This window comes from Boleophthalmus pectinirostris, unplaced genomic scaffold (genome assembly GCF_026225935.1).
Source record: "Boleophthalmus pectinirostris isolate CB_2022bp ecotype Guang Dong unplaced genomic scaffold, ASM2622593v1 HiC_scaffold_3, whole genome shotgun sequence".
Classification (NCBI taxonomy): domain Eukaryota; kingdom Metazoa; phylum Chordata; class Actinopteri; order Gobiiformes; family Gobiidae; genus Boleophthalmus; species Boleophthalmus pectinirostris.
Genome location: NW_026571299.1, coordinates 26,261,659 through 26,333,747, shown reverse-complemented (window position 1 = coordinate 26,333,747; position 72,089 = coordinate 26,261,659). Strand labels below are relative to the sequence as shown.

Below are 72,089 nucleotides of genomic sequence, written 5' to 3'. Positions count from 1 at the left end.
AGGTAGGTTTTGAGTAGGAAACAACATTATAACAGAACAGGAAAAAAGATGGTTGTTATGGTGGTTGTTGTGGTTGCTATGGTGGTGGTTATGGTGGTTGTTAGGGTAGTTGCTATGGTGGTTGTTAGAGTGATATTGCTATGATGGTTGTCATGGTTGTTATGGTGGTTGTCATGGTGGTGTTTATGGTGGTTACTAAGGTGGTTGTTATGGTGGTTATGATGGTTGCTATGATGGTTGTCATTGTTGTTGTTATGGTGGTTGTGATGGTTGCTATGGTGATGGTTGTTATTGTGCTTGCTATGGTGGTTGTCATGTTTTTTGTCATGGTGGTTACAATGGTGGTTGTTATGGTGGTTATGATGGTTGCTATGGTGGTTATGGTGGTTGCTAGGGTGGTTGTTATGGTGGTTATGATGGTTGCTATGGTGGTTGCTATGGTGGTTATTGTGGTTGTTATTGTGGTTGTCATGGTGGTTGCTATGGAGGTAGTTATGGTGGTTGCTGTGGTGTTGTCATGGTGGTTGTTATGGTGTTTATGGTGGTTGCTATGGTTGTTGTTATGGTGGTTGCTATGGTGTTTGTCATGCTGGTTGTTATGGTGGGTGCTATGATGGTTGCTATGATGATTGTCATTGTGGTTGTTGTGATGGTTTTCATGGTATGGTGGTTGCTATGGTAGTATGCATAACAACCATCACAGCAAACACCATACCATGACAACCACCATGACAGCTATCATAGCAACCACCATAATTACCATAGCAACCACCATGACAACCACCATAGCAACTACCACAGCAACCACCATAACAATCACCACCCTAACAACCACCATAACCACCACCATAGCAACCACCATAACAACCCCCATAGCAACCACCATACAATGACACCCACCATAGCAACCACCACAACTACCACCATAACAACCACCATAGCAACCACCATAGCAACCACCACAGCAACCACCATAAGAACCACCATAGCAACCACCATACCATGAGAAACACCATGACAACCTCCATAGTAACCACCATAGCAACCACCTTAACTACCACCATAGCAAACACCATGACATCCACAAGAACAATCACCATAGCAGCCACATAACAACCACCATAGCAACCACCATAACAACCACTCTAGCAACCATTATAACAACCACCATAGCAACCACCATGACAACCACCATAGCAACCACCATACCATGACAATCACCATGACAATCACCATAGGAACCACTATAACAACCACCATAGCAACTACCATAGCAACCACCATAAGAACCACCATACCATGAGAAACACCATGACAACCTCCATAGTTACCACCATAACAACCACCATAGCAACCACCATAAACATCACAACAACCACCATGACAACCACCATAGCAACCACCATAACTACCACCATAGCAACCACCATGACAACCACCATAGCAACCACAATAACAACCACCACCGTAGCAACCAACATAACCACCATAGCAACTATCATAACCACCACAACAACCACCAGAAGAACCACCATAGCAACCACCATAACAACCACCATGACAACCATCATAGCAATCACCACAACAACCATCACCATAACTACCACCATAGCAACCACCTTATCAACCATCATAAACACCATGACAATCACCATAACTACCACCAGAGCAACCACCATGACAACCATCATAACCACCATAACAACCACCATACCGTGACAACCACCATGACAACCACCATGACAGCCACCATGACATTGTTATGGTATGGTGGTTGTCATGGTGGTTGTCACGGTATGGTGGTTGTTATGGTGGTTATGATGGTTGCTATGGTGGTTGTCATGGTGGTTGCTCTGGTGGTAGTTATGGTGATTGTCATGGTGTTTATGATGGTTAATAAGGTGGTTGCTATGGTGGTAGTTATGGTGATGGTTGTTGTGGTGATTGCTATGATATGGTATGGTGGTTGCTGTGGTGGTTGTTATGCATACCACTATAACAACTACCTTAGCAACTACCATAGCAACCACCATAACAACCACCGTAGCAACCATCATAACAACCGCCATGACAATCACCACAGCAACCACCATAACTACCACCATGACAACCACCATAGCAACCACCATGACAACCACCATAGCAACCACCAAAACAACCACCACCATAGTAACCATCATAAACACCATAACAACCACCATAACAACCACCTTAGCAACCACCATGACAACCATCTTAGAAACCACCATAACAACCACCGCCATAACTAGCACCATAGCAATCACCTTAGCAACCATTGTAACCACAATGACAACCACCATAACAACCAACATGACAACAATTACAGCAATCACCATAACAGTCATCACTATAACAGTCAACATAACAACCACCAGAGCAACCACCATAGCAACCACCATAGCACCCACCATAACAACAACCATAACAACTACCATAGCAACTGCCATAACAACCACCAACATAACAGCCACCATAACAAACATAATGACAAACACCACAGCAACCACCATCGCAACCACCATATAACCACCACCATAACAACCACCATAGCAACCACCATGACAACCAACATAGCAAGCACCATAGCAACCACCATAACAACCACCACCATAGCAACCGGCATAACCACCATAACAACCACCATTGCAACTACCATAACAACCACCAAAGCAACCATCTCAGCAACCACCATAACCACCATGACAACCATCACAGCAACCGCCATGACAACCACCATAGCAACCACAATAACAACCACCATAGCAACTACCATAGCAACTGCCATAACAACCACCAACATAACAGCCACCATAACAAACATAACAAACATAATGACAAACACCACAGCAACCACCATCGCAACCACCATATAACCACCACCATAACAACCACCATGGCAACCACCATAACAACCACCACCATAGCAACCGGCATAACCACCATAACAACCACCATAGCAACTACCATAACAACCACCAAAGCAACCATCTCAGCAACCACCATAACCACCATGACAACCATCACAGCAACCGCCATGACAACCACCATAGCAACCACAATAACAACCACCATAGCAACCACCATAGCAACTATCATAACAACCATAATGACAACCATCATAGCAACCACCATAACAACCACCATAGCAACCACGATAACAACCACCATAGCAACCGCCACTACAACCACCATGACAACCACCATAACCACCATAACAACCAAAATCCTTGACATTGACAATAAGGGACATGCTCGACCTCAATGACACCAATAGAAAAATATGTCTACTACAACATATAAAAAATGTGGAGGGGTTTTCTTTTTTTTTTCCACACAGATTTACCTAGAGGTTGACTTACCCCAAAATGTTAACAGGAAGCTCAAACCAATAGCAAGTTTAAGTATTTCTTATGGTTGGATATCTGCCTATTTCAGCTTGTTAAAATAATTGAAAATAAGTGCAGATGATCCAACCTCCTGATGTTCAAAAAGTTCAGTTCAGATGGACGTGTCACAGTTTCCATTGGGAGAGTCTCTTTGTATCCGAGTGGACAGTCAAGTATTTGGACAGTTGTTTTTGGAATGACCACCACCCACCACTGACCTACATCTGAGACTGCAGAAACAAACCAGAACTAGCTGTGTGTTAAAGTTGGACTAGGCATTATTTCACTTAAGAACACACTTAAGATCATATATATATATATATATATATATATATATATATATATATATATATATAATTCATGACCTCACAGTAAGGAATTCCATAACTGTTACCTTGCAGCCATCTCATATATTGGTCCAAAACTCCTCTAATGTACACAAAAAATATTATAACATAATAATATTATAATATTGGTGGAGGGGCTCTTCTTGCTTATTTTCGTGAAAATGCTGTTCCTTAGGCTATAATATTAGAAAAAAATGTTTCTTGCGTGTAAATTGTGCAGCTGGAATTCACAGGTGCAAATGCAAGGAACAGCAATATAAAAGTGAAAAAATGCATAGCACACTCAAATGGCCAATGTCCTAAAGCTTTTTTATTTTTATTTTTAAATAATGTTTCAGCAAAAGCCTTTATCAGATAATTTTTCTTGCTTTAGACCACAGGAATGTTCAGGTTCCTGCGTTACCGAAAACAGACAAAAAACTTTTAAAATAGCCTAAAAAATAACAACTAATTTCAGGAGCCTGTGTTTAATACGAGGGTTCATAGTTCTGTTTAGGAAAGTATAAATGGTTTACACTTGTACTATAGAAACAAGTATAAAAAAAAAGTACTAATATGTAAGGATGAAAAGTATAATTTCAAAATAGCACATGGCTCATATGTGGTCAGTACTTTAACAGTGTAGTGACAACTTATGCATGAATTCTATTTGCGCAACAATTACATTTAAATAAACTTTTTTTTTTTTCTGATTTTAAGTAATATTTCCTAGTATATAAACTTTAAAATACAGCCATGCATTTCACCATATGACCAATCACTATAGTTTCCTTTCATAGTCCTGGGGTATACAAGAAATAAGTTCCATATGGGGAAAAAAAGGATTCTCTTTCCTCCCTCAATCTGCAGCCCTCCTCCTCACTCAGAGCAGCAGAACCATCAGCCTCCTCAGTCTCTCCATTTTCTCCTCATCACATTTTTACTGTTCGCAATTAGAAAATCACAAAGGCTGACATTATTAAAGCCCCAGTATGTCACTGTAGCTAAGAAAGACTAAAATAAAAGCATTCATTTTGGTTGCTTATAGAGCCTTACTCTGAGTGAGCTTGCATTTCCACAAACCTGACTCTTCTTTGGCCTGGAGGAGAGGTCTTCTTGTTTATTTTCATGGAAATGTTGTTCCTTGAGCTATAATATTCTAGCCTGATTCACTTCATGGGAACCGTTTGGTCCCTTTTTGCATTAGGATTCATTCGCTCGATGGTAGGTGGATATTTTTTTTTATTTAATCAGTCGCTGCTATTTGGTCGTGATGTATGTAATGTGCCAAATCCCATAGGAAGAAGGGCAATAAAGTCTTTTCCCATGATAAAATTGTAAAAACATTCTCTTTGTTCCGGCTTTAAATCCTTGATCTTGGGAATCGTTGCCAACACAGAATGTCTGTCTTCGTCTACATCCATCTTGACCACTTTGTTTACTGTTGTGCTGTTCCACAAAAGGGACCCAGACAGACGCTTGAGTTTGACGTCATGGTTTCACAGCTCTTCTCTGATTGGCCGGTGCACTTCCCGGGTTCTTGCAAACCGTCTAGTGTATTCTGATTCCTGACCTATTCTCTGGAGAGAAGTGAAATTGAGCGGCGGCACTCGGTGTCACCAGCCTGGGTAATAATATTCCACAGAATGGCATAAATCTTATATATCTCTATGGAGAATGTTCAGAAGCATGGCTTTAGCTTTCTGTTTCTCTGGAATCCTACAGGTGATGTGCCAACTGCAGAAAGTTACACACTGAACCTTTAAGTAACATAATTTCATCTGCAAACAATACATCTTGTACATCTGTAAAACAAGACCTTTGCAAACTGTTCTGAAGTCCATGTGGTTTAAGAGTAAGCACTTCATATTTCTCTCTCAAATCTGAAAGCTCCTGACAGCTTTGAAAGTTGACCAGCATCTCAATTCTAATTACAATTCCAACATTTGTCCATTCAAAAATCAGCCCTTTGCTTTGACTATAACAGTCTGACCTTCTGAAATACACTTTTGCTTGTGTGTCTGGTGAACATTGTGTCACAAGGTGCTCCCTCACTCCATAGATATCCCACTGTAAGATTTATATTATAAATACTTCCATTCTTTCTCATCAAAGCTGTCCGTCAAATCTCCTGGCCTGGTCTGGAGCTTCAAACAGCAGACACAAGCTAGTTTAAATAGAACAACGTGTGCCTCTCCACCACATCTGGCTCTGCGCCCTCTCTCCAGATGTTTTCAGACCACGTTCCTCCTTTAAAATCCCACTTGCCTCACCGTCTCACCGTCTCACTCCCATCCTCTGTGTGCGAAGGCTCCAGGGCTGTATTTTCCAGCCTGACGTCCACACATGGAGCTCCACAGTGGGGTTTAAGTGTGGCTCCTGTGCTCTGCCTCAGCCTCACTCTGGTATAATGAGGCTCAGTAAAAGGCTGGTGGTCAGACACATGTGGAGGAGACACAGCAGGTAGTCTGGGGCTGGATATGTGTTAAAATTCCAGTTGCCACTTTGGGATTTGGGCCAAACTGTGTGAAACTATAATAACATGGAACACTGGTGTGAAAGGTCATAAAGTCAGCCTCTCAGTTTAAGTCCCCCGTTTATTTTTATAGAGCCACGTTCAGGCAAAGTGTCTGGCTCAAGGATACAATGACTGGCATCAAACCACTAACATTGGTGAATTGAATGCATTGCACAGGTGTGACTATGCCTCCACAATCCAGGCTCTCACCCAGGCTCTGGTATAAGACAGACTTGTAGGTGAGGCTGCTTTATTTGTGCTTGTAGGTACATTTGTTTTACAGTTTGGTCCCATGTTTCACATTTCATTCATTTACACTCTACACTATAGTCTATAGGCGCATATATAAACGCATCACATTGGGGTGTTACATTGCTCCAGTGCACAATGGTTTTGTTCTACACATACTGAATCACACTTGGCTAAAATTCATAACAAATATTAAATATATAAAAACGAGTTACCAGGACTTTAAAGACAAGGAAATAAAAATTATAAATAAATAGACCACAACTTATTGATTAATGCAATAGCAGCTGGAATGAAGCTCCTTTTTAAAATGATTTGTTTTAGAAATAATAGTTTTAAACCAACTCAGACGTGTATCTACTCACTCCACATCCATAGAATAAAAGAATGTGTGTCTCACTGAAGGACACACTGCCAGTATGAAGAAAGTGCAGCTGGGATTCCTGGAAACTAAACTCTATGGTACTGCTTTCGCGATGCAATAAAAAGTCTTTTCTGTTTGAAATCAGATCTGATATTGTGCACCAGAGCTGCACTGCAAAATCACTTATAATATGATACTGCTTGATGCAATGTTTATATCACAAGAAAAGAAATATTGCTGCTAAGTGGGAACATCAGAGATTTACCATTTTGTAAATTTGCCGTGTTTTAAATTGAGAGAAATTGCATTTCTGTGCTGTACTTAGAGCAGTGTTTGTTCTGTTGGCAGCCCTGTGTGTCTCTCACCTTGGATGTGGTTGGCTTCCAGGTAGAGATACTGCAGACTGCTGGGCACAGTGGGGGTGCTCCTCAGATGGTTGTAGGACAGGTCCAGCTCGATGAGGCTGGAGAGGTTGAAGGAGTGTGGGTGGAGGTTGGGGCTGTGAAGGGAGCAGTGCCCCAGACGCAGGTACTTGAGGTCGGGGTACGAGCTGAAGCTGTCCTGGTCCACAGAGGACAGGCTGTTATTGGACAGGTACAGCTGCTGCACTGAGGGGGGCAGGTGCTTTGGGACAGACTTAAACAGGTTTCCACTTAGGTCCAGAAGGTTCAGGCTCAACAGACCTGGAACACAAAACAGACAATATACCAGTAGAACTTTAAAGAATATTTTAAAGGTGCACTTTGTAACCTTTCTGGTGGAAAGTCCTAAGTTAATAATAAGTAAGATGATCTGTTTTGTTCACTCACATTATTATACATCATATACCTTTTCAAATCGGCTTCAGCTTCCTGTTATATGAAACATTTTGCCTTATAATATAATATTTAGTTTTAAATTGTTAATCGCTGTACCAATGGTCCTGCTTTTTCCTGATTGTGGACCCATGGATTATTCTCATACCTGAGAAGTCCTTCTCTGACACGGTCTTGAGCCTGTTCCCCTGAAGCAGCAGTACACTGAGTCTGTGCAGTGAGGAGAGGGCACTGGCTCCGATGCTGCTGATCCGGTTATGAGCCAGTCTGAGCTGCCGGAGGCCCCCAGGCAGACCCCCGGGGACGGACTTCAGACGGTTGTGGTTGGCAAACAGGTACCACAGCTCGGTCTGGTTCTGGAGCAGGTCCTGGTCCAGGGATTTGAGGAGGTTATGGTCCAGAATGAGCCAGCGTAGACCAGTGACGTTAGAGAAGAGAGAGGAGGGGAGGGATGAGATGTTGTTCCCCTGAGACAAAAGAAAATATATTGATTATTTATACAAAGACTGTCAGTGGAGCAGTGTGGAAAAAGTAGCAGGTGCCATATGTAACTTTTCTGGTGGATTTACTAATTTGTCTGAGGCTTTATTAGACTTCAATCTGAGCTTCATTTTAACACAGTCTGACCAAAAAGAACTGAGCTAGTTGGATCTACAACAGGCAAACTGATTATTACTGTTAAACAAGTGACATTTCTGTGCAAAAGCTGACCAAAACTATTTGAATCAGCTGTCTGTGTAGTCTTTGTGGAGCATTCATTCACAGCCCTTGCGTTCGGTGGAAGTTCGACGTGTAGTAACTATTTGGCCGAGGTGCATATCGTACATTGAATGTGTGTGGCACGGTAAACACTTCAAGTTTTCTGATTGGCTCTCATGTGCATTAAGGAGCTCTCTGATTGGCTTTCATGCACGTTGGGGATCTGTGCGGCACTTCCACGAAGAACTGATGCAGAACTATAAACCTGCTTTAACACAGTGCCACACAGAGGCCACTAGCGAAGCGTGTGCCAAGTAATCCAGGAAGGCTTTGGTGAAGCACGTATCGAGGCTTGTATCGGTGACGTATGTGGTGACGTTCGAAGTCTCGCGAACCGCCCGTACCGCGTGACTGGTTTAGGAAGTGGTTTGCGGATTTGGTGCACAATATGAAACATAAGGGCCAGAGAAATGCAATGGATTCTCCTAAAATATTTTGTGGTTTTGAGTTACTGTGAGTTTGAGATTCTTTTTCCTTTTTTTTTTTTTTTTTTGCAATGGAGCCAGCAAGAAAAAGATTATTTTCCACTGTTTGAGAACATTTTGAGCTGATATCTCCTAATAAGGTTTTTAATTATAATGATGTCATTAAATAAACAATATTACTAAATACACAAATTTGACAACAAGTGTTTCCCCTGGTCTAATATATTTCTTGTAAAAAAAAAAAATTTTAAAAAAATCAGGTGAAGTGTCTACTTTTTCTGTTAACCTGACCATTATATCATGAACACAGACTTCATGTTAATTAATTCACAATTTATGTTGATATCATAAAAAATTTAATCATTCATTTATTCAGTATAAATCTTTCCATCAGAACCACGATGATCATGTCGATTGTATTATTATCAATCTGCCTGTTATACATTTTTTGGCCACTTGATGGTGTAGTGGAGCAAATGAAGCACCTTGAAGCATTGGCTCAAGAGTCGAGCAAATAGATGGAATGCTTCAGTGCTTCATGGGGCTTCATCACTAGCGGCCACAAAGCCTCAGAATGGCTCTTACAGAAATTACACAAAAATATGTTTTAAGCATTAAAGTATTAAAGTAATTTATAACATAGATCCTCAGTAAAAAACCTTCTTCCCTCACTGTTGCCACATGGAAGTGAACATACTAACTCCAGCCAGAAGGAGTCAGTAGGAGAACATAGTTTTATAGTGGATTCTTTTACTGTTAGTTCAGATTTCACATCACAAGTCTGCGCCCCCTACCTGCAGAAACACGTACTGCGTCCGGTCCGGCAGTGTGTCTGGAGCTTTCAGGAGCTCGTGGTGGTCACAGTAGAGCGCGGTGGGCCACTGTATGGGACACTCACACTGGGCGGGGCAGGGCTGGGGGCTGTTGGCTCTGAACCAGGACAGGTCTAAGCTCCGCCCCTGCAGACTCATCACGCTGGGCTCTCCCAAAAAACGGTTAATCCAAAGAGGAACGCCGCCGTAGTCCATGTCCTCTGATGTGGTGCTCCAGACTGGACCCAGGAGGGACAGGAGGAACGAGAGACAGAGCCAGGACCACATGATACAGCCTGAAGAAAGATTCGAAACATTTAAAATAGTTTGACAAATAGGCAGATTTCTGCTTCCTGTTATATGGTGTCGTCTTGAAGATCGTCTTGGACCATTTAAAAGATGATAGAATATTTTTGTTTTGAATTGTTAATTTCTATGGCATCCTTTATTCTTCTTCATCCTTCAGAAACTCCTGGATATGACAGATTTGAGGAAATATGTAGGATACTGCTGATATGAAAGACTTAAAAGGTTTAGGGCCTGTTTATGAGAACGCTTATGGGTAAAAACGACAAAATAATAAAATATTTAGTCAGAAGTGCCTTTCATTTAGACCAGGGGTGCTCACACTTTTTCAGCATGCGAGCTATTTACAAAATGACCAACTGTCAAAATGAATGCTACCTAATACAAAGCCGAGCAAACTGCACTGAAATGCTGTGCCCCTTTTTTTGGACCAACAGCAGCGGCCGTAATGAAATATGATCGCACTTGTTGAGTGTCAGACCTTGAGTGAGAGACAAGACCGAGTCCAAACGCGATCGAGTCTGAGACGAGTACTAAGACACGGCGATCTACCCACATGACCTTGGCGATCGACTGGTAGATCACTATCGACGTATTGAGCACCTCTGATTTGATTGACAGTGACAGCGTTTTTGGAGCTTAAAAATGCAAAAATTTGAAACTACCCTCCAGAGTGGAAAAGTTGAATACACTCAGCCGTTGTGTTTCCGTCTACACTGCCCAAGACTCAAAACTCTGGTCAGATCTGCTCACAGACGTACATGTTTACGTCACATACCTCACCACCAAGCGTCATCTCCGAGTTCAATTCCACACTCTTTTGCATCACCATATGCACGCTGATTTCCTCCTGAAAACCCTTGTTTAGATGCAGAATAAAAACGCAACACCACTTTCGTGTCTTCTTTTCAGACCATCATCGTATAAACGTAGCCTATGTGCACAATGGAACTTTTCTGGTCTCCATGGAGATGTTACATAGCCTGATTCATCAGCCGGTTTCAATTCATAGAAACCATCTGACTTTGCAGTGTTAGAATTCATTCGCTCGACAGTAAGCGGGTACTTTTTATCATTTAACCAATTGCTGCTATTTGGTCGTGATGTATGTAATGCACCGCTGACAGGGCTAACTGGTATATTAATTTTTTTCCAAATCCCGTAGTTAGAAGGACATTAACGTCTTTCCCCTTGATAAAATTCACCCAACATTCTCTTTACACAGGTGTGGTATAGGATTTTGACCCCACGGTGAGGTGACCCCGGGGTCAACATACTATATAGTATTTTGACCCCGGGGTCAGAATCCTATTATGGTATGTTGACCCCCCCATAGAATATTGACCCCCCTATTAAAATCTATCTTTTACTAAAAAAAAAAACTTGAATTCTATAGAAAAACTTTGAATATTAATACTATATCTGCAAATTAAAACATATTGACATCTTTAAAAGTGTTTTTTGAAGAACTCGGATGCATTTTTGTGTCGATTATAACTTTTGAATGTTAAAAATGACTTAGTTGTTTAAACACATATTTTACTGAAAATGAGATCAGTAGTTATTAATGAGTTAGGTAAACAAAGTGATGTATAAGGATTTGGAATCTTGTTAAAATAGACAGGGCTAATCAATTGAGTAGTTAGATAGAGGATACCTATGTCTATAGTAATCTGACCCCCCCAATATGTTTATTATAACACAACATGACTAAATTCTAGGTCGTTATTCTTAAAAACCATTGCCTAAATTGACATTATGATGAAGGATTATCTGAACATAACAAACTAAAAACCATAGCAATGTAAAATACAATATAAAAAGTGACAAGATTGCTCTGTATATGCAATTTTAACAATACGTTACATTTACACAAAATACCAAGTCGTTATTCATCAAAACATTCCTTCAAATACCTTAAAAGAAAGTGAATATGCAGTAATATATAATAAAAGTAAATGACATGAAAAATTATAATCAGATAAGTAACTACTAAAGAAAATAGTAAGGGGAGTCAAAATCCTATAGGGGGGGTCACTTTACTATAGCACTATGTTCACCCCGTGGTCAATATACTATCTCGCACCGGCTTTAAATCCTCAATCTCGGGAATCGTTGACAACACAGAATGTATGGCTCTTCGCTGATTGGCTGGTGCCTGAACTCGCACTTCCTGGATTTTTGCGAACCGTCTAGTGTATTCCGATTCCTGACCTAGTCACTGGAGAGAAATGAAACTGAGCGAAGACACTAGGTGGCACCAGCCTGGCTCGATGTTACAGCTTTGCCTGGAATTTTCCACAATATGACCTATGACGCTATCAATCAATCAGCTCTACAGGTCCGATCTGTGGAGAGGTGACCCCACTCACTTTGTTATTCAAGGTATTTTTGCACAATAAAAACGCCTGCTATTGAATAAATGCAACATAAATGTTTAATGGAACAATCCGCACCCTTAACAAACCTATACCAGCAAAGCTAAATTACATAACAACAACAAGAGTGAGTGATCTTATATAGACTCAAACCAAACCAAAACAGAAGGCCAGTTTGACTTGTAATCAATACTTCTTCTCAAAACACGAGAGAGTGTCGTCATATTTAATTTCTCCCCTGACAGCTGAATCCTGTTAGTCTAATATCGTCCACCACAAACTCACTCTCATCTTACGCAATTCTGTCCTTAACTTGAACTGAACATTTTTTCTCATTGCCAGCCCCGAATCCTGCTCCATCAGAAGCACGACTACGTTACACTGGACATATTTCAATGAATGGGACTTGCACTTACCTTTATATTTGCAGCGGAAGAGTTGGATTTCCAGGCTGGAGCGGCACTTTTACCTGTCTGTTTACCCGGTATCTGTGAAATTCCTGCTTCACGCTACCCTCTACCCAAAGCCTCTGCTCTCTCACTTTCCCCTTTTAAAACATCTTGAAGGCACAACTTGTAGGAAAAAAAAAAAACACTGGCACTAGGCCGGCATGCGTAAACCAGTTACAAATGTGGGGATACGAAAAGAAAACGTGCTGAAAACTACCAGTGCTTTTTGCAGTAGTAAAAGTTAGTAGTGCGAGTTTTCAATCCACTAGGCACCTGGGAGCCAAACAGACCATTTCAATGATATTCCACTCGCAGCAAAGCTAAAGGTGCACTGTGTAACTTTTCTGGCGCGGCGTTACCTGCTCGTGTCCACGGAGACGTTATCGATCTGCTTGTATGTTCCACAATATGGCATTAAATTCTCTATCTCGCATTTATTTCATATTTGATTCCAGGCGCAAAAATACCTCCGTTCTGTCAGTGTGCTCGCCTCTCCGCAGATCTGACCTGGAACTTTGCCCGGTGGAGTTAAATGTGCGTCTCTATGAAAGCGTGATGCAAGTTCGTACAGCGGAACATTCTACACAAAGCGGGTCACATCTCCATGGCGACCCATCCGACAAAAAAGTTACATAATGCACCTTTAAAGTTAGATTACGAAATAGAAAAAAAAACACAAAAATAAATTCAACGCAATTTATTATGCAATCCGGAATTAATTTGGCTATTTTTGCAAGTGTTAATTTTAGTGTCTCGTATTGAAATAATAACAAATGTGTTTAAAAAAAATCCTCACACAACTGTCCTCACAAAAAAATATAAAAGTGTGGGGTTTTGTTGAGAAACGTACTGAACTCATCAATAAGAAAATGTAAAATGTTTCCAGATTTGTCCATAAATTAAAATGTCTTGGGAGGGCAGCAAAACAGTGTGGGATCAGTGAGAGAAGAGCTCCGTCTAGTGGAAGAACAGGGAATTACACTGCAAAAAACTAAATCTAGTCAAGTTAAGATGAGTTGAATTAAGAATTTTTTATCATGATTTGAGTAAATTTCACTTGACAAGTAAAATTATCTGCCAGTGGAATAAGACTTTTTATACTTCAAATCTGAAATACATCTTGCTACACTTAAAATAAAACAAAATTGAATGTTGCACTGTCACACTTACTCCATTAGTCTTACATAGATTTTATTTTTTTTTCCCAGTATACAACATGGGTGATACCCTAGTGTCTCTGCTCAATTTCATCTCTCTCCAGTGACTAGGTCAGGAATCAGAATACTCTAGACCAGGCATGTCCAAACTATGGCCCGGGGGCCAAATGCGGCCCTCAGACAAGTTTTTCTTGGCCCTCAGACTTCCAGGTGAATTGGCCCAAATTACATTGCATCAATGGAAAAATATTTTTTTACTGCAAGTTTTTTTGAAAATCTACCTTGATAAAGCTAATATTTCATATTTAGTGTGTGGTTTTAAGGATCTTAGCATGAATAAAGACTGATGCCTCATTCTAATGTGTTAAACATGCACACATTTCAATTATTCCCTGTACTGAGCATCAGTCTACAGCCCTCAATCGGCCCTCTGCTTTGTCTGTGTTTAGATATGTGGCCCTTGATGAAAAAAGTTTGGACAGTTCACAAAAACCCCAGAAGTGCAAGTTCGGGCACCAGCCAATCAGCAAAGAGCCATACATTCTGTGTTGTCAATGATTCCCGAGATTGAGGATTTAAAGCCAGAACAAAGAGAATTTTTGGTGAATTTTATCAAAGGGTTAGACGTTATACCAATCAAACAGCAGCAATTGGTTAAATTAAAAAAGTACCTGCCTTCCATCGGCGAACGAGGCTGCTGTGAGGTCAGACGGTTTCCATGAAGTGAAACTGGCTGATGAATCAGGCTATGAAAATGCATGTTGCTACACTTAAAATAAGAAAAACAACAACTTTTTGCACTTAAAATAAGAAACAAAATAGAATGTTGCTTGAATAAAGAAAAACACACTTATTCCATTAGTAGAAAATTTTACTTATCAAGTTGAATCTACTCAAATGAAGTAAAATGTTATTAATTTAACTCATTTTACCTGATCTAGATATTTTTTCCTTTTTTTTTTTTCCCAGTGAACAACATGGGTGATCCAATTTGGAGTTACATAGAGCTGACTCAAGAGGGCCTTCTCGTTTTGGGCCTTCTCGTTTCAGTAAAAGAAACTAGTTTGTCTGTAGAGTCAATTGAGCTTAACAAAATGTGAGTAAGTACTGATTTAGATTTAATATTGTCATTAGTAATTCATAAGTTAAATTCATAAGTTCATAATTTCAATAAGATCTACAGATACAGAGTGCACTGTGTAACCTTTCTGACCACTAGATTCTGGTTCATAGAGAAGTTATTTGAGTTTGTCTGGGTTGTTCCACAGTATGGCATTACAAGTCTGTTTCACATTTTGGTTATTTCTGGTGAACTAAAGATAAACACATTAAATATCTAAATTAGGGGTTTCCAACCTGTCACTCAGGAGCAACTGATAGCTCTCCACCCCCTTTCAAATAGCTCACCCAGGGATTTCTCAATTATATTATATCATATTGCACTGAATAACCCAAATTTGACTCATTAAATGCCTATTTCCTTTGTAAATGTAAAATTTTGATGCCTAATTTTCTGCACTGGACTGGATAATGGGTTATGTTTTATAGACATCAAACTGTGCCCTTTTTGGATCACCATGGCTCTTACTGTATATTTACACATTTTCTGGCAACCGCTTAAATGAGTAGCTCTTTGGCATTTTCATTTTACAAAAAGTAGCTCACAGGAGGAAAAAGGTTGGAAACCCCTAATCTAAATTATTCAAATCTGCATTAAATAGTAAATGGTCACATTTTTCTGCAGCTTTTTTCCACCTTCAGGGCACTCATCAAAGCTTTAAACACCAGGGGTGAGGGGGAAGTGTAAAAGTCATGACTTGGACTCGAGTCAGACTTGAGTCACTATTGTTAGGACTTGAGATTTGACTTGATAAAATGGACTAAGACTTGGGACTCAACTTGGACTTGAAGGTCAATGACTTGAGAAGACTTGATGCTTCTCCTAAAAACATATATGTTTTTTGAAAATACTTAAATACTTTTGTCTACAGTTGATAAATGTGGTGCTTAATTTAACAGGAACAAACTGGAACATGTCGCTCCACTTCTCTTTGTTACTTTGGATGGAACTGAAGTACTGTGATAGGGTATCCTCAAATGTACTACAGTAATACACAGTACAATACAGTAAAAGAGAGGGAACTACAGAGAACTACATGACAAAATAGCAGTTATTTTTAGTTACTTTAAAATCTGAATTCTTCACACTAAGATTTTGTCAAGACATTTAAAAAGGGGGGAAAATTAGCATTTTTACAACTCTTATATAAATACTCATATATAAATATATCATGACTTTTTAAGTACAATTTATCTTAAAATTCATTTAAATTGCAAAAATCTAATCTATATTTGGTATTTTGGTTTAAAGACTTGAAATGACTTGACTTGGACTTGTCTGTATTTGACTTGGGACTTGACTCGGACTTGAGGTCAAAGACTTGAGATTTACTTGAGACATGCAAAACAACGACTTAGTCCCAACTCTGCCTGCAGTTCAGGGGATCTGCCCGCTCAACCAGTGATGTTTAAGAGTGGGATTCAAACTGCCAACCTTCAGATCAGTGGATAAACACTCCACTACCAACTGAACTACTGTCACTATTGTTGCTACTGTTAAAAGTGCACTATATAACTTTTCCGGTAGAAGTTCCGCTGCACCTGCTTTTCCCCACGGAGATGTTATTTCTCTGGAATGTCTTACAGTGCGGCATTAAACTATCTTGCATTTATTTAATTACAGGCATATGATAAAAAAAAAAGATTGAAAAACCTGACTTCTTACAGTCAACAGTCACCTCCACAGACCTCACCTGTAACTTTATCTGGCTGCATCACCTGCTCATCCCATGGAGACATTTAAGATTAATGTCATATTGTGGAACATTCTAGGCAAAGTGATAAAGACTCCATGGAGACAAGAAAAGTTCCATATCGCAGCTTTAAATCAAGGTAAAATCATCGTGGCCATCTGGTTTGGGCGATGTGTCAGACTTGTTAGAAAACCGTAATGGTGCGTAGAAAATGTGCTGCTGCTGATGTGTTTATGAGCGCTCTGCACATTTAAACATGTGCGAGTGTATTATGAACTGTAACATTTATAAGTCTGCTGTTAAAGACTGTTTTATGAGATTGAGCTGCGTGATTTTACTGGAAATTCATGTTAAAGAGGGAGTATTATACCAGTAATTTCCCTCATCAGAAACATGCCTGAAGAGCTTTAAGATCCATGTGTGTTTATTAATTTAAAGATGTCTCCTGGGCCCTGTTTGAGCCCTCCTTATGGTTCGCAATGGAAGAATATCCAATGCTCCGCCCACAAGCCTCTCCCATGCTTCCACACGGCAATTTTCCATAAATATAAAGAACCTGAAACAAAACAACACACTACAACTTCACAAACCTGATGTGATGTGCTGTAGTGGAATACACGATCAGTGTAATGTGATAAATTGGAACTGATAAAATAGTTAAGTGTTAGTAATTACCAGAATTTCCAGACTATTGAGCGCACCTGAATATAAGCCGCAAATATTACATTTTAAATGAAGAAAAAAAAAGAGATACAGTTTATCGGCCACACTTGTCTTTAAGCCAGTGCCCATGTTGTAACTTGACATATTTACACAGAAAGATGGTACACAGAAGGATTTTTAAATTTTTTTATTAAATACCTGTACATGCAAAAGTATTACAACAGGATTATCAGACTAGGTGTCTTGAAGCTTTACTGTGCATGTCTCCTGCAGAAAGAGCCTCTGTCTGTATCATGTCAGTGTCTTGTTGGATTTCGGCAGATTTCAGACTCTCTCGGGGGCGGGGCTAGGTGTGTCAGTGTTATCAGGTATGAGTTTGAGACATTTCTTCTCGTCATTTACACATTCATCTGCATTTAACACATACGGCTCATTAAAGTGCATCCTAATGTACCTAATGTTAATTTAGCATCATAACTTTATTTTATCACACGGTGATAAACTGTTTTAGCAACTTCACGTTAACTGTGTAGACAGCAGCGCTTTCTGCACTAAGGCTGCGTGCTGTGCTCATAAACAAAGAATCCATCCTTATATTCGCCGCATCGTTGTATAAGACACAGGACTCAAAGTGTGAGAAAAAAGTAGCAGTTTAAAGCCAAAAAATTACAGAAATCAAGTGCAGAATGACAAAATAATTTTGCCTGTTAGGGTTTACCCCATGATACATCAGGTGTTTTAGTCCTGTTTTTACCTCTTTTGTTCCTTGACATCCAGAATACACTCTTCTCCAATACTTTAAGAATATGTGAGTCTGGTCACTGGTGACTCTCTCAGAGCTCAGATGGGCGTGATTGACAGGTGGATTAGCCAATCAGGGACGCACATAGTCCGTCCATTTCAAAACAAACAGAAATGGAAAATGAATGGACAGAAATATCACAGGGGACTGAGAAACAACATTTCTTCAGAATCAAAGAGCGAAGCGCTAAACTTTGTTCATCTGAGGAGACAGAAGTTTGATTTTGTTTGTAAAGGACGATGACAAATGGGCTCCTTTGTTTCACACATGTCACTGAAAAAAAACACATCTGGGCGAAAATGTTTTTTGGTTCAGATTTGAAACAGGTCAGAGGACACGGGGACCGGAGTCTGTTTAAGAAATACACATACAGATTATTGTGGATTTTCTGGTACCGGTTTTGCTCTGCTCTGAATCTGCCGTGAAATCTTGTGAGCTGGTACTTGGAGTGGGCGGTTCTGTACATTAGAACATGTGTTTAGAGCCTGGAGTCCCATCTGTTTTCTATCAGGTTCAGCATGTAGGAGCCACAGGGGGCAGGTTCAAGTTACCTACAGCAGAAGAAGCTTTGCCATCCTCTTCTCAAAATGGTGCTTGAGTTTGTGTTCACGCTGCAGTATGTGTGTACAGCCTCTGGACGTTCTAGACACAAAATCAACACGTGCCAGCAAGTACACTATCATAATAAAACTTATCAGACGTGGAAGAGTAGCCAAAGATTAGAAATAAAAGTACAAAGTAGTGTTCTAAGAAATTACTCGAGTGTGTACTTTTTATGAAACTTTAGATGTTTTAATGCGCAGAAAAAACATACACAATGCCTCCTCCTGTTTGTTTCCATGGGAATATTGTTCCTTTGACTAGAATACTCCACAGTATGGCATAAACCCAATCCTGTCCATGGGGAATGCTCAAGTCTTCTCAAATGACAGAACACAAGAAAAAAAAAGATGATTAATGCACGAAACACAGATGTTCAATCATTTTATATTGTCAACAAAAAGATCTGGAATACTCACAGTAGGAAGAGGAACCACAGCTTTTACCCAAGTTGGACTACTGTTACACTGTCAAGAAGCTAAAGTATGGTGTCAGAAAAATACACTGAGAAGAGCAATTGTAATTTTTTTTTTTTTTTCAGTGTTTGTGACAATAAAAAGCTACATTATTAGACACACATAAGACACAGGGCCTGTATTTGTGGGTTTCAGCTTCCTATTATATCGTGCCAAAATACTGTATATAATATTTAGTTTTGAATTGTTAATTGCTATATTCTGGACCCATGGATACAGACTAGGTGTGCAACGGTCAGTGTTGCCATACTTACTTTGAAATAGTAATCTGACTACTGATTACTTCTTTTAAAAGTAACTTAGTTAAGTTACTGATTACTTGCTTAGACTTGACTTGGACTTATGGGCCAGTGACTCGAGACTCGACTTGGACTTGCTTGTCTTTGACTTGGGACTTGACTCTGACTTGAGGTCAAAGACTTGAGACTTACTTGAGACTTGCAAAACAACGACTTCAGTGGATCTGCCGCTCAACCAGTGATGTTTAAGAGTGGGATTCGAACTGCCAACCTTCAGATCGGTGGTCAAACACTCCACTACCAACAGCTACTGTTGCTACTGCTTACTTAAAGTAACTAAGTTAGATTACAAGTTACTTTATTAGTTACTTTCAGTAGCGGCTGATCCCCCACTCCCTTCTTAAAGGACAAACTTTGTCGCCAGTACAGAGTGTACAATGAACCTTTATGTTGCCATCCTTAGCTGAAATCAAATCAAAATAATGTTTGTATTTCCAGCTGCAAAAGGGATACCTCTCTCCCTCCATTGTTTACATCTGACTCGTGGCGGAGTGGAGATGACGTAACATCATAGGAAACGTGTCACTAGAGACAATTTATACAATCTTTGGGGTCACATAACCCATGTCGCCAAAAAATTTAATTAATAAATAACCTAAGTTGCCCTGAAAAGCAAAAATTGTAATGCACAGTGTATTACATAAGTAACTTAAATCTGACTACTGGTTTGGAAACAGCACTGCGTTAGACTACTTGTTACTGGAAAAAGTACTACAGTAACGTGTTACGAAGTAGCGCGTAAGTGGCATCACTGATAACAGTACATGTATTCAGTACTTTCAGTTTGGTGTATGGCTGTGCATGAGTGAGTTCGTGCAATTTGTGTGTTTACGTTTAGCCACCACATGTGCAGCTACACGGAAGCTCCACTCTTTAATATTCACGAGGGAACACGTCCGTGATTGGAGTGGCAGTGTTTCCGTCTCACCCTGGTCCTCACTTTCGCCTTTCACCAGCACGGAATCTACTCTCTCCCAATACCCCCTCATACCCTCGACCTCTGTCTCTAGTAAAGTGTATTTTCAGTCGCTGGGGACATTGTAACTGCAGCAGATCTGCACTTACTGCAGGGAATGTGGACAAGTTGTTTTTTTCTGGCCCAAAATATGAAGATTGAGTAAAACTTCACACTGGAACTGTTAGTGCTGCGCTTTACTTTCTGAAAAGTTTTGTTTACTGTTTACAAGGAATTTATATTTTATAATTCATACATTTGTTGGTTTTTTGAGAATATTTTATTTAAATTATTAGTATTACCAAGCAGCACTTTGCATTTATTTTATTTTCCTGTTTGTATAATGTTAAAACAAACTGTTTGTTTAAACACAAATAAACAACAAGCAAATGGTTTTGCATTTTGTTTCCATATTGTACCGAAGATTTACCGAACCATGACCTCAAAACCGAGGTATGTCCTGAACCATGATTTTTGTGTACTGTTACAGCCCTAGTACATACAGTATGTTATAGTCTTTGGGGGGGAAAAAACAAAATTAACTAATATTTTTAACTGTATTTTTAAAGCATATGTGAGAGACTTGATTAATTAATTTACAGTTATAAATGATTGTTGTAAATTAATGTAAACATTAATTGTTTTGAGGTTCACTGACACCCCCTATTGTTTTTATGGTGCTATTATTTTAGATTCTGAACATTGTTTTTACAAGATGCATTTGAACGCCCCACACTGGATTTGTACGTGTGCCTTGAACTAGACTGGAGTGTGTTTTTCCCGCGGCTAGGCACAGGATGAGAGTGGGGACTGTTGTAGCCGGTTTAAAAATTTTTTGTGGCTTCATAATAAATATCCCTTGTGGAAAAGACAACCTAAATCATTTCTGTGCCTAAAGATCTGTAACACATAACACACAACGTGCAAACACAACACAGTGACAGTGTTGCCTAAATTACACTATTTTCTGTTGTTTCCTCGTCACAAACAGACCTGGAGTGTGTTTTGTTTCATTCACATGTTTAACACACAAAGCCTGCACATTTAGGCAGAGTTATTCTCTCAACACTCTGTTCCACCTTGTGATGTCATGTGGTGATACAGGAAGTGCTCCAGTGTGTTTTTAAACTCTATACACCTTCACGGGAATCATTTGGATCATTTCAGCCCTGGAACTGACAATCTGAACTTTTTTTTTTTTTTTACACACGGGTGGGTCAGGACTAAACCAGATCTAAACCAGGACTAATCTTGGACTTAAGAGAGAGAACACAAAGCACGATCAGGCAATTGCCACGTTTACCTCCGTGAGGTGCGGAGCTCTGCGTGGGTCCTTTCTCCTGCGGTCACCTCCGAGCCCGTCCCGACAGTGAGTCCTGTTATAGTTCTGGTTTAGTCCTGGTTTACTCCTGTTTTAGTCCTAGTTCAGTCCTGGATTTGTCCTCCAATTCAGTCCTGGAATCAGTCCTAGGTTAGTCCTGGTTCGGTCCTGGTTCAGTCCTGGTTTAGTCCTGGTTCAGTCCTGGTTTAGTCTTGGTTCAGTCCGTGGCGTATGCAGCGCAAAAGTTTGATATAATCTTGGGTTAACGGGCGGGTGCAGTGCTGTACTACGCGGTGCTCTGAGCTGTAGGGCTCCATTACGGAATAAATGAATCTTCAGTTCATTACATAAAGAAGGAAAATAACAAAAGGACGACAGCAGCAATAAGTTTTAAGAAGGAAGTAAAAAGGGTTGCACCTCTCCTGTCTGAGTAAAGTGTATAAAGTGTGGGGAGGGGTTTTACAGCCTTAACAATATAAAGTTGACTATTTCGCAGATTTCACTATCATGGGATATTTTTAGAACGTAACCCCTGCGATAAACGAGCGAACACTGTGCTCTCACTTCACAACCTGTGCACATGGTCTCTCACTTGTCCTGACCAGGATGGAAAATGGAGAATTTCTTGTACAAATCATTGTTAAATGCACATTTGTGTTTCGGCATGATGCAGACTGACTGACTGTGTTTGCTCACTCCTTATGAGTCACAGACGCTACGAGAGACGCTCAGTTTAATGCCCCCAATGAACGGTAATGAAAACTCGGACATTTGCATCACTTTAAAAAAAAAAAAACGGCCACCCAGGACAGGACGCAAAATACGGACATGTCATGACATCACAAGCTGAAACAGAGCATTTTGAGGTTCGGAGATGTAGACAGACTAATAATAAAGAATTACTCAAACATGTGTGAATGAAACAAAACACAACTCCAAGTCTGTTTTTGACATGGCTTAAAGCTCACGAGAATCACTTTTTCGTTATGTAGGACCTTTAATAACTGGGACTTGAGACAAACAGCGCACTCTGGCTTATGCTGTCCACCTTAGTTTAGTTGAGAGGACATTCCTGAGAGTTCATGGCCTCAGAGACAGACAGGAGGTGGTATCCCATAATGCACCTGGTCCTTTGAAGTCAGATCAGTGGAGAATCTGCTTAACCCAGTTTATAGATAACCGCTACTGGGACTTATTTCAACTGTCTGTGTGTACCTGTGTCACCTCCGCCTCCTTATCTGATCCATATAAACGTGAAGAAATCTCTGTTTGTTAAAGACTAAATGAGGTGAAGAATGCACAAGTGAAGTTCATCTGGGTTGAGTTTGCACACAGTAAAGATTTATCTACGCCCCTGACCCTTGACCTTTGACCTCCGTGGAACAGGAGATCGACCGTCTCATCCTAAATCAGAGATAAGTTTTGGTTTGAGAACTGCGCGGTGAAAATACAGAGAGATGAGTTTCTTGTCTTATTAAAAGTCCTATATTACACAAAACTGACTCTTATGAGCTTTAAATGATGTCAAAATGTTGTTATCTCCTCAAAAATAGACCCGGAGTTGTGTTTTGTTTCATGCACACATAAATCTGCAGGGTTTGTGCGTTAAACATGTGTGAATAAAACAAAACACAACTCCATGTCTGTTTGTGATGAGGAAACAACATTATAACATAGATCTGAAAAGAGTGGGCCCTTTAAAGTATTGAATAAAGGAAAGTAACAGATCTCAGAGGCACGGCAGGTCTGGGTCTGGTTTGCACTTGAATGGGAGACCACTGGGAACACCAGGAACAACAGTGAGAAAACGACAATGAGTCTCCAACCTGTAGCTCAGGAGTTATCAGTAGCTCTCCACCCCCTCCCAAGTAGCTCACCAAGGGATTTCTGAATTCTGTGCAGTGTGGATAGTAAGTAGAATATGATTAATGTATTTTTCAGGCTATAAGTGGCATTTTTTTCATGGTTTGAGTGTTTCCTGCGACTTATACTTTGGTACGGCTTATATAATAAATTTTTCACACTGACAGCCGCGAGAGGCTCTAGTCTTGTGTGTCATTATCTGTTACTCCTGTACCACTGTCTCTTGGCTCTACTGCGCATGTCTCCTGCAGAAAGAGCCGCTGTCCTGTCTGTATCATGCCAGTCGATGGAACCATTACTTCTGTACCACTGAAAATTAGTGATGGACAAATGAGACGGAGCTCCGGAGCACGTCTCGTTCTTTCTGAAACAAATTGCTCCGAAGCACTGCCTCGGAGCTCGTCTCGCAGCAGCCGCTCACGTGACCGAAGTGTGTAAGTGTCGGTCCCTCCCCCTACTGCTTCGCTCTGCGCGTCAATCGCTTCAGTGTATCGAAGCGTTTCATTGGCTCAGCGAATGTTCCGCTCTGCGATTGGTTCAGAGTGCGTCAGAGTGTTGGGCGCACTTCCGTGGTTTGACAAGCGCTAAACTGCTACAGTATAAAAGATGCACCAATATTTCTTAAAAATGTTGGGTAGTGAGGAGTAGTCACCTATTTTCTTATTTACATCATGCTATTAATGTTGCTCTTAACATATTCTTTTAAATCATCATTATTATTGTTGTTGTTAGGTACGATGTATGCTCTGCACACAAGTATTGTCTTACACTAACAATACTACATCGATGCTGAGACACCTGCGTGCCAATGGTTAAATTTGTCCACTAGAGGTCAGTGTTTCTCCGAGGCCTCAGACACGTCCAACCATTTGAGACAATATTGCGACTGAGGTGTTAATGCTTCACGAGGCTCCATTCGCCCATCACTAGTGAAAATGTTAAATTTGAACAAACTTATAAAAACTACCGAAACCATCCTGTAGGGATTCAGAAAGGCCGGAATAATTCTAACTGGAACTGATACTGAGTCTGACGACAGCTACACAGAAGAGAAAGTGGCGCTCTGTTTACCTACGGAGGTCGAGGAGTTACTCAGAAGTGACACTGAGGATGAAGAATTGAATGGATTTAGTGATTTGGAGTGAGATGGAGAGTTTGGTAAACTTGTTCTGTTCTGTTGTTTATGTTATATTTATCAGAAGAACTGTTCATATGTGACATTAACAGTCTGTTTTTCCCCATTCTATTGTTATTACTATAAGTTACTATAACCTTTCTACAAATGTTGGTTCCTAATCTCTGTTCAATAAAGTAAATTTCCCCCAAAAAGTGCAACTTATAGTCTGGTGTGACTTATATATGTTTTTTTCTTCTTCATTACACATTTTTTGGCTGGTGCGACTTATACTCTAGAGCAAATTATAGTCAGAAAAATACGGTAATTAACACTGTAAATGTTTCATTTTGATGCCCAAATTGGTGCACTGATAAATGAATAATGGTTTATGTTTAATAAGCTTCTAACTGTTCCTCATCTGAGGCTCACCGTGGCTCTTATATTTACTCCAATTCTTTGAGACTGCCAAAATTGGTAGCTCTCTGGCAATTTAGTTTCATAAATGTAACTCACTGGAGAAAAAAGGAAGAAGAATTTTATTACTCTTTGTTTTGTTTTGGTACTCTTGTTACTCTTGTTATTATATTATGTTGTGATGTGTGAGCTGCTGTGTCCAAATAATTTCCCTTGTGGATCAACAGAGTTTGTCTAAGTCTAAGCCTATGTTTTGTTGTGTTCTTGAGCAAGACACTTCACCTACTTTCCCTCGTATGAATGGGATGTGCGTGCTGATCTATTTTAATACAATTTCATTATTATTTTTGCTGCTACAATCATCTTTATCATCAATTTTTACTTTCTCAGCTCTATAACTTTAACTCATTTAGTTTCAAACCTTTCCGTTTCATTGGTATCGCCACTTAAGCGTGTTATGTCCCCTCCCCAGAGCCGAAAGTTCCACATACTTGCATTATTTGCTCTGTGCCTGGTCCAAGAAGTGCGGGGAAGCTGTAAATCTGCAGGAAACAAGACTCATTGGTTTTGTGGTGGTCCGTATGTTTACCCACGACGTATAACGCGACAGTTTAATTAGAAAAACAGAGAGGATGATGTAAAACGTGTGATAAATAACAGAGGAGTGTGTGTGAAATGTGGAGCGGGTTAGAGCTGAGACAGGAAGAGGCCCTGACAGACTGACATGTGGTTCTGCTCAAGCCTTTATGAAGAGTCTGTCTGAAGATCTGAGGGAGGCTTTGGTGTCATGGATATGGCAATTCTGTTTCTTTAAAGGTCCTGTATTGCACTAAACTGACTCGTGAGCTTTAATCCATGTTAGAACGCTGTTACCTCGTCAAAAACAGACCTGGAGTTGAGTTTTGTTTCACTCACACATGTTGAGTAATCCTGGTTTATTCATCTGACCACATTTTCAAAAGCGCAAAATGTTCTGGTTCAACTTGTGATGTCATGAAGTGGTAGCTTTCAAGTGAACAGCTCCTTTTACCTTTAGTTCAGTAGAGATTGGCAGTTCCAGGGCAAAAATTATCCAAATTGTTCTACTGAAGGTGTGTGGAATTACTGAGGCACTTCCTGTATTGCCATATGACATCACAAGGTGGAACGGACTGTTTTCAGTTTGAGAGAAGAGCTCAGCCTAAAAATGCATAATTTGTGTGTTAAAAATGTGTGAATGAAACAAAACACAACTCCAGAGATCAGGAAATAATGTAATAGAGGCCTTCAAAACCACAGTATGTAACTTTTTAACTAAATATACCAAACCAAACCAAATAGACTAAAATGAAAGTGGGCTTGCATCTCCACAAACCTGACTAGAGGAGGGCTTTCACATGCTTGGTTCCATGGAAATGTTGTTCCTTTGATTATAATATTGCACAGTACATGCCCACGGAGAGTGTTTAGAAGTACCATTTTAATTTTCTTTCTATTTCCATGGACTCATACAAATGACGTGTTGCCTCCAAAATCTTACATACTGTACCTTTAGTCTGGCAAAATAACATCTGAGAAATGGTTGTCTTGAAGATCTATGCAAATTGACGTGTGTGCCTCATTTGACAGCCTGTTTACAGAAGTAGCAGAGTTGTTAGCCCTCCTGTCACACACCAAGAGGGCCAGAGCTGCCCACGGTCACACTGTCATTTACATGTTCTCTCTACCACAGGAGTGTACAGCCCAGCTTAAATGTCATATATTACAGTGTTTCACAAACTTTTTTTCTGGGAAACCATATTTTAAAAGTCACAATTCTTCGCGACCCAAGTCAATAGGCATTATTACTAAATCACAAAATACATTTGTGAGCATTAATGAGGACATTTTATTGTTGACTGAGTGATCGTGTCTTTATGAACAATTAGTATTACTGTATTTTTTGGATTATAAAGCGCACCAGATTATTAGGCGCATTATCAGTAATGTTGACTCCTCTCGTCTGTTTTCATACATAAAGTGCAACAGATTATAAGATGCATTAAGCAAAACAAATGGACAACACTTGAGACTTTTTTTTTTAAATCTTTCCTATGAGGAGAACTCAAATATACAGTGAGTGATAATGTGTCAAATGCAGCTTTGTGCTTTGAGCTTTGTTTACGGGTTACAGAAAAGAAACTTTAAAACCACATGGCTCATTTGCATAAACTATAAGCGATAAAAAAAACTGCTTGATCCTTGTGCGCTGATGTGGTTCAGCTTCTGTCAGACTAAAGAACACGACTCAGTGGAATATGAGTGAAAATCTGTTCGACGTTAGTAAGAACAACCAGAATAAATACATAAAGCTCACCAGATTATAAGGCGCACTGTCGATTTTTCAGAAAATTAATGGATTTTAAGTGCGCCTTATAGTCAAAAAAAAAAAAAAAAAAAAAAAAAGGTACTGAAGATTTAAATAAGGAAAAACAGTAATCAGTGTTTCCCACAGAAAATTGGTTAGGCAAGGCGGTGCTGCCGAAAAACTGAGGAGCAGGGTGTGCGAGGAGATGTATGTGTATGTATATTTCAGACCTACAAGCAGATTGTGACAAAGCAACCCAAAAAAATCTCTTGTGACCCAACTGGGGGTTGCGACCCAGTCTTTGGGAAACAATGCTATATTGCACACAATTGACTCTTGTGAACTTTGAGCCATGTTATGATGTTACATCCTCAAAAACAGATCTGGAGTTGCGTTTGTTTCATTCACACATGTTTGAGTAACTTTGTTGTTAGACTGTCTACATCTCTAAAGCTCAAAATGCAGTAAAAGCTGTAGGTTTCAAGTTAACAGCTCCGCTTTACCTTTACTTCAGCAAAGATTTTCAATTCCAGGGCTGAAGAATCTAGTGAGGGTGTATGGAGCTTAAAACCACAGTGGAGCACTTCTTGTATTACCACATGACATCACAAGTTTTCACAGTGTTTTCAGTTTGAGAGAAGAACTCAGCCTAAATATGCAGATTTTAGTATCTGTATTAGAGCTGGGTATCATTAAGAAGTCGCCAATACGATATATACCTTCAGACATAGGCCACGATACGATACATATCTCGATACAGTGCACTTTTGATTCAGTTTGATTCAGTATCTATTCAATACAGTTAAAAAAAATAAAGTCTAAATCATGTCTGTGATACTAAAAGTCTTTGTTTCATATGTAAGTTCATATGAAACACAAACATTTTAATCATCAAAACAGTGAAAATGTCGAATGTGTAGCATAAACGAGTTTCCTTCCTCTGAACAAACAACAAAACTGTAGCTGTAACAAAATAATTTAACAAAATAAACCAAAAAATATTCTTGGTGATATATCGATACAGCAGCCCATGATATTGATACTGTATCATCACATTAAACGATACGATATATCAGTATTTCAGTATTTTTGCACACCCCTAATATGTATAGTATCGATTTGTGTGTTAAATGTGTGAATAAAACAAAACACAACTCCAGGTTTGTTTGTGATGAAGAAACAACAGAACATAGATCAAAAAATAGCGTAACATGGCTCTTTAAAAAACACAATACCACAGTGCTGAGTGTGCAAGTCTCTGAGTCTTGTACAGATGCTAAATAAATCTTCCTCCTCTTTACATTTACCCTACTTTTTCCAAAACGGAACAGCCCTACTTCATATATATTAAAAGTATATCACTCTGCAATGTTACCACAGACTCCTATAGGGACAAGCCTATAGTCCATTTTTGGATCTCAAATCACCGGTTGGTTTTGGTTGGCACCCCACCTCAGAAATTACACCGTGTGGCTTTACGTATGTACATTTGCATCCTTTCAGACTTCACTTGGCCCCGATCCACTTTCCACTCATGTTAAGTAAATATTGTCTGTATTTTCGACTCTGTCCAAAATTACAGATGTGAACAATCCCCATGGTTGACTTCAGAGGGTCCGGAGAAGAGGGTGGGGGAGCTCGGAAAAACGGGGGGCACAGAACGAACGGTGGGCTGGAAAGAATTAAAGAGGAGGAGAGAGGAGAGAGAAAGAGGGGGGAGAGGGAGAGAGAGGAGGTCCGGGTAGGGTCCTCGAGTCCCCAGATTTGAATTCGCACCAAGAAGACCAAGGGCTCAGGTATGTGAACGTTTGTCCTTGTGAAAGACTAAATGTTCAGAATGAGGACTTGCTGACAGCTGCAGTGTAGACGAGGGCTGCGGGGCCGGGGGGGCTTACCAGCTTTTATTAAATGTAGTTTTGGGGGCAATTACCAGGCTGTCCTCTGGATTCCTGCCGAGAGGGACCGCAGAGAATGTGCACGTTTAATTACCTTGAAAGGCTTAATAGTTAACCTTTATTGTTCCAATGTTTATATCACTTCCTTTAAAACAAGCAATGCAGCAATGACTGAAGTTTGTCTGTAAAGGTTTCGCAGAGTTAAGTTTTTTCTGCTTTTCTCAGCTGAAGGATCTTGCAGAAAAAGAAAAAAAAAGGGTTGCTTAGATGGTGGATCAGAATGTGGATGCAAAGGTTGGTGGTTCGAATCCCGCTCTTGACATGAATTCACTTGGAGATTTGATCCAGCTGTTGTGTCTATTTTCCAAGACAGATAGATAAGAGATAGAATAAAGAGCTTTTTCCAGTGTCCTTTATATTGGTTTTGTTGGTTCTTATTTGTAACAATAAATACAGACTTTTTGGGAGAAAAAACTTAACTCTTTATTGAGCATCTCAGACCTAGGAATGGTTCTAGATTCCTGCAGTCTTGAGTGCATAGCAACATATGGTTTTGTAATTATAACATTATGCACTACTCGCATGCATGACGTAAGACAAGTGGGGTGTCTTGCCCAAGGGAACAATGGTAGCGTGCATTGCCAGTAGTCAGAGGTGGGGACTTGCAAGTCGATTCAGACTTGAGTCACTATTGTTAGGACTTGAGACTTGATTTGATGAAATGGACTAAGACTTGGGACTCGACTTGGACTTGAAGGTCAGTGACTTGGGACTTGAACTGGACTTGAGCCCTGTGACTTGAGAAGACTTGATTCTTCTCCTAAAAAATATTGCTTTTAGAAAACTCTTTACAGTTGATAATTGCAGTGCAGAATTTTACAAACTGGAACATGTCCCTCCCACTTCTGTTTGTTACTTTGGATGTAACTGAAGTACTGTGATATCATCAAATGTACTACAATAATCTACAGTACAATACAGTAAAACAGAGGGAACTACAGAAAACGTGATCCTTCCATTTCAGTGCAGACTACATGACAAAATAACAGTTATTAACCTCTTTTAAATCTTAATTCTTTCTATTTTGACCGTAATGATTCACACTAAGATCTTGTCAAGACATTTAAAAAAGAAAAAAATTGCATTTCTACAACTCTTATATAAATACTCATATATTCCATGAGTTTTTACAGTTTAGTTGTATTAAATTAGTTTAGTACAATTTAGTTTAAAATTCATATAAATTGCAAAAATCTAAGCTATAGTTGGTACTTCGGTTTAAAGACTTGAAGCTCAAAGCAGATGACTTGGACTTGACTTGTACTTATGGCCCAGTGACTCAAGACTCGACTTGGGACTTGAGGTCAAACACTTGAGACTTACTTGAGACTCTTAAAACGACGACTTGGTCCCACTTGTGCCAGTAGTGAACATTGTGCACAGCTGGCCGTGTGAGCCCCTCCTACTTTCTGTTGAAGTCTGGAACTCCTCAAATCCTTAGAAACCCTGTGAGCGATTGCTTTTGTTTGAAACATACTGTATCTCACTCTGTGTACACTTAAGGAGCCATGTTTGTTGGGGCCCGAGTGGACTTAAAGTTTCTCTGTTTAATTAAAGTGCCCATATTACGCAATTCTCCAATCTATGTTCTAATGTTGTCTCCTAATCACAAACAGACCTGGACTTGTGTTTTGTTTCAGTCGCACATGTTTAATGCAAAATCCTGCAAATTTAGGTTCTTCTCAAACTGAAAACACCTTGTCATGTGGTAATACAGAAAGTGCCCACTGTGTTTTTAAACTCCGTCCGTCTTCATTAGAATCATTTGGTTGGATGATTTCAACCCTAGAACTGCTAATCTCTACTAAACTAAAGGTAAAAGGCCGTTGTTAACATGAAAACTACCACTTTGTGACATCACAAGGTGGAACAGAGAATTTTGAGGTTTGGAGATGTAGACAGACTAATAATATAGGCTTATTCAAACATGTGTGAATGGATAAGCACAACTCCATGTCTGTTTTTGAGGAGGTAACAGTGTTCTAACATGGCTTCGTTTAGGGGTTGAGACAAAAATCCGCACTAACCTTTGTGGCTTGAGCAAGATTTTGAACAGCTTATAGGGTCTGGCGTCAATGTTTATTCATTAAGTTGTGAAAGATTAAAGTAATTATTTAAATGCATTTGTAGACTGATTTTGTATTGTTTTATATGATGTCCCGAGAAGTCCACGACGTAATTTTTCTGGTAGAGGGTACATCTCCCGTCATGAATACGTTATTGCTTTGCCTTGAATGTTCCAAAACCTGGCATTTCTATTTCCATCTATCTATTTCCAAGAAAACAGACACATGACATCATCAGGCTAAGTTACAGGTCAGGTCTGTGGAAATGCAATCATAATAAGAATTCATGTCTTTTAGGCCATTTAATAGTAGCCAGGCTGGTACCACCTAGTGCCTCCGATCAATTTCATTTCTCTCCAGCGATTAGGTCAGGAATCAAAATACAGAAGATGGTTCGCAAAAACCCCAGAAGTGCAAGTTCGGGCACCAGCCAATCAGCGAAGAGCCATATATTCTGTGTTGACATCGATTCCTGAGATCGAGGAGTTAAAGTCGGAACAAAGAGAATGTTTGGTGAATTTTATCACGGGAAAAGACATTATTGCCCTTCTTCCTACGGGATTTGGGAAAAGCTTAATATATCAGTTAGTCCCGTTAGCAGCGCATTACATACGCCATGACCAAACAGCAGTGATTGCTTAAATAAAAATAAGTAACCGGCTACCGTCGAGTGAACAAATTCTAATGCTGCATCATTTGGTTCCACAAAGTGAAACCGAATGATGAATCAGGTTAATTTAATAGCAAAATCATAGTAACTGAGAAGATGCAAGATCGATGGATAGATGTTTAATGATATAATGCAGGTAAAGCAATAGCACCCAGGAAGACAAACCACCCCCACCTGAAATAAAATGCATCACAGTGTTGAGTTTGTGCTGTCTGCCCATGGGTTTCTGAATGATGAAACACTTGCCATAGCAATGAACAATTTATCACTAACTGTTACATCTTTTGAATGATGAATAGTTCTTAAAATGCCATTTACAAGTGGTGTTGCAATACTAACATTTCACAATTGGTTTCTATGCTAAGACATAGACCTGATACTGACTGATGATGATTGATGATTCCAATACTACACTGATCATTAAAACACTTTCTTTAGACAATAGAATGTGATTTTGAATCTTAAATTGTAGTACTTTCTTTTCTATTCCCATATAGCCATATATCTTTGTACTCCCTGAGTTGTCCAGGTTGGTTCCATAGTGTCCATGAGTCTCTGCTAGTCTACGTGCTCTTCTGCTTGTTCTGATACAGCTCAACATCAAAGAGAGAGAGCAATACTTTATTGTTTGTGAGGGAAATTCAGGTTTTCTTCTCAGTCCTCTTTGGTTCTCAGCGCAGTTTAACAGGAAGTGTGGTCAGGGAGGGTCAGCAGATCTGTGTCAGGGCAGTTTGAGGAGAGGACGTGCCAGAAGTGTCCCTCCTCAGAGTCCTGCAGCATCACAGACGTCATCCTTATTCTGATCTGGACGTGATGAAAATGATTTTTTCCCTTAAACTGTTTCTTCTGGAAAGTCTTCTGACACATTTGCTTTCACATATGGTGTAAAAACGCCTGTAGGATCTCAAACGTCAAAATGTTCTAAAGCTATTCAGGAAAGGTTCAGTTCTGTCTTGCAAATGTGACATTTTTTTGGTGTCGATAACTGCTCAAATGAGTATCTAATCCTACTACAAACAGAATGCTGAAATACAAATAAACACACATTTCTCCCCTTTGTTCCCAGTTCCCCATAAGGCCCCACCATGTCTCCAGTCTCCCTGCTGCTCCTCTGCTGCCTGCTCCCCTGCTCCCTGTGCTACACGCGGGACCCCTTCGCGTGGCTGTACGGGCGCGGGGGTCAGGCTCCGGCAGCTCTCCAGGCCGACCGCACCGGGGGGGACTGTCCGGAGGTGTGCGACTGTCCCCCCTCTTACCCCGTGGCCATGTACTGTGACGGCCGCGGCCTCACCTCCATGCCCACCATCCCCGAGAGGATCAAGTACCTGTACCTCCAGAACAACCAGATCTCCGCCATGCCCGACAGCGCCATGGTCAACGCCTCCAACCTGGTGTGGCTCATGATGCACCACAACCAGCTTCGATCGGACGCCATTGGGAAGAAGGTACCGGCATGAGAATACAAATAATGAAATGGCTTTTTTTTTTTTTGTCTGCAGTCTGTTCTACTGTTTGGTTAAAGAGCCTGTATCTGATTTCAAACCATGATTATCAGGAGCATGTTTTAGCCATGCCCACTTAGTCCTACCTGCCTACTTTAAGAGAGAGAGGAAGAGAGAGATACTTTATTGATCCCAAGGGAAATTCAGGTTTTGCTGCAGCAACATTACACTTCGCTTCTCCGTCACCTTTGTGTCTCTCAGTCAAAGGTCTCAGTGCAGTTTAACAGGAGGACTGGTCGGGGGGGGCAGCAGATCCTGTGGAACTGTGGAAGAGCCAGTGTCTCTCCTCTCTGTCCTGCAGAATCACAGCAGTGTCCAGGGGAAGCCAGGTGAACACAACAGGAAATGCCTCACTTTTACTCCACTCTGGTTTTCAGTTGATGATGAAATTGGCCATTCCCTCAAAATATTTCCTCTGGAAGGTCTTCTGACCCCCTTTTTGTCCCACCATGACAGAGAATCACGTGTCTGTGATGGTGTCAGGCCGCAATATTCCTAACTGGTTATAAAAAGTGACCCTGGCAGTAGCTTCTTTATTAGTTGTGAAAAATCTCTCAGTTGTCCAGGTAGAATCCATGGCAAAAGGAGAAATTCTATTTGACAACTGGACAAAAGTTCATTTGGTCGAATAGGTTTTGCAGCTCATCCAAACTGCTTCCTCAGTTCTGGTCAAAAGTCAGAGGTCAGAGGTGTGAAAGTACCTCTGACCTCTGACTGAATGGTTATGCTAATATGACCTCATATTCAGTGCAGTTCAATAGACCTAACTAACAGAAATGTAAACAAGTAGGTCTGTTAGTTTCAGAGTAGTTTCAGGGTAGTTAGCTCCTCCCTTCAGGCAGATATAAGGAAGTGTCCACCAGAATTTTGACCAGAACTGAAGGTATTTGGCCAAATAAACTTTTGTTCAGTTGACAAATTGAATTTCTCCTTTTGCCTTCTATATTAGTTATCACTTGAGAGAATGCATTTTTTTCTTATTTAGCAGCTTTTACCACACAAAGCATGACATAATGAGCAATTTATCTTGATGATAATATGTTAAAATCAGGTACTGGGCCTTTGACTGTTTATAACCCTAACTAGTTCAAACATTCTACACACTGAAGATAATAAAATGTTAGTCTTTTATGTTTCTTTCCCCAATTTATTTCCCTCCATTATATATAGTTTGTCACTTGGGCTTAGTAGTGTCTTTAGTGTCACCACAACCACACTGGGATTAAACCAGGATTAGAACAGGTCCAAGTCTACATTAGGACTAAACTAAAGTTAGGACTAAACCAGAAAAACACACTTAAACACACTTTCATTCATTCATCGGTTACTGGTTTGTTATTATTCAAACAAAAGTCATACATAGCAGAGTTTGGCACTTAAATCTATAGTTCAATGAGTGCTTTATTGTTGTAATCTTGTCTAGACTATTTCTTTAGATTCAGTTCAAACCTGTTGTCACATATGTATTTCCTCACATGTGGTGTGAAAGGTCCAGACACACTGGTATCTGTTGCAGTGTGTTGGCTAATGCCTCACAGGTGAAACCGTTCAAGTGTCTGACATTTATTCAGAGCAGTTCCAGAGTTAAGTAACAAATATGTGGTCTGCTTTTGCGTCCTTCTTTAATAACACATTTAGTAATATTAAAATCTCCACACTGAACACGTAACTCCATGAATAAATAAATAAATAAACAAACAGATAATAATCTCTGTGCAAGACATGCGTTCATTCCATTCCATTCAAATGTGCACATACACTGAACAAATAACTTACGTAAAATAAATATTTCCTGCAGAGCTTTTAACCATATTATACCAGTAGTTTTTTCCCCTTCTCACTTGCCCACTCAGAGTTGAATTTAGAGTGATTTATGCATGTTGGTATAATCTTTATTCTCCTATATTCAAGCCATCATCGCTTTGATCAAACCCCATTTTCATTGCCACCAGTACATGCTCACTGATCTGGCTCACACCACACTGATATGTTGAGTTCCAACTATAGATTGTAAATTTAAATGGACATAGCTAATGATTTGGCCACCATGTTCCAAATAGAAAGCTCACATGTGGACTCTTCCAGGTCCTACTGACCCTGGCTTCAACTCACTTGCATTGGAATATTGTGGCCCCTCTCCCTTTAACTGCTGCAGTGACTCTTGTTAATTTAGTTTTAATATGTCTGTATTAACCCGCTCTGCACGATCCTGGTGTTATTTTGCTATTTTGTCTGTAAAAAAAAAAAAAAAAATCCTATTCCTAATACAGAGCCTGTCTACAAATTTGTCCCTGTAACTGCTGTGGGTGACGTCACATTAACTTAGTCCACTTTGTTATACAGTCTATGATTCTAATATGATCAGTCTGGAGACATCAGAAAACATGGAACGTCATGACGATTGTTTGAATATGACTGGTCAAAGGGTCACAACAGTAGAACAAGCAGAAAAATGTAACTTTAGTTACATCCAGTTGAGAGAAAAACACAAACACCTTCTCTGTCCACAAACGTACAAAGTCTTACCTTCTGCACATTTTTTCACAAACAAAATGGTCTGTTCTGACGCTAAAATAGGCTGAAATATGATTTGTCACCTTCGCCATGTTTGTTTTGGTTTGTTTATCACACAAACCTAAATGCTTCTCTTGGTGTGCAAACCAAACTCATGCAGGCCAAGGTGGATTCTCAGAAATGTGTGAAATATCACAAGAATCTATCTTGTTGTGCAAGGTTACACTCCCGCTGCTCTGTCCTTACGTCATTCTCCAATGCTGATAGATGATAGAGCAACATCACATAGACATTTTTGCACAAAGTATAAAGTTTAAGTGAAGCGAGCATGATTTGCAGCTATCCATAGGAGGTTCCAACAGCATGCAACAGAGTAGCACTTTGTTGTGAGAATGTTTATGGTCATGTCTGCTCTCCTTGGACTCTGCACATTTCCAACACACAAAACAACAGACTTGTTCCTTTTATCAAGTTGTTTCTGGTCAATATTACAATTTAAAATGTTGAAAATATATAACATAAGGATTTACAGTGTTCTAAATTATAATTAGATAGAGCACAACTCACAAGGTCTTTCTCCATGTGTTTCTCTGTAGGCCTTCCTGAAGCTGGAGAAACTGGACCGTCTGTATCTCCAACACAACAATCTGAGCAGCGTCCCCTCCAACCTGCCCCGCTCCCTCCGAGACCTGCGCCTCAACCACAACTCCATCGAAAAGGTTCCAGCTCATTTCATATGATCAGGGCGAGAAGAGTTTGTATTTAAAGACCCAGTACACAATTATCCCCGTGTATTTGACTAAAGCCTTTTTATTCACCCAGCACACATATATTGTATAATCAGCTCTTGAGGTCAGAATAAATCACCACCTAAATATAAAGCACATTACTGTCCAATAATCAGGAGGCTAACACAGCAAAACTCCGCTCTGCTCTCTGAGAGTTGTGAACACATTAGGATGCTCAGAATGCATGAAGTAAATGAGGAATAACTTTGGACCATAACTTTGAAAAGTAATGTTTGAACCTTATGAGTGTTTGTTTGGGACTGGCTCCATAAATTTGCCCTATAAATATGAACTACAACAGTTGTTTCAGCTGACAGCAGTCACGTGTTTGGGGTTGAATAATGACACCTCTTTGTAAAGCTATTCAGAATTGATTTCATTTTATTTCTGCTCACAGAGAGGACGTTGAACTTTGTGCCACTTTTTGTTTAATAGGGCCAGTAAATACAATCATATGAACATAAACTAGGCCAACAAATGTGCAATCTGGCTGTTGTGCCATAAATTCCACTTGACCATCAGGCTTCCAGATGAGCTGACCTATATTATCTTAAGTAATACTTTTTTACTACTACAGCTACTACAACAAGTTTATTAAAATCTACCTTGATAAACCAGTATCAAATGTTTTGCAGGATGGAGGCTGTAAGAATGAACACACGTCTAGAGGCTCATTCTAGCCTCTTATAAATGCTATAACCATCAGTCTGTGGCTCTCCATCGGCCCTCGCAGTGGTCTGTGTTTTGAAATGTGACACATAATTTAAAAAAGTTTGGACATCTCTGGTTTAAACTGTGGAGATTGCAGAATATTGTGATGCCATGTGAATACCCAGTTCGCAAACTTTCTGTCTTAAAAACATGAAAAACAGAGCAAACAGAAACAGTTAAATAGTCCAAAGTTATCCCTCACTTACCTAATGCATCCTGAGCATCCACATTACTCACAGCGATGAGTTTATCAGCACAAGTTTTGTCACAGCGGTAAAGCTAACAACTACATATACAGTACAATGCTTTATAATTAGATGGAGACAGTACACAGTGGAGTTACTTTGACCTCAGCTGCTTATACAATATATCTAAAGTGTACAAAATAAATCGATAACATGGACACATCTTACTGATATGTTTTGGTCCAGATCACAGGAGCAGACTTCGAGGGCATGGATAACCTGACCGTCCTGTATCTCCACGATAACGTCATCTCAGAGATCAGCTCGTCTCTGAAGAGCCTGGCCTCTCTCACTCTGCTCGACATCAGTGGAAACAAGCTCAAAAAGGTGAGAGGCCAGACACAAGAGCACACCGCCTGCAGAGTTTTAATGACACAGGATGTATCTTGGTTTTTTGGTTGTTGTTTTTTTTCTGTTGTTTTATTTGAGCTGAAAATCATGCATTTTTACTGTGAACAGGCTTGCATCTCCACAAACCTTAATCTATTAGTTAGGCTAAATTTAATTTCTCTCCAGAGACTAGGTCAGGAATCAGAATACACTAGACGGTTTGCAAGAACCCTGGAAGTTGTAGACCATGCACTGGCCAGTCAGCGAAGAGCTGTGAAGCCATGATGTCAGATTCGTTGCGCCTGTCTGGGTCGCTTTTGTGATACAGCACAACAGTAAATAAAGCGTTGAGATGGATGTAGACGAAGACAGACATTCTGTGTTGGCAACAATTCCTAACATCGTGGATTTAAAGCCCGAACAAAGAGAATGTTTGGTGAATTTTATAAAGGGGAAAGACGCTATTGCCCTTCTTCCTATGGGATTTGGTGCATTACATATGTCACGTCCAAATAGCAGCGATTGGTTAAATATAAAAAGTACCTGCCTACCGTCAAGGGAACGAATCCTAATGCTGCGAGGTCAGACGGTTTCCACGAAGTGAAATTGGCTGAAGTGTCAGCCTATGAATCTACCATATAAGCATGTTTAAAAACCAACAGTCATACAAATAATGTAGTAAATAATCATTTAAAGGGGGCATGAGCGGCCTTTTCTAGATAAGCATTGAAGGAGGCACATTATGCAAAATGAACTCTTGTGAGCTTTAAGACATGTTAGAATTTTGTTACTTCCTCAGACAGAAACATACCTGGAGTTGTGTTTTGTTTCATTCATACATGTTTGAGTAAACCTGCATTATTTGTCTGTTTACATCTCCAAAGCTCTACCTTGTGAGCGGTAGTTTTCAAGTTAACACCTACCACCTTTATACCTTTTGTGCAGTGCAGATTGGCATTTCCAGGGCTGAAATGATCCAAATGATTCTAGTGAATGTGTATGGAGTTTAAAAACACAGTGGAGCAGTGTTTTCTGTTTGAGAGAAGAAATTTGAGAGAAGAAAAATATGCAGGGTTTGTGTGTTCAACATGTGTGTGAATCCTGTTTACCCCATTCGACCCCCTTTAAGTCACTATCAAAAAATCTTACAGGAGACCATCGCAACCCATGTGTGATCTGAGCGTATTAAGAGATGCAGACACTGGCTTTAATGTTACCCAACGACTTACAAATACTACGTGAGTTAAAGATGGAATTAGGACAGACACGGCGATCCTAAAGAGAAGCACTACTAACGGAAACTATTGCTTCATATGGAGGAGGATACAGACAGTTCAAACAATTAGGTTCTTAAGTCAGATTAAGATGTTACACAGAGGAGGAACTCGCGCTGGTTTAGATCAGGTCAAGCAGCTGAAAAATTTAATAAGTTTAATCTGTAGGAATCTAAGGATTCAAAACCAGGATTCTCTGGAGTTTTATTTGTACTTTGCGGCGGATATGAAGTCTACTGAAAAGATTATGAAGGTGGACAGTTTAAAGGTGCATATTTTGGCCAGGTTCTTCTCTCAGACAGAAAACACTCTGTTAAACAAAAGGTAAAATGAGCTGTTCACTTGAAAACTACCACTTGATGACATCACAAGGTGAAACAGAGCATTTTGACCTTTTGGAGATGCAGAGAGATAATAACTAACATGACTTAAAGCTCACAAGAGTCAGATTTGAGTAATATAGGAATATAAGGTTTAACAAAAGGAGGAGCAAAATATTTTTTACAAAAGTCATATGAGATTCGGGGAACTTAGCTGTGGCGTAAGAAGTGCTCCTCCTCTTGATGTGTGTAGATCTGCTTCTCCTTTTTCCCTTGGTTTAATTTATTTTTTCCATACTGATAAGATTTAGAACTGCAGCCAAAAAAAATGTTTGTCTCATCTCTCATAATGATGCATGTCTAAGTACATAAATGTTCTTCAAACCTGGTGTTTCTTAACCTATAGAAACAGTAACAGTCATAATGTGTTGCTATAGATTTTCCTTGTTTATAAGTTAATCTGTTTTAATGATTCTCTTGACCATGGACATATGTTGTAAGTCATTGTGTAATAACTTGAGATTACATGACTGCAGTCTACAGAGTTTCTGTAGCCCTTTAATAGTTTTCCGTCCCTTGTATTTGTGCCATGTGTATCATTCAGAGTATTCAGTCTGTTGACTTAACAGGTTGTATTTTGCTTTTGTCACCATCACTTTTTAAACTTTTTTTTTCAGCAACAGTATACATTAGGGGTGTAACAGTATATGTATTTGTGCTGAATTGTTTCGTACGGGACGTTTGGTTTGGTGCAGGTCTGTGCACGAGTGAGTTTGCACAATTTGTGTGTGTTTGCATCCCACCTCTGTGCAGCTACATTTCTTATTTCTTATTTTATTTATTTGTAAAGGGACAGCACATATTAATGAACATTAAAAATGTAAATATGTAAAGATTATAGCCAACATGGCTAATTTCCATCTTCAGTCCCTCGGCAGGTTGATGTAAAATCAAAGGTCAAAGGAAAGTACAGCAATAATCACACAAAAGTAAACAACACCAGCACACTCACTATACATACAATTAGTTTCAAACAGTTCATTTGAAGTTCAGAGTCAAGAGTTTAAGAGTTAAACCAAGAGTTAAACCAACGACCCCTCAAAATAAAAGAAAATGTAAATTGGTTAAACATGGTCACATATTTGACCATTGAACAACCACTGTTTTAAAGCTTTAGAAAATGCTGCCAATGTTGAAAGTTCTCATACATGGAAGGCTCAGCTCTTTAATATCCATGATTATGGTGGCAGTGTTTACCGCAGCGCCTTATAGTTAGGTTGGCCTTCTTGACAACAATTGCTTCCCTCCTTGACTACATCCCTCTGAACCAGCCCCGGTCCTCACTTTCGCCTTTCCCCGGCACAGAATCTCCACTTCCCCTCATACAATGTTTTTGGTGGATTCTGATAAACACAATTTCCTTTACACTGTAAAACTGGGGCTTTTCTGAATGATTAAATCTCATCCTAACCCTGCTTATTGTTTTGTCTGTGTCAGATCCCTGACTCTCTGCCCGCTCACCTGCACCAGCTCTACCTGGAGTCCAACTCCATTGACTCTGTCCCTGAGGGCTTTCTGGGCGGTTTCTCTCAGCTGCAGTACGTTCGTATGTCCCATAACCAGCTCACAGACAAAGGCATTCCCCCAAACACCTTCAACGTGAGCGGCCTGGTGGAGCTGGACCTGAGCTTCAACCGCCTAGAGCGCATCCCCATCGTCAGCTCCACCCTGCAGCATCTGTACCTGCAGGCCAACAGCATCAAAGGTACAACTGTGCAAGCCATACATGTCCACTTCAGATAAACGGTACAAAGATTATGTGATGAAATGTGATAAACAGAACCAGTTAATTTTAAATGGTTTGCAGTGGTTCATAGTTACCAAACTTACCTTACTTAATTTTAGCCATACAACAATTTTAAAATCCTCAATGCATCAGTGTTTTGCGATGAACAGACAATAACTCACGTACGCAGTGAGTGCTGCTGTAGTTTGCAGCTCACATGCTGTCACCTGTATCTGCACAGGCTAAAACACAGCTCTGGTGCGTTACATGTTGCTGTTCTAACATGCCGCTATTTAGACACTGATGTCTAATCATTGGGTTGTGACACTTTACTATTTCTTAAATATTGCACTTTTCCGACATGAATAATATTAATGTGAGAGCCTTTCATATATCATAAGATGCTTGGGCCAGTGGAAAGCCCTTGATCAGAGACAATTTTGGCCACATAGGATATCAGACAGTGGGAAAACCTCTAATCACCGTGGGAAATAGTCATGCATTTTAAAAAAAAGAACATAGGCCAGCCTTCGGGAAAATATCAAATCTAAGAAGAATTTAAAACAGCGAGAGATTTGCCTGGGTGACATGTCAGAAGAGCAATACTAAAAAGTGTCAGAAAATCAGCACATCTAAATAGAGACATGTCGTAAGCGAGGCATAGGTGTGAGCTGCAGCAATAAAGCACCTGACAAATGACACATCTCATGAACAATGCCACGCGACAGCCACAAAAGTTTGGTGACAAAAGCCTTGGACTATAAACAAAGCACTGCTAAAGATAACCGTGTCAATGGTTTACTGGCATACTTTTGTGATTTTTTGATTATAGTTTTGGCAGTTTAAACGTGCACGTATGTCCACAGCTCTGCACACAGCGTGAGGTCATTTTCACCGTGATGAGTTTATAAGTACTTTTCTTACTTTCAGAGAACAGAGTGAAGTTTTGTCATACCGGTAAAGCAACAACTAGCATGCTAATTGCCTACTTTGAAGTCTGTTCCTGTTCTGAGAATAAATTTCACTGAAAAAAACAAATCTGATTATGCAACATGTTTGGTTCTGGCTGGAGACACGATGGTGGATGTCGAGACCTCTGTAACTCTGTTTGAAAAATACATGGTTATGAGTCTGGACAGGTAATGGTTTGGGCCCATATTCAGAGATCTAGTTTTCTGACAGTCCTCTCTCTTTCTCCCCATCTCTTTCCCACTCTCTCACCCTCCCCGTCCCAATCCTCCCCTTCTCTCGTGTGCAGAGTTCACCCTGGGGAGTTTCTGCAGTATGGTGGACATCTCAAACTTCTCCAGACTGCGCACGCTTCGTTTGGACGGGAACGAGATCGGGCGAGAGGACATCCCGTCCGAGTCGTCCCAGTGTCTGCGCCAGGCGTCTGAGATCAACATCTGAACACGCCTCTGAGATCAACATCCAAACACGCCTCTCTGTTTGAAGAGAGAGCCATACAATATACACTTTATGTTTTCAACTTCCTGCTCATAGTCAACATTTTGGGTACTTTTCACCATTCAAAAGATGGAATATTTTGTTTTGAATTGCTATGGCAACAGCGTCAATTGTCCATTTAGGCGGAGGCCAGGAAAATAACTTGTTACTGTGATGATGGTGTGGTTAGATAAGACTTCTTTGTTACGTACTGTATGTGATAAAAGATCTGCCTTTTAAAGATTCTTTGTGTATTTTTGATTAAAATGTAGAAGAATTAAAACAATACTCACAGTGACCTTGAGACAATATTGATACTTTGCAGTCATATCACTCTGGAGGTGTTCTACATTGCATCTATGATGGAATGTTCAGCATTTACCATGGAGGCACAATGCACACATTAGCAAACTCTGACAAAAAACTAAATGGAATTTAACAACATATTTTCAGGATCCTGTGGTGCATCCGAGCGTTCATGGTCCTGTTCAAGGGTTTGATTTTGGCTAATGCTGCCTTGTGACTGTAATTTAATGTGTGAGAGACTTGTTTAAGTGCACAAATCAGCTCACTTGTAGTTCCAGCTTGAGTAACAGAGCTTTAGACAGAGCCTTGCCTCCAGTTAGCGTCACACCCCAGCTGCAAAGTATCAGTACAGTAGTTCACATATAGGGCCTAACTTACTGTAGTGTGTGGTACTTCTAATATCATTCTGTCTCCATTTATCATTTAAGTCTGTTTGCAATAAGAAACAAAGAGTATGAAACCATGTTAATCACATTTAGTGTTTGTTTGTATGTTGTTTTTTTAACCTTTTTTTTTTTTTACTTTTAGGGCAGTGTGCAAAATGTGTATTCTCTCTTTTACTATTTCATTATGAGACAAATAGATTCTTGTGTTTTATTGTGAGCTTTGAATTTCAGGTTATGATGAAAATGTGAGTAAAATGTTGCATGAATAAGCTTTACACTGACAAAGGTTTGACTGTTTAAGAGCCTGTTTCAAATAAAGAGTTGATTTTTTTTCTTCATGACACATGTTTCTGTTTCAGTGTTTCTTTTTTACATTTGATGATTTGACAGGATCATCTTATGATATCACTAATAGTGTTTTCAGGTCGACACAGAACCGTGCCGGTTTCTGAACCTAATCTTGAACATACTGACACGTTCACGTCGAAAATTCGAGCGTTCAGGAACCAACAAGTAAAAGTAAAACTTGCTTTTTCTAAGTGAACAGTGACGTCACAGAAGACATCAGCGGGTTCATCCGGATCACACACAGTGAAATAAATAAACAAAGAAAACGTGTGTGTGGAATATGGTGGTGGTAAGGTTACAACTTTGAACCGGGTGTCACTCCCGCCTTCTCCACAGCAGATGTTGTAGCAGAGCTTGGTGCAGATAAATAATAATTTGTATGAGTACAAATGCTCGCTGGTGTCGATGATGTGATCCATGATTTTTATTTTTCTCGCTGTGACATCCTTGGCCTTGTTTTTATTTGGTGGCAAATCCACACTCTCTGTCAACTTTGGTTCCCTGGTGCGGGAACCGGCACTGGCATCATTCTGGGCGGTGATAATAAAAACACTTTCTTTAGACAGTAGAATATGATTCAGTAAATTGTAGAACTTTCTTTTATATTTTGTATTTGCATGTGACCTTATATCTGTGTGTAATCCCTCTGTCGTCCAGGAGGTTCCATACTGGTCTATGGAGCACCTCCTCTGGACAGCTGTGATAACAGTAGCGAGTCGCAGATTTATTTTCCATTAGTGCAAGAATAGCTATGCAATGCAGAAAATGTCTCCACATATGATTGAGAAAACAAAATTGAAGAAGGGAGTAAGTAGGTCACAGTGGGTGTGTGTGGTGAAACTACAAGTCAATTGGGACAATAACATGTTGAAAACAGGAGAATAAAGATTACTCAAACATGAATGATTCACTCCAACTATAACTTCAATTTGAGAAATGAAACAATCACAATGTAGTATCAAAGTCATTTTCCATAAGAGGTCTCTGTTAACTTTGTAATAAAAGAAGAAATGGTGTACTATTCTGTTTTACTGGCACCGTGGCTTTCCAAAGAATGACTCTGTTTACACTAAGATCAACAGGTGGGTCCTGAAATACCTCGAAATAAGGAAATTACTCACAGCTCTTTAAATGAAGCTTGTTTGTCCTCTTTGTTAACTAAAGAGATCAAATCCACTCGGCTTTGAATCAGTTCACTCAAGTGTTAAACTAACTGGAGAGGAGAGAGACATAATATTTGCTTATTTGATTTGTTTTAGTCCTTGAGCAAGACACTTCATCCATCTTCCCTGAATGAATGTGTTACTGAGATGCGTGTGAGGAGAGAGACATTTGCAGGTTGTACAGTGCACATATCAAAAGTGCACTGTACAACCTGCTTGTTTCCATGGAGATACCATTGTTTTGCCTGAAATGTTCCACAGTGTGATATTTAAACATATTTACCTCTATGGAGACAAGAGAGCGCCTCATACGACTGTTGTCACAATACTAAAATGTCAAACATTCCAAGGAACAAACTCACTACTCGATACTGATTCCAGTACCATAATGATAATAAAAACACTTGCTTTAGGCAATAGAGTGTGATTTTTAACATTAAATCGTAGTACTTTGTTTTCTATTCACATGTGACCATATATGTGTGTAATCCCTCAGTGGCCCAGGTTCATTTCTGTCCTGTGAATGTGACTTTTAGTATTGATACCTGCTCAAATGAGTATTTAGTTTTGATACTGTGCATACATTTATTGTGCAATGCCCCTGTCACATAAATAAATAAATATAATATACGTACAAGATATTAGTTTTAGTATCTATTAGTATCTGACTTCCGATACTTTTGACAATTCCACAACAAAATGCAGGTATTTTTTAGCCAGGCTGGCACCACCTAGTGCCTCCACTCAATTTCATTTCTCTCCAGTTACTAGATCAGGAATCAGAATACACTATAGTTTGCAAGAACCCTGGAAGTGTGAGTTCGGGAACCAGCCAATCAGTGAAGAGCCATATATTCTGTGTTGGCAACGATTCCCAAGATTGAGGATTACCAGAAAAAGTGACATGAACCCAGTGGTGGAAGAAGTACATATACCAAAGCAAAGAAATACTCAAGTAAAAATAAAAGTGTTACATCAAAAACAATCATAAGTAAAAGTATTACCTGCTATTGAGCAGCAGTCTATGGCCCTTGATCGGCCCTCTGCGTCATCTGTGTTTAGATATGTGGCCCTTGATGAAAAAAGTACATTGATTTGCCTAATCACTCCTGACAAACCACTGATAAAATTCTCCCTGTGCAGTTGTTGTATGTAGTCTCATATTTTTACAGAGTGACTCTTTTGACCACTTTACGTCATGTTTACTGTGGTTTTGTGTTGTCAACCACAGAATTCCTCCTCCCCCTCCTCCGCTTCACTTAAACCTGCTCTAAACTTAGACATGACTGTTCACTCTGTATCTTCTGAACCACACAGATCAAACAATGTACAGTAAATGGTAAACGGTCACGTTTTTATACAGCGCTTTTCCACCTTCAAGGCTCTCGAAACGCTTCACAACAACAAACACACACACATAAATACACCAGTGTTTGCAAACACTAGGGGTGAGGTGGGTTAAGTGTCTTGCTCAAGGACACAACAACAGCATTCAATCTATTGGTCTAACAGTTCAGCGGATTCGAAACACCAACTTTCAGACGAACACTCTACTGACTGAGTTACTGCCGCCCCAGTGTAAATATCATTTTTTACTCCTTTGCCACACCTAAACAAATACATGTGTGAAGTACTTGCAATCAGACGTGGATAGTTACATTTACTTGAGTAACTTTTTAAGATATTGTGCTTTTCAGAGTACTTTTCTAGCAGCGTACTCTTACTATTGAAGTAACAGTACTTTTACTGGAGTAAAGGTTTTGGTTCCTCTTCCCACTGTGAGTAAGTCTACACATGACAAAAGATTTTTGTTGACAGTATGAAAGTATTTGAACATTGCTCGTTTCTTGCACTTTAATTTCTTGGACCACTACTTTGTACTTCTACTTGAGTAATATTATTTTGAAGTAACATTACTCTTACTTAAATACAATTTTCCAGACAAAATTAACAGCTTGTGTTCATTTTAAGTTTAAGGTCATCTTAAGGTCATGATATGTGTACATAAAAAAAGACTGAAGTACACATATTGTCCTGTAGTTTTCCTTTGGCACAGTCAATCTAAAAGTGTTAAAGTTACAACATCATAAAACGTTTAAAAGATCAACAAAGTTGTTATTCTTGGTTCAATCATTAAATACGTGCACACAAGGAAAGAGAATCTGGGACAATGAGGAAGAGGAGGAGGAGGAGGTTCAAATACTTAAACACTACTTGGTGATATAGAGATACTGCAAATACTGCTGCTATACTACTACTACTACTACTACCTTTATTCACTATTGAACTGTATGTACCCTGCACTCTTACAGTACACTTCTGAATCACTTTGACATCTTTCTCTGTTGAAACTTGACATTTGCAAACTTCTCACACTCTGTCATCTCCTAAAAGTTTTATTAAAAACTCTCATACTTTGCTCATGTGTTTTCTGTGCTCTCACAGATGTAATAATTACATTTACAAATGTAATAACCAAACATAATAGCTGTTTGCACGTTTCCCCAGAAAGTCCTGGCCGCTGAAAGCAAGCGGGGGATACCAGAGCAATGAGATGAACCTCCTCACCAGTGTCATGTACCACCTCCTCTGGGAGGGTGACACGTCCTCACCTCGCTGGCTCTTCAGGACACTCATCGAGATTGGACTGTGCTTCCATTGCCATTGTCAATTTCCAAAACCTCCCAGATACATCTGGGGGAGATGTATCACTTGTCTGGCTCTCAGGGTCCTCAGTGATCTCAGATGCAAATATGTAAACAACCCAGCACTTAACCTACAGACACACGTTTTTCTCATTCTCAGAACAGAATCTACAGCAGAAGAGGGAATGATTTATGACTGATGGGGTTTAGGTAGTGACCATTCAGATCAGAGAGAGGCATTTTAGGTTTAAACCAACTGGATTTAAGCATCAAAACTGGCAACACAAATGATTCATGTGAGGCTCAGTCTGCTTTCTGAACGGATAAGAGAAAACCAAAACACAGAATTCTAACATAAACAACTCAGCCATCTTGTCAAATGTTTTTATAATTAAGAATAAATCTGCATTAGAATTATTAACAGTAAAAGGAAAGACATCAGCTTTAAATACCTGTCAGTGCCTAAAAGAGAGGAGTCAGTATGTAATATACTGTAATGTTATGAACTGTTTGTAGGAATTGAACCAGCATCCTTTATAATGACTATTACCTCCCTTGTTGTTATTTTTTGCGGTGTGAGTCAGTGTGGTCACGGTGATTGACGATAAGTGGACAGTTGCCTGGGCTCTTATCTGTTTAGACTGTACTGTGTGTCACTGAAGTATTAGTATTTTTACTGTAAATACTGCTTCTCCGTTACTCACAAAACATAACAAAAATCTGATCATTGTAGCTGGGTGTATATATAAAGACTACTGCAAATACAAATATATAATACTATAGATACTATTATAATTACAAATATTGCAACTACTACTACTACTACTACTGACACTTCTACTAATACTGCTCTCACTAGCCTACTACTGCTACTACTCCTATTCCTACTATTACTAAAACTACCTACTACTACTACTATTACTACTACTACTACTACTACTACTACTACTACTACTACTAAATCTATCACCACCACTACTATCACCACCACTACTACAGCTATCACTACAACATGCTATTACTACTTCTACTGCTCCTATAGGTCACTATTACTACTATATTACGAATACTACTACTACAACTACTACCACTACATCTAAAACTACTACCTACTTCTACTACTACTCACAACAGCCTGCCTGTAATGTTAAAAATACAGTTGTGTGTTTCTTATCTCTTTAGACTGTACTGTGTGTCACTGAAGTATTAGTAATATTACTGTAAATACTGCTTCTCCTCTCACCACAGAGAAGCAAACGTTACTCAGCAAACCACCACAGATTGGATAATTATAGCTGTGTGTGTCCATGTGAATACCACTGCTGCAAATACATGAACATCTACCACCTCCTTCTTCAAGTACTACTCAAAGACGCTTTACAGATCATTATTCATTCACTCCAGACCTGGTGCTGGTAAATGACTATTGTAGCCACAGCTGCCTTGGGGCAGACTGACAGAAGCAAGGCTGCCAATTTGTACCACAGGCCCCTCCAACCACCACCATCACTCACACACACACCACTTTCATACTAGGCAATGCTGGTGAAGTGCAGTTTTTTGTTACTGGTGCCCCACTGTGGCACCTAATTTTTCCAACAGTCTCCCATCCAAGTATGCTCCTACCAGTCCACTACTACTACTACTGTCTACTACTACTTCTACTACTTGTGTAACAGCTGGCCTACCTTTAATGCTATGACAAAATGCCACTCAAGTGGCTGCAATTGTTACATAAGGCTGCGACTGCTCCTCATTGTGTGTCCTATACCATAAGGCTTTTTGCAACATTAGAAGTGCCTCTTGCACAGGTTATTCTTCTCATTAAATAAAAATGTTACATAAATGGGGAAAATCCTGTTGTTGTTTTTTTTTTCCTGTAAAAATCCTATTGATTAACAATTTTCCATACCAAGTGCTTAGGTGTCCACAAACACATTAAAAGTGACACTCAACTGGGACTGAACCCACAACTAAACCAGAACCAGTGGTGGAAGATTTTGTTACTTAAGTAAAAGTACAAATGTCAAAGCAAAAAAGTAGTAAGTAGAAGGTTTTGAGATTTAACATGCAGCTTAATATATAATGATTTTGATAAAGATTTGTGCTGTATTTTGTTCCACAGGAACAATTTAAACATACATACAAACTATACATGAACAAGTACAGAAACGTAAAAAATTTTACTCAAGTACAGTACTTTACTACTTTTACTTTGTTATGTTCCACCACTGACCAGAAGTCAAACAGGACTACACCGGGACAAACCAGAAAAAACATTGAAGCATTTAGCCTAAATTCACGTGCAGACTCTTTAAACTGTGACGTTGTGTCCAGTGTTGAAAATCTCTAGTGGTAAATCTGAGCAGCAGGTGAAGTGATGTGATTGGCTGAGAGTAGAGCTTGCTTCCTGGTGAGAGCGCTCTGATTGGCCGGGCTGCAGCTCCTCTGTTTGTCCAGCAGGGGGAGTGGCCTTTATAAGCTCTCACCTGTGACAAGTGCACTCATTGTTTTCAGATCTAAACCAGAGTTTGGGAATTTAAAGAGAATCATGAAGAAAAATGGCTGGGACAGTATCGTCGACCTGATCTCAAGTAAAACATCAAAGACTGAACAGGTAGGACTTCACTCTGGGATCCTCTGGTGTAAATAACTTTCTAAGATGACTTTAAGTGATGTATTGTCATGTAAATAAAAAGAGAGATTTAGATAAAGGAAAAAGCTGTACTTTTTTACCCTTCATTCATTTTGAAAGAAATTATTGACTCTTCATTGGCAAAAAAATTAATTCATTGGCACTAATAGTTTACTAAAGTACAAAATTAAGGCAAAACTTTACCAAAAAATTTAATGTTGAGCTTTTTTTTTTTTTTTTCCATCTATTCATTTATGTTGATTCAAAACAAATAATTGAACTGAGCTGAGCCATTAAAGGTTCATAAATTCGTTTCACATAAAGATGACAATATCATGACATTTGGGGTCAATATTTCTTTTTCTTCTTTACTATTGAACTATTAAACTCAGACCAAAAAAGGGCCACACTAAGTTAGGACTAAACAAACTAAGAGCTGCTACTAACAGGCTCCTACTACTACTACTGTTACTACTACTACCTACTCAGGACCACCAGTCTACCTGCAATACTTTGAGTATCTCAAACACAGACCAAAAAAAGACAAAACTAAACCAGGAATAAACAAACCGGGACCAAATCCGAAGTGCAGATGCATTATTTTGACAAATCAAAGTCAATTTGAGCTCACATCAGAAGATTTTTATCAGTGAGTCAACAACTTTATTAATCCCAAAGGGTAATTCAGTTCACACATCTCTGTTCGTTCACAATAAAAATAAATACATACAACACACGCTATATGTTCAAACCTCAGTGCATCAGGGACACAATAGTAAATTTACTTTCCATTTAAAAGGTTTATGATAAAAGGAATAAAAGATTTTATGTAGAAGTTGGTCGGTTGGTTTTAAACCTTTTACCCAAAAAACAGCATTTTTCTTCCTGTTGATTATGTTTGCTGCACTGAATAACACACATCCTTAATGTGAGTGTGCTCACATCTCCACAAACCCAGAGGAGGGTTTGCTACAAGTTGTTTCCCTGGAAATGTTGTTCCTCTGTTATAATCTTCCAAAGTATGGCATTAAATCACATCTGTATCCAATTTTGAGGTGCGAGAAATTGTTAAAACTCAACAGAGATGCAGAATTAAACATTTAAATTACAAAAAAAAGCAGAATTATCCCTTAAAAATGTTCTAAATGTGCAATAATGTGAAAAAATTTGAACTGCAATAAATACACAACACGACGCAACAGTTAGTTTGTGTCTATAATGAGTCACAGAAGTTATTTATTCAAACATTTACGGCTCAAATCTTCTCAAAAAAAGGAACCAATATTTTCCCCAGAGTACAAGAAACCCATGATAAATATTGACCCCCAAAAATGATTGTTCCGTTTACGATAAGTGGATGTAGTAATTATCGTGACAGAACTATCTATATCAACGGAGAAGGTTTCAAAGTCTGGATTTATTTCTAGGAATCAAGCAGGGCACGAGCCTCCTGCACAAACAGTTCTCAGTGTATTCAAAAGTATGATTTAGCAGAAAGCGCTTACTGAGCAGCAATCTTGTAGTTTTGTGCTTTTACATACTGTTTGTTTTGTCTTGACAGTTACTTTTGTTTACTACATATTTTTCTCATTGTTTTTTTGTCACTGTCATGTTTTTGCTCACCAAACTTGTGTAAAGTGATGACTAATAGTGAAGCAATGACTAATAGTAATACTGATAATTTATTGACTAATCACACCTAAACTCAAATGTGGAAGCTTGATCTAAACTCAGTCTTAGAGCAAAATGAAGTTAAAGCAGATATCACCAAAGCTGGTCTGTGACATCATGTGGGTCCAGATCTGGGCCTGTGCTCCCAGTGAAGCCCTTGTTACTGTGGTTAAGAGTTGATTTGTTGTTTAGGATGGTCACGTTGGGGAGGAGGATGAGAACCAGGAGAGGGGGAACTGGTCCAGTAAAACAGACTACATGCTCTCCACCATCGGCTACGCTGTGGGCCTCGGCAACATCTGGAGGTTCCCTTATCTGGCCTACAAGAACGGAGGAGGTACAGGAGATTCTGTTATGACTAAAAACAGCGATCATAACACTTTTTAGATCATTCTATATGCTGGTGCCTTGACAGATACAAGTGATTATCAAATGAACACACACCAAGGTTCTTCTAGAGGTGCAAATACAAGGAACAGTAAAATGAAAGATAATAAATGCATAGCACACTCAGATGCATTTTTTCACATTTATATATAACTGATTAAACACTAACACATACGAGCAGACTGAACAGTCTCATTGTTGTATCATCTATTTGACAGAAGGGCAAATCTTTCAAGATAAAGTATTCCAGTGAGGACTGTTGCTATAGTAATAACCAAGCCAAATCCAGTTATTATACATTGTGAATGAAGAAAAGAAGCTTTTCAAAACAGGAAGGAATCATTTGAATGAGACCTATGAGTAAGTGAGCTTTAAAAAAGACCAGGTTGTGATGAGATACACATTACTGCACTTGTCATAAAGTGTCTGTCTCATGTTTGAAGACAGGTGTGTTTTCCAATGCCAGCTGCAAACTGAAGTCTCTGTGAACTCACATTAATGTTCATCATAATAATTCCTCACACTTGTAATTGATTTACAGACAAATCCTCTTAAACTACACTGTGGTCATTTTTTCATTCACTCCATGTTGGTGGGAAGATACTTCTGTAGCCACTGGGGCTCTGGGACAGAGTTAGTGAGCAGAGTTAGTGAAGTCATTGACCCTTCTGTCACCAGCACACACCACATTCATACAAGAAAAGGTGGATTAAGTGTCTTGCCTAAGTACACAATGACAAAACTTGGTCTGAGCAGGAATCCACCCTCCGAGCCACCAACAGAGCCCTTTGAGTTGAATCTGAAAATAATATTCTGGTCAGTCTCAGCAGCTCCTCTCACCCAAACCTGGGCACTTGGGAGGAGCTCAGAGTAGAGCATTGGGAAGAAGCAAGAGACTGTGAGCTCAGGGTGAAAAGTGAATTTGCTTTCACTTGTGTCTGACAACTGGCAATGTTTGTAGAATCTATGCTTAACATGTGTTTGTTGTGATGCACAGGGGCGTTCCTGATCCCGTACTTCCTGATGCTGTTTCTGGCCGGGCTGCCTCTGTTCTTCATGGAGAGCGCTCTGGGACAGTTCTGCAGCCAGGGGCCCATCAACGTGTGGAGAGCCGTGCCTCTGCTGCAGGGTCAGTCTCTACAAAACCACAGCTCTACATGAATGAGAAAGGGATGAGGGAAAAGACAGAGAGATAGGGACAGAGAGAGAGACATTAAAAGATAAGTTGGGGTCAAGTTGGGGAGGTCAGGGACTGTATTCCATAGAACTTCTTCTGGCTAAATCTACTTGGGTTTTGGTGACACTTTTAACTTGTGTTGCATGGAGTTAGTGATGAATCCAAAATGTTGTCATTTTTTGTCATTTTCTAAAATGTTGCTGAATGATGCACTTTCCTCTCCGGTTTGTCTGTGTTCCTGTCAGGAGTGGGCGTTGCCATGGTGCTCATCACTTTGATTGTGAGTTTCTATTACAACGTGATCATCTGCTACAGTCTCTTCTACATGTTCGCCTCGTTCCAGTCTCCTCTGCCCTGGGCACGCTGCTCTGGCTGGGAGACGCACAACTGCTCTGACACATACACAGGTACATACACACACACACACACACACACAAAGAAAGCAGAAGTCATGTTTTTACCTTATTTAACATCTTTGTACATCCCTGTGATGGTTAACCGAAGCGTCTCCACCTGCTGTCTTTGTGCAAAAATCAGCCGAGCCTCTTTTTTTATACTTGGCAATGTTATGTGTTTTTATATGAGATTATATTGCCTCATTTCAACGACAACTTATAAATAATATATAATAAAAGAGGAGCGAGGAAAAAGCTTTCACTGACAATGTATTCTCACAAGGGATCTGCAGGGGGAGCTCTGTTGCTGAAAGTGACTTAGTTTTGCTGTAAGATTTTTGGTGAACCATGTATGTAGCCCGGTCTAACGTGTTTCTCCATGTTTCCTTCTGCAGCGTTGTGTAACATCAGTGGAATCCTTGTGTCAAACTGGACCCAACAGAACCTGAGCTGTGCTCCTTCAAACCAGATCCAAGTCCAAACCAAGACTCCAAGTGAGCAGTACTGGGAGTAAGACATGATCGTAAACACGTATTTACCTCAACACACAGACAAGAGATGTAGGAATGAAATTAATGGAGAATATAATGGTTTAGGTAATGCAAAAATAACTGTAGGTGGTGAAGAGGAGATGGACAAGCTGAGGAAGCTTGACAGTTCTACTGACAAGCAAACTCAATATTTAAAGGGTCTCCAACGTGTAGCTCACGAAGGGATTTCTGAATTATAACTATTGGGCTGAATAACAAAAATCTGATGAATTACCGTCCTAAATGTCTCATTTTGATGCCTTACCTGTGCACTAATAAATAAATAATGGTTTATGTTTTATATATATATATATATATATATATATATATATATATATATATATATATATATATATATATATATATATATTTATATATATACATATAGTAGTGTAGTATAGTCCAATAACAAAACACCGCTTGGGTTCAGATCAGGGAGGCCGTTCCTCCTAATCACCCCTCTCCAAGTGTCACTGTCGTTGCCCACGTGGGCGTTGAAGTCCCCCAGGAGAACAACGGAGTCCCCGGTTGGTGCACTGTCTAGTACCCCTCCCAAGGACTCCAAGAAGGCCGGGTACTCTGCACTGCTGTTCGGCCCGTAGGCCGAAACCACAGTGAGAGACCTGTCCCCGACCCGAAGGCGCAGGGACGCGACCCTCTCGTTCACCGGGGTGAACTCCAACACACAGCGACTGAGCTGTGGGGTAATGAGCAGGCCCACACCAGCCCGCCGCTCCCCGCGGCCAACGCCAGAGAAATGGAGAGTCCAGCCCCTCTCAAGGAGTTGGGTTCCAGAGCCCAAACTGTGCGTGGAGGTGGACTATATCTAGTCGGTAACGCTCAACCTCCCGCACAAGCTCAGGCTCCTTCCCCCCCAGCGAGGTGACATTCCATGTCCCAAGAGCTAGTCTCCATGTCCGGAGATCCGGTCGTCGAGGCCCCCGCCTTCGACTGCCGCCCAGATCTCTCTGCACCAGCCCCATATGGATCCTCACGTGGGTGGTGGGCCCACGTGAGGACGGCCCCACGTCGCTCCTTCGGACTGAGCCCGGCCGGGCCCCGTGAGGGAAGGCCCGGCCACCAGGCGCTCGCTGGCGAGCACCCAACCCAGGCCTGCCTCCAGGGTGAGGCCCCGGTGACACCAATCCGGGCGACGTAACTGGCCTCTGTGCCTCATCATATAGGACTTCTGAACCGTTCTTCATCTGACCCGTCCCCCCGGACCTGTTTGCCTTGGGTGACCCTACCAGGGGCTTGAAGCCCCCGACAACATAGCTCCCGGCATCATTCGGGCACTCAAACCCCTCCACCACGATAAGGTGACGGTTCAAGGAGGGGCAATAGTGTAATAAGAGCCCTCTATTCAAAGTGCTGATTGGCTGACAGGTGACAGTTTGCTTTGACATTTGTTTTAATACCTTCTTGTGTTCCACAGTGAGCAGGCCCTGAGGAGGTCCAGCGGGATGGATGAGACAGGGACAGTGGTCTGGCATCTGGCTCTGTGTCTGCTGCTCAGCTCCATCATCGTGGGAGCGGCTCTCATCAAAGGCATCAAGTCCTCAGGGAAGGTAAGAGATGGAATACAAAATGTCCAATTCAATTTATTTGATTTTTGTATTGCTCGAAACCACAGCAGTTAAAATTGTGTGCAAAGACAGATTCTCAAATGTAGCTTGTTCTTTGAGAAGCAAAATATAAGAGGATTATTGGTGAATTTGGTCCTGGTTTGAGTCCAATTTAAGGTGCACTATGTAACTTTTTGACAGTATGACATTAAACAGCTCTACATTACATTTATTCAACTACAGGTGGTTTTATAGCTCAAAAAACAGGCATTCTGACCTCTAACTTGGTCTGGTTTGGTCTCCATGGAGATAGAAATGTTCAATACCATACTGTGAAACATTCCAGACAAGGTAATCACATCTCATGACGGACCCTCCACTAGAAAAGTTACTCACACTTGTAAAATATGGTTCCATGGTTCTCGACGAAAATGTGTCCTCAGATGACATGGCTCTGACCTGTGGGGTGCCTCAGGGGTCAATCCTGGGCCCCCTGTTGTTCAATCTCTACATGCTGCCATTAGGCCAGTTAATAAGCAGCAATAATGTGTCCTACCACAATTATGCAGACGACACTCAGATCTACGTCTCTCTGGCAGCAGGAGACTATGGACCAGTGGACTCACTTTGTCACTGCATCCAACAGATCAGTGTGTGGATGCAAAACAACTTTCTCCAGCTAAACTCTGACAAGACTGAAGTCATAGTGTTTGGTCCACAGAAACAAAGGGACAGTGTCAGCAGTCACCTCCAGTCTCTCTCTCTAAAACCTTCAAATCAGGCAAGAAATCTAGGGGTAATAATGGACTCAGACTTGAACTTTAACAGCCACATCAAATCAATAACATCCGCAGCCTTTTACCATCTAAAAAACATAGCAAAAATCAAAGGTTTACTGTCTAAAGCAGAGTTGGAAAAACTTATCCATGCGTTTGTCTCCAGTAGATTAGACTACTGTAATGGTCTGCTCACTGGCCTCTCCAAACGAGCTGTGAGACGCTGCAGAACATCCAGAACGCTGCAGCTCGGGTCCTTACTCGAACTAGGAAGTACGAGCACATAAGTCCTGTGCTCAGGTCTCTGCACTGGCTTCCTGTGCCTCAGAGAATAGACTTTAAAGCAGCTCTGCTTGTGTACAAGTCTCTCCATGGCCGAGCACCAAAGTACATCTGTGACATGTTAGTGTCATATGAACCATCTCACACTCTGAGGACCTCAGGGACCGGCCTCCTGCTGGTGCCCAGAGTCAGAACTAAACAAGGAGAGTCAGAGTTTCAGGTTCATGCAGCTCAAACCTGGAACAGTCTGAACATGTGAGACAGACTCTTCTGTGACGCTGTTTAAATCCAGACTCAAAACATTTCTGTTTAACTGTGCATATAACTGAAAGGTTTTCATTCCGCACTCTTCTCTCCAATTTATGTCTCTCTTTTTTTATTTTAATCTTCATGATTATTTATGTTTTGATTTGTTTTTATTATGATTTTAATGTATTTCTTATTTTGTAAAGCACTTTGAATTACTTTGTGTACGAATTGTGCTATACAAATAAACTTGCCTTGCCTTGCCTTGCCACAGTGCTCCTTTAAGTGCTGATATAGACTTGGTTTGGTCCTTTTCTAGTCCTGGTTTATTCCTGGTGTAGTTCAGGTTTAGGGCAAGTTTAGTTTAGTAAATGAAAACATTTATTACCATATTAAGTTATTTATACTCACACTTGTAAAATATGGTTCCATGGTTCTCGACCAAAAAAAGGTGGCTTGTCCTCTCCGGGTTGGTGGAGAGTCCTTGCCTCAAGTGGAGAAGGTCAAGTATCTCGGGGTATTGTTCACGAGTGAGGGGAGGATGGAGCTTGAGATTGACAGGCAGATCAGTGCAGCGTCTGCAGTGATGCGGTCACTGATTTACCGGCCAATCTACGTTCCTCCCCTCACCTATGGTCATGAGTTCTGAGTAATGACTGAAAGGACGAGATCATGGATACAAGCAGTCGAAATGAGTTTCCTCCACAGGGTGGCTGGGCGCTCCCTTAAGATAGGGTGAGGAGCTCAGTCACACGGGAGGAACTCGGAGTAGAGCCACTGCTCCTCCACGTCGAGAGGAGCCAGTTGAGGTGGCTCGGGGTCCCCCTGAAGGAACTGGAGAAAGTGTCTGGGGTGAAGGAAGTCTCAGAATCCCTGCTTAGACTGCTGTCCCCGCGACCCGGCCCCAGAAAAGCAGAAGAAAATGGATAGATGGATAGACTTCTAAAATAGTCTTGCTACTGTCTTATTGTTTGGACATTTCTGATCAATTGCTCAATTAAAATAGGACTTGACCTCACTGTCTTTTATATACTTATTTTAATATTAATCTTTTTTTTTTTCTTTTCAGGTGGTGTACTTCACTGCTACTTTCCCTTATGTGGTGATAGTGATCCTGCTGATCCGAGGAGTCACACTAGAGGGTGCCAGAAACGGCATTGAGTATTACATCGGAACTCAGTCAAATCTGACCAAACTGTCAGATGCTCAGGTGTGTGGACGTATTTATCTAAAGGACACATGGGAACTCAGCTCTGTCCACTGCCAGAATGTTACATAGTGCACCTTTAACAGCTTCATAATGTATGAATTTAGAATCTAGAAAATGTTAAAAGTATAAAGGAGATTAGATTAAAGATTAAATCACTTATAACAATAATGGGATTACAAACGTATTTAATTATTTACACTGTAATAAAACAAAAGAAAATTTAACTTTTAGGACTTGGGGCCACTAAAAGAGAGCAGTACGGATTGTTTACACAGTGGAAACAGTCAGGGTCCACACCGTTCCGTCCTGTACAGGCCCTATGGAAGCATCACAAAATGTCACCTAAGGTTCATATACAAAGCCATACAAGTTATGTGTTTTTGTTTTTGTTTTGTTTTTTTGGTTTCATTTTCAGGTATGGAAGGACGCAGCGACCCAAACCTTCTACTCGTTATCGATCGGATGGGGCGGGGTCCTGACTCTGGCCTCTTATAATAACTTCAACAACAACGTGTTCAAAGACGCCTTCATTGTCTCCTTCACTAACGCAGGTAAGATAAACCGTGAGTGAAGTGTCTTTTGTTTCGTTTTTGATTTTACTTCAGATAAAAGTCCAATCACTTGTGGTTAATTGTGGTTGATTAAAAGAGACATTCAGTGGCACATAGATATCGTGTAAGATTTGAGTCCAGTGTCACAGAATTATATTACTGTTTCTGTTTGCACTGTAGCGGCTAATTAGAATTTGTGTCCCATGTTTTTTACACAAATTTATTTAGAAATTTTAGATGCATATAATGATACTTTGGAGTGATCATGCTGGGGGGGTTCTACATGTCTCTCTATGATGAAATGTTCAGTAGTTACCTTGGTGACACAAACACTGACAAAAAGTTGTTGGCTAATTCTTGCTAGCTTGTGGCTGTAATGTTTCTGGAGAAGTTTAACAGCAAAAATCAGCTCATCTGTTGTAGTTCCAACTAAATCAGTTATTTCTGGTCAGACTGTGTTGAAATGAAACTCAGATTAATGACTAATAAAGCCTCAGACAGAGCAGTGCATACAGCTAGCATCATATCCCAGAGTATGTTGAGAACATGAGCTGCAAAGCATCATTTACTTTTCACCATTTTCATTTCATTTTTCATTTACCATTTTCCATTTTCCATCTGTCTCCAGGCACCAGTGTGTTTGCAGGATTTGCCATATTCTCCATTCTGGGTCACATGGCTTTTGTTTACAACAAACCAGTGGGAGAAGTCGTCAAAGAAGGTCAGCACATTGATGTTATCTTATAGACAGAGACAGGAGACACTTTTCCAGCACTGATTGTTCAGTACATTAATAAGAAATATCCTTAAGAATGACCATCATCATTCCTCTTTGTGACAAGGCCACATTTAGTCCATGTAATCCCTCATTCATCCAGGAGTGGTCCAGGGTAAAATAGGATTCAAAGTCGACATCTGGACAATATTTTGCTTTTGCAATTTTTGAAAGCTTTTTCTTTTCTTTTTTTTTTTTTTACCAAGGCTACATTTTACAACTACGTTATACAGTGTTCTGATATGATCTCATGTTACACCCAGAAACTAAGATAAACCTGAAGATGCTGAACCTGCTGTGGTGTCAAATTATTCTTCACCTTATGCATTCTGAGCATCTCAGTTAATCACTGTGATGAGTTTATCTGCAACTTTCACAGATCAGAGAGAAGTTATGCCATCACAGTGAAGCTAACAACAACTGGCATGCTAACATGCACTTCCTGTTCAGATTCAGTAAAATGCTTCATTGCAGACAGCTGTTTATACAAAGTATCTATACTGGAGCAAGAAAAACGTTGCTCAAATACACAGAAGAGAATCTGGTTCAAGGTCTTTAAGTTTGTTACACAGAAGACTTGAAGACTTTTTGTGTGTGTTTCCAGGTTTTGGTCTGGCTTTCATTGCATACCCAGATGCCCTCTCGAAGCTGCCCATCTCCCCACTGTGGTCGGTGCTGTTCTTCTTCATGCTCCTCACTGTGGGGTTAGACTCACAGTTCGCTGGAATCGGTAAGAATCATCTACTGGCTCTAATATAATATTGACCTCTAGTATAAAGTGAAAGAGAATATACTCGTCACTGACTATACCACTGGAGAGATTTGAAGATCATGTTTAAAAGTGTAAATATGAAAGGTGACACAGGGCCATCCTGACGTATGCCCCAAAAATAGTGATAGAGTTTTAAAGTATTTTTGTTTGGCTGTTGTGCAAGAACAGATTATCTCAGTCCAATTCAAAAGGAGAATCAACATCCAAATATTTAAAGGGTAAACAGCATGTGAGGATTTTTTTACTGTATCAAACACATGTTGTGGATATACAGAAATAACTATGGCTCCTCTTTGTGTTTAAAATTAAAAAGGACAATTTACTGAATTGACCTTGACCAAAAAAAAAAAATAAAAATTACAAAATACATTAAAAAATTATGATAATAATAAAGTAAAGATAACTCAGCTGTAAAAGTGATTCATCATGGTACTTTTGATTATGTAGCAAATGATAACACTTGTATGATAATGGAATGATAATGTGACCAGGATTAAAATGACTACAATGTTTTTTTGTTTTGTTTTTGTTGTTTTCCAGAGGTAGTCATCACCTGTATTGTAGATGCATTCCCTTCACTGTTTAATTCCAAACGAGCTCTTCTCAGTTTGGCCATCTCCATCTCCGTCTTCCTGCTCGGCCTGCCCTGTGTCACCCAGGTACTCTTCACATTTCAAAAACATCTGAAGAACTGCAAAGATAAAGAAATTAAATTAAGGACAAAGGGCAAGAATAAAAGGGCTAAAGCCAGAATTAGTACAACACTTAAATTAAACCAGGATACAAAAAACAAAACAAAACCACCATTCCTCCTAACTCCTTAAGAAGTAGTTACCAAGCCTGAATCAATCTTAATAAACTCCTTGAATTTAACTGAACTGAACAAAAAATGAACTGAATTAGTGTTTTCACAAATCTAAAATTTCAAACTTGATTTCACTTCTAAAGAATTCACTCAGTACCAATTATGACACCAAAATGAAGATTAAAAAAATGTTCCTTTTTGGTAACAGCGAGGAATTTCATACCCAAAATAATATAATAATACTTTTTTCTTTATCTTAACATATATTTGTTCTAATAAAGCTCAAAATCATACCAAAACTGTTCAGGAAATGTCAGTGTTTGTGATTTATTTTAGATTTTTATTTTATTTTTTGAGTATCTAGTTTCGATATTAGTTTTAGTACCGATTAATATTTGATTTCTGACAACCCTGACATATTTGTTCATGCTTTATTGAAGATAATTAAGCTGTAGTTATTATAAAGTGGTATTTAATGGCTTTTTGTATTTGTAAATTGAAACTGTATTCCTTTGTATTTCAGGCAGGGATCTACTGGGTCACCCTCACTGACCAGTTCCTTGGGACGTGGGTGCTCTTGATCGTGGGTTTTTTGGAGGTGGCTGGGGTCGCTTATATTTATGGTGAGTTTTTTTGTAGTTATAAAAGTGAAAGATGTTGGATAATTACATTTGTGTGTATTGTTTTCAGGAGGAAATCGTTTCATTAAAGACATTGAGATGATGATCGGACACAAATCCTTCTTCTTCTGGTTGTGGTGGAGAGCCTGCTGGTTTTTTATCAGCCCCTGCATTATTTTGGTGAGAGGAGTAGACAATTTTATATGAAGTCATGTGACAAAGGCAGGTCATACTTACCTGTAGGCAGTGTTGGGGAGGTTACTTTTAAAAATGTATTCCCCTACAGATTACAGATTACATAACCCAAAATGTAGTTTGTAACGTAATCCATTAAATTACTTAACGTGAGTAACGTAATCTGAATACTTTGGATTACTTGATTTGCTGTAGAGAAGCAAAGACGAGGAAATCTTCACATAAAATGTTTTGTCTGCTAAAAGAAAATAAAAAGCGAAGACTTTACTTAACCAAATTAAAAATATTATTGATAGAAGAGGAGGAGACATGGTCCACGCTGCATGGTTTAGTCCTGTTAAATCCTGGTTTAGCCCTGTTTTAGTCTTGTCTTAGTCCTGGTTTAGACCTGGTTTAGACCTGGTTTAGACCTAGTTTAGTCCTGGTTTAGACCTGTTTAGACCTGGTTTTAGTCCTGGTTTAGTCCTGGTTTAGTCCTGATTTAGCCCAAAATGTGAAAACATGAAAATACCGCCCTGTAATCCATTTATTCCAACAAAGTAACTGTAATACCATCACTCATTGAAACAGTAACTGTAACTGAATACAGTTGCTCATAATTTGTACTCTGATTATGTAACTCCGGTACATTTAATTCGTTACTCCCCAGCACTGCGTGTAGGATAGTGAATCTGTGAAGCTTATGTCCCATAGTGAAATGATGGGACAAAATGTAAGGGACCTCCATAGACTATGTAAAGAAGTGAACTAAGGCTACGTCCACACGACAACACTCCTGGATTTTTTTTGTTGGTTGAGTAAAATTCACGTCCACACGTCAACTGAGCACTGAGTGAATACATCTTCCACACCTGTATGTGGTGCTGTAAACAATGATAATAATATTTAATAATGCAGATCTCATCACTGTTTTTTTAAACTTTAAGGTAATTTAGTCTGTTTTAGATGTATCCCAGAAATATCGCCATTTTGTTTTGCAAAAGTTCAACATAAGTTTTTCGTTTTTTAGCCATAAGATTTGGATGAGAATTATTAGAATAACTTGGTCTTAAAATCCAACAGTTTATTTATCTGTGCGTAGTCTTTGTTGTTGATCCGTGTGTGTAATCTGTGCGATGTGTGTTGTTAGCTTTAGCTCTAGCAGCATGTCTCGGTTGCTGGGCGACAGGAGTGGCTCCATAGGCAGCACCTGTCATATATCAGCAATGGTCTCGCGGTCCCCGAAGGCTAGTTCAAGGGCTAGTTCGCTGCATCTGAGGACCCTGGCGATGACACGGTTGTGACGTCATCATTTTCCAAAAGCTGCGGTTTGTTTGTCCACGCGACAACGCGACGCCGGTGTTCTCAGATTTCTCCACTCTGGAACCGTTCTCAAAAAACACAGTTTTTGCCACCACCCAAAACGCCAGCTCTGTGTCAACAAAAGGCCAAAACGAATACAAACTTCACCATTTTGACCAAAAAACCTTGTCATGTGGACAGGCCCTAAGGGAGTGTGACATCACCCATAGTGTTCGGCTTCAGTCAAAGGAAGCTTGTGAGGTTAGCAGCTATAGGGATGAATTTGGAGCAGAGTTCCACGTTAGTTACAAGAATTAATTTGCGGATAAAATAGCGAGGTAAACACCAGAATCATGTAGAGCAGATTAATATGAACATTTTAAAACCAAAATGAGGAGCGTGACAGCAGCAATTATGGAGAACAAGTGGTGTTTTTTTTAAACGAGGCCAGAGTCGATGGAGCCAGAAGGACACCCATGCTCACTTCCTATTTGGGCTAGCTATGTCCATGTATATATACCATCAAAGGGGATTTAACCTCATGTTTTTTACAAGTCCATCAGAATGGGTATTTTAAGACAGGTGAAGTTTTTGAGAAAGAAAATAAATGACATTCACATTTTATTAGAATTGAACATTTTAGCCAAAGTCCCATGGGCCAACTCAGTCTGTGTGAATAAACAGTATAAATCAAATAAATAAAATATAAAATATTCATGTGATTGATTAGCTTAGAAACAAAACAAATGATTAAATCCATAACAAGATTTTATGATGAAGGTCTCCAATTCTTTGTACAAGCTCTGTGCTGTGTGCTGCAGGTGATTCTGGTGTGGTCCCTCCTGACCTTCACGTCCCCCTCTTACGGGTCGGTCCCTTACCCAGACTGGGCCCAGGCGCTGGGCTGGTGCATGGCCGTGTTCGTGCTCATGTGGATCCCTCTCATCGCTCTCTACAAGTTTATAAAAGCAGAGGGTTCAGTGTGGCAGGTGAGTGTTACACAAGCAGCCAATGTGAATGTGAATCAAAAATGATCAATAGGTATTTAATCCTAATTTGTGTATTTTCCGCAGCGTTTCTTATCTCTGTGTCGTCCCACTGAAGACTGGCACCCATATCTAGAAAAGTACCGAGGAGAGAGGTACTCCAACCAAACCAACAAATGTACAGACACGTCCAGTATCTCTGTGATCTCCAGCTCGTGGCTTTGATAGTTTGTTTGTGTTTTCCATATATTTTTATTGTTTACACTGATGTTTGAGTTTGTATTTGAAGTATCTGATCTGTAACCCATTCATCCACCGTCGTCGTGGTGGACACTATCTCAGGGCATGAGCACAGAAACAAACTGTATAAACCTGATCCAACTTCTGTCACCTTAGTGATTGAGCGAGTTTGATTAACACGGATCAAAACAGTCTATATTTTAATATTATAAAACATTCACTTCACTTCATCAAATTGAATGGTTTGTCTAGAAGCTCTGTGGTTGTAAAGTCTATACAAAGTATAGATGTTTACAGGAGGAAGTTTGTATAGTACATTTGTAACAGTTTGAAATATTTATAATGATCATTGTTATTTGTAATATTATTAAATTTACTAAAACTTAAAGCTCCCTTGTTGTTCTTTAAATATAATAATTTTAACAGGTTTTAGGTTGATTTTGAGTCTATTTGTTATAATGTGTTATATTTGTTATAATGTGTTATTTGTATTTGTTGTTTTCTATCTATTTCTATCTATAAATTTCTACAGGAAATGCACGACTAAAGCTTAATAACCAGGTCAAAAGTGATGTAGAATTGTGTGATGTTTAATAGTTATTGTTGTCTTTACCAAAAAGAAAAAGAGACAGATGATTTGTCTCAAGCATCACAGCGCTGCATGGACGAGGGTGAAGAGATGTGATTGGCTGAGAGTCTAATTTTTCTCCTGTGTAAAGATCACAGATCAAGATCAACCTGAACACACTGAAATCACTATTTCTTCAGAAGATCTCAAGGCTGATACTGCAGACAAGAGTGTGCACAAGAGTGTCTAGTTCTGAGCAGACATGAACAAAAGGTTTGATGGTGACATGGCCCTTCTACACCAAACCATGTCTGCCACTGCTCCACCTCCAGGAGGCGCTGAAGTCTACTCATATTTTTGAAATTGAACAGCAACAATGCAAATATGAATCCATATTATGCTAAATTTGAGCTTTTAAGTATTTGAGTTGAATACACCGAAGTAATCCTCCTGTGTAGAATTTTGAATACAAGAGCATAAAAACTCTTCAGAAGTAACTCATACCTCAAATACTCATTACATAGAGTATGTAGCCTATATTTGAAATGTAATCAGCATGAAATAGTTAAATTCATATAAAATAATAATATAATAGTGTTATAGTTAATCCTTCAGTCCACTGACTGTTTGAACAGCCTGTCCTTGTTTTCTGTTGGTCGTATTGAGCCAATAGTGATGGAAATGATTCACACTGTTTACAAATGTGAAACATATTTGACTATTACTGTCCGTGTAATCCACCTTAAAGACACTCATGTCCTCTCCTTTGAGACATGAGTTGTTTGTCCTGAAAGTGCTTCCAGTCGACTCCAACCACCAGAAATCTTATTTTAATGCAGGCACGACAGAGGTACTGTGTGAAAAACAAACCAACAGTGAGTATAATCTGCTCAGGCTATGACATGAGCTCCTTTAGATTGTAAATTTAAAATGTGAATATAAGAATGAATGTAAAATCATGTTAATGTGAAAGGTAAATTAATTTTGTTTGTTTTTTTGTTTTATTTTGGACTGATAAAAACATTTTGGGAAAAGTAAATGTTTGCAATTCAATAAATGTCCACATGGGGGCGTATGTGAGCTGTGATCACTTTTATTTTGTATTAAGGAAACAGTATCATACAGTTTGTAAGAACAGGAACCAGGGTAAATATGCAAAGTACAAACAAAAAATAAACTATTGTGTAGTGATATAATACCAAAGAGGAAACAGTACCAGAAATGTACTTTGTTACTGGTGGGTTCATTTAAGCAGCAAGATTTTAATAAACTGGTAAAACAAAACAAAAAAACAAAACAAAAAACAAAACAAAAAACAAAAACTATATATATATATAATATATATATAATATATATATATATATATATATATATATATATATATATATATATATATATATATATATATATATATATATATATATATATATATATATATATATATATATATATATATATATATATACACACACATAAAATATTCTATGTGTTTATGAAAAGTCATGCCTGTGGACAGCGCCCCCTCCTGTTCAGTCACATGTAAACACTTTTTGTCCATTACCATTTCATATTAATAGTCATATATTTTATTCTCTTACCAACAATGAACAATTATGAATCAATAACTGTGACTTACAAAGAAAAGTACAAGAATATTTGTACTGTGTATTTGTATCAGTGTTTGAATGTCGCTTATTTGGGATCAACCAAGTCTTCAGTTTCCAAGGAGCTTAAAGGTCCACTGTGGAACTTTTCCAGCATTGGCTCTGGGTCTCTGGGTCTTTTCTCTCCCTCTGTCTCTCCATCCCTCATTTCCATTTCTCTCTCTTTTCTCCCTCCATCCCCCTCTCACCACTCTTTTCTTTTTCTCTCCACCTCCCTCAACTCTTTTCTCTCTCTTTCTCTCTCTCTAATTCTCTCTCTCCTTCTTTCTATCTCTCTCTCTCACCCACCCTCCCCACTTTTTTCTCTCTGTCTCTATTTCTCTCTCCCCCTCTCTCTCTCCACACTTTTCTCTCTCTTTCTATCTCCACTTTTTCTTTCTCTCTCTCTCTCTCTTTCTCTCTCCCCGTCCCTCTCCTCTCTTCTCTCTCTCCTCCTCTTTCTCTCCACTCTTTTCTCACTCCCCACGTTTTTCTTTCTCTCTCTCTTTCTCTCCCTCTGTTTGTCCATCCTCCCTTTCCATTTCTCCCTCTTTCCACCCTCCACCCCTCTCACTGTGTCAGTCTCCCCACTCTTTTCATTCTCTCTCTCCCTCCCTCTTTCTCCACTCTTTTCTCTCTTTTTCTCTCTCTCTCTCCACTCTTTTCTCTCGTTCTCTTTCTCTCTCTTTCCACTATTTTTTCTCTTGCTCTCTTTCTCTCTCCATCCTCCCTTTCCATTTCTCTCTTTCTCCTCTCTCTTGGGTGTGTCCCGTTTCCATGGATGTTCTTGCTTTGCCGGAATGTCCCACATTTCAGCTCAATATATTCTGTAGTTATTCCTAAAAAAATACTTGGAATAACATGGATTCTCATTGTGAGGGCTCTCCTCTCCCCTCCACAGATCTGACACATGACTTGGCCTATTTTTGACAGTGCTGCTTCTTGATGAAATCTCCTGAAATGTTTTTTGTATTTATTTTTATTTTTTTACTTCACAGGCACGGAGTTAAGGAATGACAACTGCAGTGATAAAAGCAGTTTTTTTATTATTATTTTTTTTATTTTTTTATTATTTATTTATTATTTATTTTGATTTTAGATTCTGATTTATTTTGAGTTTATTTTTGTTTGCTGTTTATTTGTAGTTTTGATGCCTCCACTGAGAATCTCCAGTGTAAATAACGTTGCTGCTTTGGAATAAAAATAAAATAAAAAGTAACTAAAAACTTCTGACTGCTGCTGCTGAAATTCCCGACATTCCCGTTCGAGTCGTTCCCAAACGTCGTCCGATCAAACGAAAGCTCACAAAAGCAAAGTGAAGATGTGACAGAGCCCGGCGCACTGTCATAATAAATAATAATGTTGATGTGTTTATCTCCTCAAACTGCAGCACGAGCCGTTGCCGTGGGAGACTGCTGCCCGTCGTCATGGCAGCGCGCTTTCCATCACTCTCCTCTTCTCCCTTCTCCTGCCTTTCTCTTTCTCTCTATCCATCTACACCTCTCTGTTTCTACACCTCTAACCCTCCTCTCTTCTTCCTCTCCATCCTCTCTTTCTCCTTTTCTTTCCATCGCTCCATCTTTCCATTTTTCTCTCCCGTCACCCTTCTATATGTTTCTCCTCCCTCGCTTTTACTCTCTCCTCTCTTCCCTCCTTTCACCGTCCTCCTCTCTCTGTGTGAGGATTCCCTACTCTCTCTTTCTATCCTCCTTTCTTTCTCTTTCTCTCCATCCTCCCTCCATTTCTTCTTCTCTCCTCCCTCAACTCCCCTCTCTCTGTGTCAGTATATCGTCTCTTTTCTTTCTTTCTCTCCCTCACTCTCTCTCCATCCTCCCTCCATTTCTTCTTCTCTCCACCCTCTATGTGAGTAGCTCAACTCTTTTCTCTCTCTCTTTCTCTCCATCTCTCTCCTTTCTCTGTCTCTCTCTCCATTCTTCATTTTTATTTCTCCCTCTTTCCTCCCTTTCTCTCCTTCTCTCTCTCTTTCTCCATTCTCCCTCCATTTCTCCTTCTCTCTTCCCTCAACTCCCCTCTCTCTGTGTCAATATCTCTTCTCTTGTCTTTCTCTCTCTCTTTCTTTCTCTCTGTCTCTCCTTCTCTCTCTCTCGTTCTCTCTTTCTCTTCCTCTGTCTCTCCATCCTCTCTTTCATTTCTCCCGCTTTCCTCCCTCCACCCACCACTGTGTCAGTCTCTCCACTTTTTTCTTTTTCTCTCTCAACTCTTTTCTCTCTCCTCTCTCTCTCTCCATCCTCCCTCAATTTCTTCTTCTCTCCTCCCTCAACTCCCCTCTCTCTGTGTCAACATCTCTTTTCTTTTCTTTCTCTCTCTCTCTCTCTCTCTCTTCTCTCTCTCTCTCTCTCTCTCTTTCTCTCTCTCTCTTTCTCTCTTTCTTTCTTTCTCTCCCTCGTTCTCTCTTTCTCCTCCTCTGTCTCTCCAACCTCTCTTTCCATTTCTCCCTCTTTCCACCCTGTGTCAGTCTGCCTACTCTTTTCTTTCTCTTTCTCCCCCTCTCTCAACTCTTTTCTCTCTCCTCTCTCCATCTCTCTCTCTTTCTCTCCCTCTGTCTCTCCATCCACCCTTTCCATTTCTCCCTCCACCCTCTCACTCTGTCAATCTCTCCACTCCCCCTCGCTCCACTCTTCTCTCGCTTTCTCTCTCTCCACTGTTCCCCCTCCACTCTTTTCTCTCTTTCTCCCTCTCTCCACTCTTTCCCCTCTCTCTTTTTCTCTCTCTCCTTCTCTCTCTCTTTAACTCCATCCTCTTTTTCCATTTCTCCCTCCATCCTCTCACTGTGTCAATCTCTCCACTCCCCTCTCCACTCTTCTCTCTCTCCACTGTTTTCTCTCCCTATCTCTCCACTCTTTTCTCTTTCTCCCCCTTTACTCTTTTAACTCTCTCTCTCCACTCCTTTCTCTTCCCCCTTCTCTCTTCATTTCTCTCTCTGTCTCTCTCTCTCCATTCCCCCCTTCTCTCTTTTCACTCTTTCTCCCTCTCTCCATTCTTTTCTCTCTCCACTCTTTATTCTCTCTCTCCTTCTCTCTCTTTCTCTCCCTCTGTCTCTCCGTCCTTCATTTCCATTTCTACCTCTTTCCACCCTCCACTGCTCTAACCGTGTCAGTCTCCCCACTCTTTTCTTTCTCTCTCTCCCCCTCTCTCCACTTTTTTCTTTCTTTCTCTCTCTTCCTCTCCCTCTGTCTCTCCATCCCCCTTTGCAGTTTCTCCCTCCATCCTCTCACTGTGTCAATCCCTCCACTTTCCCCCTCTCCACTCTTCTCTCTCTCTATCTTTCCACTTTTTCTCTTTCTCCCCTTTACTCTTTTCTCTCTCTCCACTCTTTCCTCTCACTCTCTCTTTCTCTCTCCTTCTCTCTCTCTTTCTCTGCTCCCCCCTCTCACTGTGTTAATCTCTTCACTCTTTTCTATCTCTCCCCCCCGTCTCTTTCCACTCCCCCTCTCTCTTCACTCTTTTCTCTGTCTCTCCCTCCTCCTCTCCTCTCATCTCTTCGTGATAGAGTGAGAGAGTGAGAGACAGAGAGAGGAGTGAGTGGGAGGGACGTCCTTGGGTCTGTTAGAGAACAGTCCACCTGTGAATCAAAACATTGCGACGCCACCAACTTCAGACACACGAGTACAAGAGAGAGACGAGAGCTTTCAGCAAATACTTCAACTACTGCAATACAACAACATCAAACCACATCACTCGAACAGAAAGGATATTTATTCACAAAACAACACCAGAACTATTAAAGCTCCATGTTATGATATTTTCTGATCCATGTTCTAATGTTGTTTCCTCATCACAAACAGACCTGGAGTTGTGTTTTGTTTTATACACACATGTTTAACACACAAATCTGCATGTTTAGTTTAAAAAAGACTTTGCACGAGAATCATTTTGTTTATTTCAGCTCTGGAACTGCCAATCTCTACTCAGCTAAAGGTAAAATGCAGCTGTTAACTTGAAAACTACCACTTCATGACATTATAAAGTGGAACAAGAGCATGTGTGCATGAAACAAAACACAACTCCAGGTTTGTTTATGATGAGGTAACAGCAGTAACATGGATTAAAGCAAATGCATTTGACAGGTTACAAAATCATTTCTCTAAAACTAAAGCTGTGTTCAGACTTGCAGGGTTTAATACTCAGTTTGGATGTTTTTGTGAGATCTGTCTGTTCAACTGTCAAAATTAGTCCAGAACGAATAGTTTTTCTCCATTGGTTTGGCTCATTTCTTGAAACAGAAATTACATTTTCAAAACAACATGGACAATTTTTCCAAATCACCTTACAGTCGTTCACATCAGAATGACATTTCTCATTGATTTCATCAAACTGCAAATGTCTTAGTGCATGTCTCAAGTGTCACTTGTCTCAGTTGTCAAAATTAGTCAAGAACATAATACCATGAACAACATATATGAATTTTTTGGAACATTTGACAGTAATTGTCAGTCAGGTCAAATTAGAACTTCCTCTCACACTATGTGATCGTGTGGGACAGTGTGAATTTACACTGTGGCTCATCGGGGTCTGGTTCACTTCTATCTAAAGATGCTCATGGAGCTACTACCACCATACTCTCCTTTCCTCAATCCAATTTGAGTTTTTTTCCGCTTGCAGGTGGAGAGTGTATGAACATCATGCTCCAGACCAGAGGTCCCTGCTCCATGGAATGGATCCTGTGTGTGAGGACACCACAGGGATCAG

At 39.9% G+C, this 72,089-nt stretch overlaps 3 protein-coding genes across 3 annotated transcripts in view; 2 read left to right on the top strand and 1 right to left on the bottom strand.

The window, feature by feature from the left end:
* zgc:113307 (uncharacterized protein LOC553753 homolog) overlaps window positions 1-9,963 on the bottom strand; it is a 20,789-nt gene extending 10,826 nt beyond the window's left edge. The window contains exons 1-3 of the mRNA XM_020936976.2: window positions 9,658-9,963; window positions 7,828-8,146; window positions 7,230-7,547 (exon numbers count right to left, since the gene is read on the bottom strand). Of these exons, the coding sequence (XP_020792635.2) occupies window positions 7,230-7,547; window positions 7,828-8,146; window positions 9,658-9,963 (943 nt within the window). The remainder of the gene's footprint in view (window positions 1-7,229; window positions 7,548-7,827; window positions 8,147-9,657) is intronic.
* A 19,381-nt stretch (window positions 9,964-29,344) lies between these two features.
* Window positions 29,345-43,185, top strand: fmoda (fibromodulin a). The gene is made up of 6 exons (XM_020936975.2): window positions 29,345-29,410; window positions 33,372-33,750; window positions 36,918-37,040; window positions 38,252-38,392; window positions 41,487-41,754; window positions 43,034-43,185. The coding sequence occupies exons 2-6, from the start codon at window positions 33,391-33,393 to the stop codon at window positions 43,183-43,185; spliced, it is 1,044 nt and encodes a 347-aa protein (XP_020792634.1). The 5' UTR covers window positions 29,345-29,410; window positions 33,372-33,390.
* A 7,414-nt stretch (window positions 43,186-50,599) lies between these two features.
* On the top strand, window positions 50,600-65,304 carry slc6a14 (solute carrier family 6 member 14). Its single transcript, XM_020937001.2, has 15 exons — window positions 50,600-50,686; window positions 52,568-52,712; window positions 53,760-53,891; window positions 54,185-54,346; window positions 54,730-54,844; window positions 56,300-56,432; window positions 58,803-58,943; window positions 59,359-59,494; window positions 60,123-60,215; window positions 60,874-60,999; window positions 61,582-61,700; window positions 62,370-62,469; window positions 62,537-62,646; window positions 64,764-64,931; window positions 65,016-65,304. The coding sequence occupies exons 1-15, from the start codon at window positions 50,621-50,623 to the stop codon at window positions 65,151-65,153; spliced, it is 1,884 nt and encodes a 627-aa protein (XP_020792660.1). The 5' UTR covers window positions 50,600-50,620; the 3' UTR covers window positions 65,154-65,304.
* Window positions 65,305-72,089: the final 6,785 nt, after the last annotated feature.

What these genes read in the sequence shown, in the direction of transcription:
- fmoda (XM_020936975.2), top strand. Translation starts at nt 33,391, where the DNA reads ATGTCTCCAGTCTCCCTGCTGCTCCTCTGCTGCCTGCTCCCCTGCTCC. An exon ending in ACCACAACTCCATCGAAAAG is followed by an intron (nt 37,041 to 38,251) that starts GTTCCAGCTCAT and finishes GTTTTGGTCCAG; the next exon opens with ATCACAGGAGCAGACTTCGA. An exon ending in GCAGGCCAACAGCATCAAAG is followed by an intron (nt 41,755 to 43,033) that starts GTACAACTGTGC and finishes TCTCGTGTGCAG; the next exon opens with AGTTCACCCTGGGGAGTTTC.
- slc6a14 (XM_020937001.2), top strand. Translation starts at nt 50,621, where the DNA reads ATGAAGAAAAATGGCTGGGACAGTATCGTCGACCTGATCTCAAGTAAA. An exon ending in GGCCTACAAGAACGGAGGAG is followed by an intron (nt 52,713 to 53,759) that starts GTACAGGAGATT and finishes TGTGATGCACAG; the next exon opens with GGGCGTTCCTGATCCCGTAC. An exon ending in TGGGGTCGCTTATATTTATG is followed by an intron (nt 62,470 to 62,536) that starts GTGAGTTTTTTT and finishes TATTGTTTTCAG; the next exon opens with GAGGAAATCGTTTCATTAAA.